Here is a 67,774-nt window from a genome sequence, read left to right on the forward strand (position 1 = left end):
TTGGGAACCGAAAAATTGACCCAGAGAAGTTTGCTGCATTGGACCCCCGAAAAACATCGGCTGTTGAGATAAACTCCCAAATTGGCCAAACATCGGCTGTTAGGACTGTGATCCTCCAAAAAAATCAGAGTAGAAAAATGGAGGAGACTGGGAGGAGCGTCCAAACATGTTTGGAATAAGAGGAGATTGGGAGGCCCTTCCTTGCACATTAGGAGATTGCTGATTCGGCTGTAAAGGTTGTTGTTGCGGCCTTGGACATGTTGCACTACCCTGAGGTTGGGTAGGTAAATATTGCTGGAGGAATCTGTCAAATCGTGGGTCATACAGATCAGAAGTGTCCTGTCCCGGTGGAAAGCGTTCACGCAATCTCTGAAACATCTCAGCCATAATACCAACGTCTTGAGAAATAGTAGACCCTGCCTGAGATTGAGTTTGACTTTGGCTCGAAGAGCTAGATGATGTTGTTGATCTTTTTCCCTTCTTTGCTATGTTGTAACCGACTCCTCGAATATAGTCACTCCTGTCACCCATGACCTTGAATTGGATGTCAGACGGCACCTCAGAAGATCCAGAATCACTGCCAGATTGGCTTTGAAGCCTACTTCTCGCCATCTCTTCCTCAATTTCTTTGGTGAGTTGCTCCTAAACATAAATAAAATTTTTTAAATAATCAATTATGTGATAATTTTAAGAAAAAAAATGAAATATTAGTGTAACTCACATATTTCTCTTTAGCAGCATCATTGACCCAAGTTTTATCCTTCCTCAGATGGCTGTCTCTCCAAGTTGGTATAACATATTTTTCGGGCTCCTTCTGTAATGTTATCAGTGTTAGATTCTGTAAAGATTATTATTTCAATAAATGAATTATTTGAAGTCTACTTACAAATTCATGACGCTAAGCTGCCATTGATTTTGTGCCTTGAGTTGAGGGGTACTTCATTTGTTTTCTGCTTTTCTTGTTTTGATTGGAACACTCTATAAATTTTGAGCTCAAAAACAAATCAATAATCTCTTTCCAATGCTCTCTTGTTACATAGTGCTCAAGAGTAGCATTGAGTGCCGCCTCAAGATTATCCGGGTTTCCCTCATAATATTTTTGAAAGAAAGTATGCCTAATGTTTTTTCTCTCTGAATATCTTTTGCCCATCTCATGGTAAAGAGTCCTCATCACTTTTTCGGGTTCAGCGTGACCATCGATATCATAAAAATACTACATTTGAAGAATTAAATTATTACTTAGTTTAATTATTTCTGAATAAAATTTATTATGTCCATCAATTTATTACCTTCATTCTCTGAACAACTCGTTCCTTGTGATGTTGAGGTACATCACAAAAATCCAAGTAGTTCCCTGGCAATAATGTGCTCTCTTCGAAACCCAACTGCCGGATGAAAGCTTGGTTCTCCAAGCCAACTACTTTTCCTGTTGCAGGATCAAGCGTAAGCGGCAATGGCCCCTCGTTCTTACGTCTGCGTTCCTCTAGCGGTATATTAGTAGCAGCACCACGACCTTTCCTTTTGGGCGGTGGTGCTGCCTCGCAGGTTGAGGGCACCCTACTAGGATCAAGTGGATCAAAGCCGTCACCGTCTCCCCCATGAGAAGAAGCTACATCGGCTGACATTATGACTCTTTAAAAGCAAAGTTGTATGACTAAATTAGTATAAATAAAGGTTGCAAGAAAAATATTTATAGTTTAAAATACAATTAACGTCATCAAATTCATCACTTATAATATTATTTCAAACAAATTAATCACATAAGTAAACTAATAGTCACTATCACACTCATCATTTTCAGAATCAATATCATCTTCACATCGATCAATTAGCAACTCGTCAACTTCGTCGTCTATTACGTCATCAACGTCACCATCCACAACATTTTCATCAGCCTGATTTACATTCAAATTTTGTGTAGTATCAATTATTGTCGCCACTTCAGAAGGTTGCAAAATTAACTCTCCTAGATCCACAGTCAACCGAAAATTTGAGGAGCTTAAATCATGTACGACATCTTCATCCTCCTCAATGTCCCAAATTTTTCGGTGGTTTACATTCTCGACTATTTTTCAATGTCTACCTCTAAGCAAATCATCGAGGTAAAATACTTGCTTAGCTTGAGTAGCAAGTATAAATGGGTCATCTTTGTACCATTCACCACTAACATTGATACTAATGATGTTATTCCCAATGATTGTTTTCTTCCTCCGTGGATTGTATTGAACCATTTACACCGAAATAATGTCACTGAATACACACTACAAAAAGTGAACATCATCACATCTTCTAGGGTTCCATAATAATTGAATCCTTCTGTTCCCGCCACAGAGACACCGCTATTTTGAGTAGTACGCTTCTTATCACGTTCAACTACCATGTAAAGAACACCATTCACTACAACCCCTTCATAATATGTTACTAAGTGATCTGACCCACATGCTAAAGCTAGCAACTCTTCACCATTCTCCAATGATCCAAGCTTGTGTAAATCATATATCTAAATGAACAAAATTATATTAGAATGACTCATAATTAATCATGATCATTTTCAAATCATAATTGAGAGTCTCATATCACCTTCTTATGAAACCATCGCTGGAAATGTTTTTTGTGTAAAAGGTTATGATCTCCATACTGAAGTTTTATCTCTTTTAAGTGTTCACTGTAAGTCATATAACATCATTATGTTAAATGTTAAATAAGACTATGTAGAATAAGACTAAATATAGATTAATAAAGGAAAAAACTTACTCTAAATATGGTCTGATTTCAGGTGAATTGTCAAAGATGAACCATTCAGCCTTTTCACAAGTCTTTCTGTCTAGAGGCATGATATTTGCTCTTGTTAAGGGACAACATTGTGATTGGAAGACGGTAAGAATTCTAGGAATCACTTCATCTTCGTTGCAATCAAGTCGATTAAATTTGGTTTCTACCCCCTTAAAATACATAGAGCAAAACGTCAATGCCTCATCTGCAACATAGCTTTCAGCTATTGACCCTTCAGGACGAGCTTTATTTCCAACATAATTCTTCAATTTTTTCATGTACCTCTCAAAAGGGTACATCCATCTCATAAACACAGGTCCACCCAAAATTGCTTCTTCAGGCAAATGTAAGACCAAATGAATCATGATATCAAAAAAAGCTGGAGGAAAAATCAACTCCAACTTACACAATATCATAATAAGGTCTTTTTGTGCTTCCTCCATATTTTTAAAGTTTATAGTTCTTGAACATACTTGCCTAAAAAAGTTGCATAATTCAGCAATAGTTATCGATACATCTTTAGGGAGAAACTTATGTTGGAAATTTATTTTACCAGGATCTTAGATCTACTCACAAGTATGCTGTTTAACACCCTAAATATGAACTTTCTAAAACGATAAAATAAACACATATAAAGTTAAGAAAACCTTACATTGATGCAGCGGAATTAATGTCTCCTTCCACTCAGATCTCTAACCCTTGTATCCTTTCTGTCGCAGAGTATTATCAAGATCTGAGCCCGAATGTCCTTCTTCTTTAAGTTTGATCCTTCACAGTCTTCCAATCTATGATTGAGTTACCGCTTGCTGTGTGTTGGCACTTACTCTTTCACTAGGGTTCGAAATATATGAAGAGAAAAGAGAGAGAGGGATTTCGGCCAATAGAAGAGAATAGGGAAGGCTCAGTTTTTCTGAAGAGAAAAATTTCTGTCAGAAGATGTTATAAAACTTGTTTTTTGACTGAGCCATCACTTTCTATTTATAGGCAACTACTAGGTTTAGGTTAGGAATTATTTGGCATTAAAATAATGAAAAAATCAATTTGAATTTCCACAAATAGTGGCCGGCCATGGTGTGATAATGGGCCCCACTTGATTTTGCAGTTTTAACAAATTTTATTTCTATTTTCTTAAAAAAGCCAATTTTCCAATTCTAACCTTTTAAATGCCAAAAATAATTATTTAATAACTAAAATAGATTATTAAATAATATTGTTATTTAATTTAATTATTAACTAGACATATAAAGTCCATTAATAAATAAATAAACCTAGAATCTCTTTTCTTTACAATTTCACCCCAGCTTAGTGAAAATTCACAAATTAGACATAGTCTAACTTTAGAATTATAATTGATCAATCACGAATCAATTAATGAGTCTTACAAGCAGAATGTTCTCAACTAGAATGTGGACCATGGATCTATATGGTGAGCTTCCAATAAGTGAACCAAATTTACCAAGTAAATTCCTACTTATTAATTCTTCGTTGAATCCACTCTTAGAACTTAGAATTTCACTCTCAGACTTATATAGAGCATATTATATGTTCCACGATATCAATATGCTATCTCATTTAACCATTGTTATAATCTTATTGTGATTTAAAGATCCTCTATATAGATGATCTACATCGAGATGGGATTTCTTTACCGTTCTCACCCCTCAATGTATTTTGCCCCTTAAAACACTTAGCTACCTGTAATACATGTAATCATAATTCACTTCAAAAATTCTAAATTGATAACTAATCAGATTGTAATGGATTTTATTTAGGGCATAAAACCCAACATAAAGTTTCCTAGATTTATTCGACACAGGGTTTTACTGATATGATAATCTACAACAGAGTTTACTTGCATTTGGAGAAATGCTATGTTCTTTCCAGAGCATTGGTTAAAGTAAAGCTCAGGTTGGATGCATGGAGTATGCATCGAAAGAGACCGATATTGAACTTTGACTTAGATTTATTAAACTTACCGTAATATCTATTCAAGTCAATATCGCCTAGTTGATCCTAGATCAAATGATCTTAATCCTGTTATGATTAGGCTCAATCTCAAGAGGCTATTCGTGTTCTTTGATTTGTTAGTTAAGCCTACTTTTGGGTCAGGGTGATACGTACATTTTGGGAACACGGTAGTGCAATTGAGTGGGAGCGCTAACATAAACATGGAATCTATAGCTTCTATCTGGCGAATAGTAAGTAAAGGATGATCTCCTTCGAGCTTGACCAAACGAAAATAAATGGTGGAGTACTCATTTCACATAAGTTGAAATATCATTTATACGGGGTTAACTGTTTTAAGGATAAAATACATTGTAGGGTGTAACGGTAATCTAATCCCTTTACAGTGTAGATCATTCATATAGAGGATCATTGATCAAATTAGGATTATAACAATGGATAACTAATGATGTGTCTATATGGTGGAACATATAGAGCATTCTATATATTGAGAGTGCAATTCTAAGTTCTATGCGTGGATTCAACGAAGAATTAATAAGTTAGTGAATTTAGGTTATAAATTCTTGATCTGCTTATTGGAAGCTCGGTTATATAGACCCATGGTCCCCCCACAAGTTGAGATGATATTGCTTGTAAGACTCATGTAATTGGTTTTGATTAATCAATTATAATTCTCAATTTAGACTATGTCTATTTGTGATTTTTTCACTAAGTAAGGGCGAAATTGTAAAGAAAGAGTTTTAGGGGCATATTTGTTAATTATGATACTTTGTATGGTTCAATTAATAAATATGATAAATGATAATATTATTTAATAGTTATTTATAGTTATTGATAGTGGAATGCTATAAATAGATAGTGAAGGCTTCAGGAAATTTACACAAAATTTTCTACTTTTTCCTTCAGAGAAAAACCTGAGCCTTCTCTCTCTATACCTAGCCGCCACCTTCTTCTCTTTCTTCCCTCTTCAATTTCGAAATTTCTTAGTGTTAGAGTAGTGCCCACACACAGCAAGTGATACCTCAATCATAGTGAGGAAGATCGTGAAGAAAGACATTCAACAAGAAGGAGTTTCAGCACTAAAGAAGGAGAGAAAGAGATCCAGGTTCAGATATTGATAATGCTCTGCTACAGAAAGGAATCAAAGGCTAGATATCTGAACGGAAGGAGTCATATTATTCCACTGCACCCAATGTAAGGTTTCCTAAACTTTATATGTGTTTATTTCATAATCGTTTTAGAAGTTCATATTTAGGGTGTTAATCAACATACTTGTGAGTAGATCTAAGATTCTGGTAAAATAATTCCCAACACATTTGTTGTTAATTTTTTGTTATATGTATGTTATTTTTTGTTGTTTTTTGTTATTATTTTGATGTTATTTTGATGTTAGTTTTATGTTGTTTTCTTGTTGATTTTATGTTGTTTTCGTGTTATTTTTTGGAAAACTGTAAAAATGTAAATATTTTACAAAAAATTGTGCCTTATGTAATTATTCCAATTTTTAGCATAAGCTAAATTTGGACTACTTTATACACCACAATTAGAGTTTACTTTTATGAATATAGACTAAAATATACATATATACCACACTTTAAGCTCTCTATTGGGGATGTTCTTAATATGTACATATCTTTATTTACTTCAATTAAAATTTTAACTTTTTTTTTTTCCAATTATAAATAACTTTGTAAGCTTTTTTTTTTTTTACTTATTGCGCATTGTTTACGTGAAATTTTTTCTATAATCCTTAATCTTTTGTATTTTCTCAAACTATATAAGATTATCTTAGTAATTTATGTTTTTTTTGTCATGTTTGAAGTTGTTTTTTTTTTTACCAATTATTAATGTTTTTGTCATTTTTTTAACTTTAACTTTTTTTTTTCCCTTTTTTCTCAAAAAATCTCTCTCATTTTGTTTACTCATTTTTCTCTTTTAAAATATATTTTTTTAAAGTATTGCCTACATTTTCTTACCATCTTTTTCTACTGTAGTTTTTTTTTTTTTCATTTTTTTTTAATAATAAATGGGTGACTAATCAATAGTTATATTTTTAATGTAACCATTATTGTTAGTTGTTACATTTTCTCTTGCCTTTAATAATAGGTTACTAATAGGTAAACATGCATTCGTTTTAAAGAATTAAATTAATTATGATTAACTATATACTTAAAGAATTAAATTAATTATGATTAACTATATTTAATGTAACCAAGCGCTCCTTGGCATTAGTTCCATTGACATTGTCATTGTGCCAAGTAAATTGATCACCATCAAAAATAAGTTCTTGAAAGCCACAAAAGTCTATGGTATTTCGAAAAAAGCATAAATTTGGGATTCATTCTTCAAGGGACCCCCAAGCTTGTCAGAATGGGAGATTGTTTCATTGAAATCACCCTTGACTAACCAAGGCATCAACGGAGATGTGTCTTTAAGCTTCTTTAAAAGTTTCCATGTTAAATTCTTGAGTAACAATTGGAGAACCATAAAAACCCGAAAAGTGCCAAGAAGGGCCATCATTAAGAGCAATGTAGCAATCAATAAAGTTTTTTCCATAATTCATAATGGTTACATTTACATCAGATTTTTTTTTAAGAAAAAGACATCCACTTAAACCTATTTGTAGGGACTTCAATACCATTAGAGAATTTAAATGCATTACGAAATTTAGAAATTGAACCTAAACTAAACTTAGACTCTAACAGAAATAGAGAAATTTTCTTATTATTGTGTAAAAACATTACAGAGAAAAGGGAAACAACCCTCTTTATATAGCCATGTCCAAGTGGTAGAAGTTAGTTAGAAAATACTAACTGAATTACCGAACTAAACAACTGAATTAACTCTAATACCCCCCCCCCCCCCAATCAAGATGATATGTAAATGTTTTTTACATTCATTTTGGATAACAAATTGTTGAACTGAGAGGAATGTAGTGGTTTGGTGAGTAGGTCGGCAATGTTGAGTTTTGTGTGGACATGGAGTAACTTGAGTGTTCCAGCTTAAAGCTTTTCGCGGACGATGTGGCAATTGATTTCGACGTGCTTGGTGCGTTCATGGAAGACGAGATTCTCAGAGATGTGGATGGCTGCAGCATTGTCACAATAGAGGTTGGCAGGGAGCCGATGAGTGATGGGAAAATATTGAAGCAGAGATGTAATCCAAGTAGCTTCGCAAGTGGCATTAGCCATGGCGCGATATTCAGCTTCTATAGATGAACGAGAGACTGTGGCTTGTTTTTTTTTTATTTCCATGAGAACACTTTGAGGGAGATGCTGGGATCGGGTATGTCAGATCCAGCATAGGCAGTGAGGTTGGGAGGGGTGGTGGAGTAGAAAAACAACCCTTGGCCTGGTGTGCTTTTGATGTATTGGAGCACACGGTGTGCAGCATGAAGATGTGGAAGGCGAGGAGTAGTCATAAATTGACTAAGTTTGTTTACTGCAAATGTTATATCGGGCCGAGTGATTGTGAGATATATGAGCTTGCCTATTAGACTGCGATATGAAGTAGGGTCTTGAAGAATTTTACCTAAATCATTGCTTAGTTTGTTGTTAGGCTCCATTGGAGTGGAAGCGGGTTTGGCACCTAAAAAACCAGTGTCTTGTAAAAGCTGTAGGGCGAAGGGTCGTTGGGACACTAAAATGCCAGATTGAGATCTTCCAATCTCGAGACCAAGGAAGAACTTAAGGGGACCGAGGTCTTTGAGTTTGAATATGGAGTTCAAGTGTTGTTTGAACACGGTAGCAACAACATCATTGTTGGTGGCAATGCCTATGTCATCAACGTAAATTAAAACTGCAAAGAAGATGTTGTTTTTGTTTTTAAGGAATAGAGAATGATCCGATTGGGATTGTGAAAAACCAGAAGCAATGAGTGTTGAACTAAGTTTAGCAAACCATTGGCGGGATGCTTGCTTGAGACCATACAAACTCTTGTTGAGCTTGCATACGGCATTGGGTGGAAGAGGTGCTTTTGGTTTGTATCCTTGAGGTAAGGTCATGTAGACATCCTCATGTAGATCGCCATGGAGAAAGGCGTTATTGATATCGAGTTGATGGAGAGACCAATTTTTGATGGCTGCCAAGGCTAATAAAATTTTCAATGTGTTAAACTTGGCCACGGGTGCAAAAGTATCAAGATAATCCACACCAGGTTGTTGGGAGTACCCTTTGGCAACCAAGCGGGCTTTCCATCGTATAACAGCCCCATCAGCCCCATATTTATGTTTGTAAACCCATTTATTGCCAATTGCATGTTGGCCGGGGGGTAAGGGGACAACAACCCAAGTGTTTTGTTGTTCTAGAGCAGTTAGCTCATTATCCATGGCATCGAGCCATTTTTTGAATGCACATGCTTCTTTATAACTGATTGGCTCAGGGAGAATGTGAGCAACCAAAATTGCAGCTTGAAAAGCATCTGTTAATCTGTCACAGGACAGAAACTGGTTTATGGAATGGGGTGGTGGAGCATGTGTAATCAGCCAAGTAATTGGGTTTGGTGATTTTGCGACCAAATTTGGATATTTGTTGCTCAGTTGAAGCTGGCAATATGGGTGAGTTTGTGTTGTTGTTGCTGGTGGAATGGCCAGCATCGTGTTGGATGTTGTTGTGTGTGTCATCATTGTTGATAGTATGAGGTGTTTCGGATGGGGGGATGGTGTGAGGAATTTGGGAATTAGAAGCAGGGGCAGGGAGACATGATGATGGTATATTTGGAAGAAGAGAATCAACAAATGGGTTGTGTATGTTGTTGCTGGTTTTTAAAGGAAAAATTGTTTCGTGAAACACGACATCTCGGGAGTGAAATATTCGGTTTGTGTGGATATCTAAGAGAGTGTAGGCCTTCATGCCAGTTGGATAACCCAAGAAGACACAAGGGGAGGCTCGAGGAGAGAACTTGTGTCGTGTTGGGAGAAGAGTTGAGGCGTAGGCAAGACATCCAAATACCCGAAGGTGGGAATATTGTGGTGAAGTTTTGTTGAGTAGTTCAAAAGGAGATTTGAACTTTAATAGTCGAGATGGAGTACGATTGATAAGATGAATAGGAGTGTGAATAATGTATGGCCAATATACCAAATTTAAATGTGATTGGAAGAGTAAAGCCCGTGCCACATTAAGAATGTGTTGGTGTTTACGTTCAACGACGACATTTTGTTCAGGTCTACTAACACAAGAATTGTATTTAGTGATGCCTTTTGTTGCATAGAAAGAGGTCATATTGAGCTCTTTAGCGTTATCACAATGGACTGCTTTAATGGCAGTGTTGCATTGAGTGGCAACGTGAGAAAAAAAATCTGGTATGATGTTGGTAACATCTGATTTATTTTTAAGGAAGTAAATCCATGTGTGTCATGTTGAGTCATCAACAATGGTGAGGAAATAACGGTAACCTTCAGTGCTAATAATGTGAAAAGGACCCCAAATATCAAGATGGATTAGATCAAAACAATGAGTAGATAAATAGTTTGATGAGTGAAAAGATAGACGTTTTTGTTTGGCCAACGGACAGATTGGACAAAAAGAAGAATGATGTTTATTATTAGAGAAAGAAACTTCTTTATTCATATTTGTTGTAATTTGCATTGCAGGATGTCCAAGGCGATTATGCCAAAGATTATTACAATGATTGAAAGAAAAAATAGAAGCCTCTTGTTGGGTATGGGGCAGCAAGTACAAGTTGCGAAGCCTTTTAGCAATCCCAATCTTGAAAGTCTTGTGAGATTCCTAGATAAAACAGTAGTTAGATGTGAAAGAAATGTTCATATTGGTTTGTGCAAGAAAAGCACCAACAGAAAAAATGTTGAGTTGAAAATCAGGTATGAACAAGACATTATGTAGAGTAATATGGTCATTAATTTTAATGGTACCAATACCTGTGACACGGACTTGGTGTCCATTGGGTAAGGTAACATTGTTAGTAAGAGTTTTGCTAGAAAGGGATTGAAAAAAAAATTAGGATTGTGACAGACATGGTGAGTAGCACCACTGTCAATAATCCAAAAAGGGGTATGAATGGTACCTGTGAGGTTGGATACCAAAGGAGGCGTCTCAATTGATTGCTTGAGTGATTGGCTCAGCAATGTGATGAGTTCTTGAACCTGATCATGAGTCATTGGAGGAGCCGAGCCAATCGAGGATGAAGTGTTCTGGTTTATGGCAACCTTGGATGGTTCTTCGGACCGTTTTTTGTCTCCATATCCTGGAGGAAATCCATGGATAAAATAGCATTTATCAACCCAATGACCTGGTTTCTTGCAGTGAGAACACATTGGTCTTGGTTTCTTTGCTTTAGGAGTAGGGGGTCGAGAAGAGGAAGTGGCTGCAATGATGGGATTAGTGCCAAGACTGCGCTGACGCTCTTCTTGAACTATCATTGAGAAGACAGTGGACAGAGGGGGAATGGGGTTGTGGAGAAGAATTTGAGCTCGAACTTGGGCATAGGATTCATTGAGGCCCATGAGAAATTGAATGGTTTGATCCCTGTTATAGCAGTCTTGCAATTTTTTCATAGCACCACAGGTGCATCCACAAACACAGGGAGAAAAAGATTGGAACTCGCGGAGTTCATCCCAAATGGATTTGAGACGAGTGAAATAGGATGTGACATTGGAATCCCCCTGTTTAAGATTGGAAATAGATGTTTGGAGCTCAAAGATCCTAGTGCCATCACCATGATTGAAACGGTCATGGAGTTCATTCCACATGTCGACTGCCTTATCTTGAAACATAATACTCTTGGCAATGTCGGGAGAAACAGATTGAAGGATCCAAGACATGACCATGTTATTGCAAGTAATCCAATAGCTAAGATTAGGATCAGAAAGAGAGGGACGAGGTAACGTACCATCAATGAACTGAGTTTTGTTCTTTGCTGCAATGGAGATGGAGGCAGCGCGTTTCCAAGAAAGGAAATTTTATTGACTTGTCAGAGGAGTGGGAACAAGAAGATACCCAGGATGATCGCCATTGTTGAGGTGGTATGGGCTCTTGTGATCGACTCGTTGGGATCGTTCAGGACGATGAAGAACTGTGTGATTCGTATCGATGCCGGATGTGGATCGATGAGCTGGTTGATTTCCAGAATTGTGGCCATTGACGTCAGAGCCAGAGTCTTGCGAAGGAGAAGGGGTCGGAGCGGGATGCGGCTCATTTGGATCCTGAGTTGGAGGCAAAATTGCTGGTGGAGATTCGATCGAAGCAACAACCGGAGCTGTAGGCGGAGATGGGTCAGAGGAGGAAGGACCTGTGGACCTTGTTCTCGCCATCAGAGATTGAAGCGAAAGTGTATTAGTTTGCGTCTGATACCATAACAGAAATAGAGAAATTGTATTTTTTATTATCCTGTAAAAACATTACAGAGAAAAGGGAAACAACCCTCTTTATATAGCCATGTCCAAGTGGTAGAAGTTAGTTAGAAAATACTAACTGAATTACCGAACTAAACAACTGAATTAACTCTAATAGACTCCATAATAAAAATAACGTCATGTTTATTTTGAGAGATGAGCAAACAAAGTTGACGAAATATTCTTGGATTTCTCAAGCCCCGAGCATTCCAACTAACAACAATCATGGTGATTTGTGAGGCTGAACATCAACCTTCGCCAAAGAAGCACCATTGCCAACATCCGATAGTGAAATATGTGCCATTTCAAAGGAAGGAATTGGATCTTGGTGCAACATAATATTTGTTGTTTCCGTCAGTGGAGTGATTTGCCGATTGGAGAACAAAGATGACAACCTGTTTTCATTAGCTGATTCAAAGTTAGGTTCTAAACCAGTAGCTAATGTGTGAGCAGCCAAACAGTTATGTGGGAGAGTAGTGACAGTTGTAGACATTATAGAAATAACTCTATCTTGCTGGGATGGGGAACTGTTATCATGTGAGGGGGAGAGATGAATGAATGCTGGAGGAGTAGCCATTGACAGGAAGATTGACTTACTAGGCGAACCAGGTTTTATTTGATTCTCTTTTTCTTGGTGGCAGCTAGAAGAATTTGCAGTTGTGGTGACATGTGCTGACATTACAAAATAAGCCTCCAAGTAGGTTAGTGGAGAGGAAATGGATCCCTTGCTGTAATGTTTGTCAATGTCAACATTAAGGGAATATGTAGCAGCAGTTGGGCAGTATGGATCTGAGAAATTTGAAGTTTACCACTTTGCTTAGAGAGAGTATCACTTAAACACTGAACAATTTTCTTTCCATTTTTTCATGATTTGTGATTAGTGGTGGCAATGCAGGAGGCGGCCTTGAGGGAGGAATGATTGGAGAAATTGTGTTGCATGCAAGGGGAGTAATAAAAGGCCACAAACCTGCCTTTGAAAAATCATGTCTATAGCAATCGTAACTCGATTTTAGTAATGCCGAGCCTTCCATCCATGGCCCATAAGGAAGATCAGGTTCTCTTCCCTCATCTAGTTTCTCTAAAAATATAGGGCATTTATCAAAGACATGTCCTACAACTCCACACTCATAACAAAAATCTGGAAGCCTTTCATAACGATATTCAAGCCACAACTCATCAGCCATCCAAGAAAAAGTAATCATCTATCCACGAAGCAAAGGTTTTGACACATCAATTCCAACACGAACTCGGAGAAAGGGCCCCCATCCTTTGTTAAGAGAATCCTCACGAACCTCTAGAAAAGTGCCAATTAAATTTCCAATAACTCGAGCAAGAGACTCAGATTTGCTCAAAAATGGTAGACGAAAAACTTGAACCCAAAAAGGAGTAATGGTGACAGAATTAAAAGGAGTATTCTGCAGAATACTTGGTAGGCATAAAATCATATGTTGATTATGAAAGTGCCAAGGTTCCTTTGACAACATCCTCCTCAAATTGCCTTCACAGCTAAAGGTAACCATGAGAGAATCCAATTCATATGAAGATACAGTAACTTCAAATCGACCTCTCCATTGGGTAGTGATAAAGTTATTCAGTTGCTTGGTATTGAAGCCTTTCTTAGAGTAAATCCTACATATCAAACAGTGAGAAACAAGGCGAGGAGGGATATCAACATTTGATGGTTTGACAACTTTCCTTTCTCTCAGAGATAAAGCATTTGAAAAATCAAGGTGAAAATGTTAGAATTTATTGGGGTCACAATTGTATATATAAAATGTGTGTTGGGTCATCAAATAAATAAGTCAAATTTATGTGGTCTATTTTGGAATAAAGTTTATGACTTAAGGGCATGATTGTCAATATTTTAATATGTGGATACCAATTAGACAATTTCTATATTGATGAGGGGCCAAATAGAAATAGTCAATAAATATTACCAACAGGTTTGTCTGTTGGTAATATAACGGGTAATGGTCCCCATTTGCATCGTATCTTTTCACTCTTGTATCCCCATCACCAAGAGAAAACTCAAGTTACAGAGAAAGGATTTGATGCAAATTGGAAGATCATACCAATTAAAGATCATTTAAAATCGATTCTATGGACTCCGGTATGCTTCCGCTATTCCTTAATCTTATTGTTTGATTCTCTTGAATTAATTAGGGCTATATTCAGAGTTTACAGTATTCTAACATGTGGTATCAAGAGCATCCCTAAATTAATTCTTGAGAATTTATGGTAGTATTGATCTTCCATTAAATTATTTTTGTATTTAATGATTGTTGGATACATTTTATTGATTATAGTTCTTCGTATATATATACACATTGCAATTGAAAGAGATTTGTTGTTGGATGTATATGCGATTAAGGTTTTCAATATATATATATTTCTGCGATAATCCACCGATTCAAGTTTTTGGTTTGGGTTTTTTTATTTTTTCTTTGATCGTTCTCTGCTTATGCATGTTGCGTCGAATATATATGTATGTTATATGTGATCTCTTTTGAATTTGGGCTTAACTTTTTTTTTAGGAATATACATATATATTTCTTTGTTTTATGAAGTCAGTGGCATGAACATATTGGATTATACATGTTGATATATATGTTTTATACAGATATATATTCTGGTTTTATTTTATTTTAAATACAAATAACATATCGATTTGCTTCTGGAATTTTTTATTGTTTAGTTTTGGTTTTTTATTATTATTATTATTATTATTATTATTATTATTATTATTATTATTATAACTGAAATAATAATAATAATAATAATAATTCAGTAACAATTTAATTCGAATTTCGGTTTAAAGTTTATTAAGGATATCTAATATTTAATTGAATTAATTGAAACAAAATATTACCAAAGTGATCTCTTTTGTGTAGATTAATTTAATAAAAATATTAAGATAATTGTGTGTATGTGATTCATAAATTATTAACTAACCCAAAGGTGAGTTAATATTTGGATGAATTTCATGCATATTTGTGGTGATAAATGTGTGACAATTATAAGGTATTTTATGTGAACAATGTGTTGTCCAAAGATTGCATATTGTTTGACATAATTTATTGTCAATATTTGATCACTACAACAAGAGTACCGCTTACAATTAATATTACTGTCCAAAGACTTAATATTAATGTTGTGTTTGGTATCTTGAGATGGGATTAACCAATATTTGAATTTATTGTTTTATTTGGATTCTTATATGAGCATGTTATTTATGAAATTGTATTGTTCTTTTCAACTGTTGCTAGTGTATCTGCTAATCTTAATTCAGTACCGGTCCTTAATGGTAATAACTTTAAGGACTGGAAGGAGAATATTTTTATTGTTCTTGGCTGCATGGATCTTGACCTTGCATTAAGGATGGATCGTCCTGCTCCTCTTACGGATACTAGTACCTCCGAGCAAAGGAGGATATATGAGAAGTGGGACCGTTCAAACCGCATGAGTCTTATGATCATTAAGCGCGGCATACCTGAGGCTTTTAGGGGTGCGGTGTCCGAGGAGGCCACAGATGCCACAACTTTCCTTGCTGAAATTGAGAAACGCTTTGCAAAAAGCGATAAGGCGGAAACAAGTACTCTTTTAAAGAAACTTATTTCCATGAAGTTTAAGGGCAAGGAAAACATAAGGGAGTACATTATGGAAATGTCTCACATTGCTTCAAAGTAGAAGGCACTAAAGCTTGAGCTTTCGGATGACTTGCTTGTGCATTTAGTGCTTATCTCTCTTCCTCCACAATTTAGTCAATTGAAGGTCAGTTACAACTGCCAAAGGGAGAAATGGACTCTTAATGAGCTCATTTCATTTTGTGTTCAAGAGGAAGAAAGATTGAAGTAAGAGAAGACTGAAAGTGCTCATTTGGCAAGCACCTCTAAAGATAAGGGCAAGAAAAGAAAGAATGAGGCTGCTAAGGATAAAGGTCCTGCACATAAGAAACAAACTCACACCAACAGTGATGATGGTTGTTTCTTTTGCAACATGAAAGGACACATGAAGAAGGAATGTGCTAAGTATATTGCATGGCGAGCAAAGAAAGGTACATTTCTTACTTTGGTCTGTTCTGAGGTAAATTTAGCTTCAGTTGCAAGAAACACTTGGTGGTTAGATTCCGGTGCTACTACTAACATCAGTGTTTCTATGTAGGGTTGCCTGAGTTACCGAAAGCCAAGTGATGCTGAGAAGCATTTATGTGGGAGATGGCAAGTCGGTAAATGTGGAAGCAATAGGGCATTTTAAGTTGTTATTAAGTACTGGTTACTATTTGGATTTAATAGATACTTTTGTTGTACCGTCTTTTAGACGGAATTTGGTTTCTGTTTCTTGTTTGGACAAATTGGGTTATTGTTGTTCATTTGGAAACAATTGCTTTAGTTTATCTATTAATTCAAATACTGTTGGAACTGGCTCACTTACGGTTTATGACAACTTATATTTGCTTGACACTGTTGCTTCTTATAATGAAACCTTGAATGTGGAATCACGTGGTACTAAGCGTAAAATGGATAATGAAAAATCAAGTTCCTTATGGCACAAACGGTTAGGTCACATCTCTAGAAATAGAGTTGAGCGACTTGTGTCTGATGGAATTTTAGATTCAATTGATTTTTCAGACTTTGATGTTTGCATTGAATGCATCAAAGGCAAACAGACCAAAACTAAGAAATTGGGTGCGAAAAGAGCTATAGATGTCTTAGAGTTGATACATACAGATATTTGTGGGCCATTTCCTACACCTTCTTGGAATGGTCAACGATATTTTGTATCATTCATAGATGATTACTCAAGATATGCGTACCTATTTCTACTTCATGAAAAGTCTCAAGTGTTGGACGTGTTCAAATCTTTTAAGGCTGAAGTTGAGAATCAACTTAGCAAAAGAATAAAGCAAGTCAGGTCTGACCGTGGTGGTGAGTACTATGGCAGATATGACGGATCAGGTGAACAACGTCCAGGACCTTTTGCCAGATATCTAAAGGAGTGTGGAATTGTCCCACAGTACACTATGCCGGGATCTCCTAGCATGAATGGTGTTGCTGAAAGACGAAACCGTACTCTTAAAGATATGGTAAGGAGTATGATCAGTCATTCAACCTTACCAGAATCACTCTGGGGAGAGGCACTTAAGGCAGCAGCCTACATTTTGAATAGGGTACCAACTAAAGCAGCTGCAAAAACACCTTATGAGCTTTGGACAGGGCGAAAGCCTAGTCTTAAGCACTTTCATGTTTGGGGATGTCCAGCTGAGGCTAGGTCTTATAGGCCAAATGAAAAGAAGCTGGAATCCAAAACTGTGAGCAGCCACTTTATTGGATATTCTGAACGATCTAGGGGTTTCAAGTTTTATGATCCCAAAGTAAAGAATATATTTGAAACGGGAACTGCAAAGTTTTTTGAGGATATTGAGTTTGGGGGGGGAGAAATACGGTTAAAGACTTTGTTTTTGAGGAGGATTTAGAATCAACCACTTCTCTTGAAGATGAGTTGATTCCTATTCCAATAGTTGCTTTTGACAATATTCAGGATTCCATTCCTAATATTGATCAAGTTCTAGATCAAGAGCAACCAAACATAGTCAATCAAACCCCAGAGGTACTGATAACTCTAAGATTTAGAGTTATTTTCATATCTTTAAGCTTGAATTTAATGTGAATTGTGGAGCAATTAATGTCTATATTGTGTAATTGTGTTTAGTTTGTTGTGTCTTTGTAATAAATGGAAGTGTGTGTGTTAGTAAGTGTTAGATGGACTTATGTTGTTGTTTTTATGTGTTTTAAGCAGAAAAAAAATACAAGAATAGGTATTTGGAAATATTTGGGACAAGGAGAAAAAGGAGGAGAAAAATGATTATTGCTGACTGGCATTGCTATAGCAATCATCGCGTAACAATTTGTCAGCCCAGTAAGTTTATTTTGGCAGATAGTCCAACTGGCTTTAATGAAAAGAAAAACGAGCTGAGGTGGCGGAATTTGGCTATTGACTCAACAAACATGTGGAAAATGAAGGACAAGTGGGTGATGATTGGGATTTCCAATTAGGGTAAACTTTGGTACCCTAATTGGGGTGCAAAAAGAAAAAGAGGAGGTCATAATAGAGAGATGGCTGGCTGCACTTTGAATAGGTGTACGAAAATTACAGCAGAAATCTAAGTACAGAGAAAAAAGAAAGAGTACAAAGAAAGAAGAAGAAGATTGAGAAGAAGGAGAAGAAGGCAACCTACAAAGAGAGGACTTGAGCTTCAAACTCATTTCCCTTGCTCTCCTCTTCATTTTGTATCATTTCCTTCTCTCTAATTTTCTCTTTACATCCATGAACAACTTATTTTCTGGTTTGTTGTTTTTAATTTCAGCTATGAACTAAACTCTTTGAGATTTGGGTGGTTATGAACCCTTGTATGGACTAGTGTTTTGATTTTGCAATGATGAAGTAATCTTGTCTTAGTTCAATTAGTTGTGATGAAATGTTGATTGAATGTTAATTTTTGGCCATTTTTAACATTTACCAAGCTAGATCTTACTTGGAAAAGCAAGACCTAGTTGAACTCCTCTAATTGATGCATGATTTTTACCTTTCCTTTTAGGTATTAATTAGTAGTGAAATAGGAATATTTTGCTACCATGTATAACTAAGGATTTGATGCTTTATTAGGCTATTTGTGATCTAAACTGATGTAGGAATGCATTGTGAGATTGTGAATGGTTTATTGCAAGTTTTGGAAAAAGCTTGCTGGTTTTTTTTTGAAATCTGTTAACTTTGCCAGGATTGCTGAGTCATTGCTGGGTCATTGCTGTATCAACTGGGACATACAAGTGGAAATTAATCACCCAAGTCTATTTTCCAAATCTGAAATTACTACCACTTTAATCACTTTTAGTTTCTTATTTTTAGTTTATTTAGTTTAAAAAGTTAGTTCTCAAGTTTAGAATCAAGGCTATAAATTTTTCTCGTGAATTAATGTGTGACTTTATTTTATTTTTATTTGAAATTCTTGGAATTACTTTTAGTTGATTTAACATTATTTAGTAAAAAGTCCCCGTGGAGACGAACTTTGATTACTTATCATTGTATTACTTGTTTGTGATTGTGTACACTTGCGCAATTATAAAGCAATACAATTTTCACAACAAGTTTTTGGCGCCGTTGCTGGGGACTTTAAGTTCTAAATTTTGTTTTATCAACTAATTGACATTCTAAGAATTTTTGTGCTTTTAATCTTGCTGGTTTGTCTTTGAAATCTCAGGTATCTATAGTGTATGAACCAACAAGAGGACTTTGAACTTGCTCCTATTGACCCCGAGATTGAACGTACATTCCGAAGAAGAAGAAGGGTTCAAAAGGCTAAGGGCCGAGACATCATGGCTAAAAATTTTGATGACGATGGGGTTGCTCCACAAATTGTTAATCCCATCATATTGGCAGATGATCGAGCAAGGGCTATAAGGGAGTATGCAGCCCCCATGTTTAATGAGCTCAATCCAGGCATTGTGAGGCCTGAAATACAAGCACCGCAGTTTGAGCTCAAGCCGGTGATGTTTCAAATGCTCCAAACCGTGGGGCAATTCAGCGGGATGCCAACTGAAGATCCTCACCTCCATCTCCGTTCATTCTTGGAGGTGAGTGATTCTTTCAAGATCCAAGGAGTGAGTGAAGAGGTGTTAAGGTTGAAGCTATTCCCATTCTCACTACGGGACCGAGCTAGATCATGGCTCAACACTTTGCCGCCTGATTCTGTGACCAATTGAAATGACCTTGCTGAGAAGTTTCTGAGGAAATACTTTCCTCCTACTAGAAATGCAAAATTCAGAAGTGAGATCATGTCTTTTCAGCAACTTGAAGATGAGTCCACAAGTGATGCGTGGGAGAGGTTTAAGGAACTTTTGCGAAAGTGTCCACATCATGGCATTCCACATTGTATTCAGATGGAGACTTTTTATAATGGCTTGAATGCAGCTTCTCGAATGGTGTTAGATGCATCGGCCAATGGTGCTATTTTGTCGAAGTCTTACAATGAAGCATTTGAGATTTTGGAGACCATTGCAAGTAACAATTATCAATGGTCCAACACTAGAGCTCCAACAAGTAGAAAAGTGGCGGGAGTCCTTGAGGTGGATGCAATAACAGCTTTGACAGCTCAAATGGCTTCCATGACGAATGTTTTGAAGAATTTGAGTATTGGGAACGCTAAAAATATTCAACCAGCTGCTGCCATTCAAAGTGATGATGTCTCATGTGTGTTTTGTGGAGAAGGGCATGCGTTTGAGAAGTGTCCATCTAATCCGTAGTCCGTTTGTTACATGGGAAATCAGAATTTTAATAGAAACAATGGGGCATTCTCAAACTCTTACAATCAATCTTGGAAGAATCATCCTAATTTGTCTTGGGGAGGTCAAGGAGCAAGCTCAAGTACCGCACCAGCCCAAGGAAGACAAGCATATCCACCGGGTTTTTCACAACAACCGCGACATCCACAACATGCTCAAAATTCCCAACCAAGCTCTTTGGAGAGTCTAATGCGGGATTATATGGCCAAAAATGATGCGGTGATACAAAGTCAAGCTGCCTCTCTTCGAAACTTAGAGTTGCAACTTGGACATTTGGCCAATGAATTAAAAGCTAGGTCGCAAGGTTCTTTGCCTAGCGACACGGAAAATCCAAAGAGGGATGGAAAGGAGCAATGCAAATCCATTCACTTGAGGAGTGGCAAGCATCTGAAAAATTCCGAGGAGGAAATAAAGGGTAGTGGGGAGCCCACTTCAATCCAAAATGACGAAAAATTGAGTAAAAAAACTGCCCAGGAAATTGCTGATACCAGACCAGTTGATACAGCATCGGGTCAGCAACCTGACAGTCAGCAATCCGCACCAGTATGTACTAAACCACCCCTTCCATTTCCTCAAAGATTTCGGAAACAGCAGCAAGATGGGCAATTCAAGAAGTTTTTAGATGTGTTGAAGCAGCTCCATATCAATATTCCCTTGGTGGAAGCATTAGAGCAAATGCCGAACTATGTCAAGTTCTTAAAAGACATTTTGACGAAGAAAAGGAGGTTGGGGGAGTTTGAAACTGTAGCTCTTACCGAAGGATGCAGCGCCATGTTGAAAAGTAAGATTCCACCGAAGTTGAAGGATCCGGGTAGTTTTACAATCCCTTGTTCTATTGGGGGGCGGGATGTTGGAAGAGCTTTATGTGATTTGGGTGCAAGCATCAACCTCATGCCTATGTCGATCTTTAAGAAGTTAGGTATTGGTGAAGCACGTCCTACAACTGTTACATTGCAACTTGCTGACAGGTCCATGGCCCATCCGGAAGGAAAAATAGAAGATGTTCTAGTACAGGTTGACAAGTTCATTTTTCCAGCTGATTTCATCATCCTAGACTATGAAGCTGATAGAGATGTGCCTATTATCTTGGGTCGACCATTCCTTGCTACCGGGAGAACTCTGATTGATGTGCAAAATGGGGAGCTCACAATGAGGGTGAATGACCAAAAAGTCACCTTTAATGTGTTCAATGCTATGAGATTTCCGGATGAGATAGAAGAGTGCTCCCGCATAAGTGTAATTGACTCGATATTGGCTGAAAAATTTCACAAGGAAGCTTGGAAGGATGAGAAATTTATAAGTTCTTTTGATGAGCTTGAAGACTTGAGTGAAGATGAAGACAACCAAGTTGCTTGGGTGGAGCCATTGCAACCTATTCCTAACTTCAAGAAGCCCTTTGAATCTTTGGAGTTGAAGGAAAGTAATTTTAAGCCTCCAAAACCCTCCATCCAAGAACCACCGAAGTTGGAGTTGAAACCCTTGCCAAGCCATCTGAAGTATGCCTATTTGGGGGAGAATGACACGCTACCAGTTATTATAGCATCAAACTTGGTAGTTGAAGATGAAGGTGCCTTGCTAGAGGTGTTAAAAAAGCATAAGAAAGCAATCGGGTGGACTATGGCAGACATAAGGGGTATTAGTCCCACTAGAGAAAGAAGTGCCTTTGCGACGATCCACTAGAGAAAGAAGAAATGCTATTAATCCAGATGAATACATAGTGTATCTTCAAGAACATGAGGATGGCATTGGAATGATGGAAGATGATCCAATCAACTTTCATCAGGCCATGAAAATTTCTAACTCTCAAAAGTGGAATGATGCCATGAATGAAGAGAATAAGTCTATGCAAGACAATAAAGTTTGGGAAGTTGTCCCATTACCAGAAGGTGTAAAACCAATTGGTTGTAAATGGATATTTAAAACCAAGAGGGATGAAAATGGTAATGTGGTGAGGTTTAAGGCACGTCTTGTAGCAAAAGGCTATACTCAGAAAGAAGGCATTGATTATAAAGAGACTTTCTCTCCAGTTTCATCGAAAGACTCTTTTAGGATAATAATGGCACTTGTTGCTCATTTTGATCTTGAGTTACATCAGATGGATGTTAAAACAACATTTCTCAATGGCGACATTGATGAGACAATTTATATGGAACAACCAGAAAACTTTGTGGTTGGTGACCCAAAGAATATGGTTTGCAAATTAAAGAAATCCATCTATGGACTCAAGCAAGCTTCCCGTCAATGGTACCATAAATTTCATCAAGTGGTTCTCTTATTTGGTTTTGAGATGAATGTTGTTGATGATTGTGTGTATCATAAGTTTTCGTGGGAGTAAGTGTATATTTCTGGTTCTATATGTTGATGACATATTGCTTGCCACTAATGATATAGGCTTATTGCACGAAACCAAGAGATTTCTATCGAAGCATTTTGAGATGAAAAATCTTGGTGACGCCTCTTTTGTTTTAGGAATTCAAATACATCGAGACCGTTCTCGGGGTATTCTTGGATTATCACAAAGGAGCTATATCGATAAAGTACTCAAACCGTTTGGTATGCAAGATTGTAGACCAGGTGATACCCCTGTTGTTAAAGGAGACAAATTTTGTCTTAAACAATGCCCTAAAGGAAGCCTTGAAATTCAAGAAATGCAAAAAATTCCCTATGCTTCGGCTGTTGGGAGTCTAATGTATGCTCAAGTTTGTACGCGTCCGGATATAGCGTACATTGTTGGAGTGTTAGGCAGATACTTAAGCAATCCAGGAATTGATCACTGGAAAGCAGCCAAAAAGGTTATGAGATATTTGAAGAGAATAAGAGAGTACATGCTCACATATAGGAGGTCAGATCACTTTGAGATCATTGGATATTCTGACTCCGACTTTGCGGGATGCCAAGATAGTAAGAGATCTACTTCGGGCTACATATATCTGTTAGGTGGTGGAGCTATATCATGGAGGAGTGCAAAACAAACACTCATAGCTTCATCCACCATGGGAGCAGAATTTGTTGCATGTTATGAGGCATCCAACCATGGTATATGGCTGAGAAACTTTGTCACTGGGCTGCGCATTGTGGATGGAATTGAAAGACCACTTAAGTTGTATTGTGACAATAAGTCAGCTGTATTTTATTCCAACAACAACAGGAGCTCGACGAAGTCAAAACACATTGACATCAAGTTCCTTGTTGTAAAAGAAAGGGTACAAAGTGGACAGATTTATATAGAACACTTAGGTACAAACTCCATGATTGCAGACCCCCTTACTAAGCGTTTGCCACCCAAGGTCTTTCATGAGCACACTGCTCGTATGGGTGTTTTAGATTATGAGAATATCTAGATTCAGTGGGAGTTTGTCTTTAGTGTGTTTTATTTGTTTCATGAAATTAACATGTGTATTTGGATATTTTTCTGATCAGAAATTATGTTATTCAGTTTATTTCACTTTGTACATTTAAGCTAAAGTTTTGATCTCCATAAAGTAAAGTAGGACCAATTGAAAATTGACATGAATAGATCACCATGCATGTAATTTTCATACCACATTATCATGATTGATCTATGTCATTTGGCTATGTTGATATATGTGACCATTGATGGGTTTAGTTGTGATTGATACAACGAAAATCGCTTTGATCCTATGTTGATATAGTTAATGGATGAGATTGCACATGTCTATGGTTATGATGATAAAGTTATGAGCTCAATAAGGTTAACACATTTATATGTATACATATGTGACCAGTGGGAGATTGTTAGAATTTATTGGGGTCACAATTGTATATATAAAATGTGTATTGGGTCATCAAATAAATAAGTCAAATTTATGTGGTCTATTTTGGAATAAAGTTTATGACTTAAGGGCATGATTGTCATGATTTTAATATGTGGATACCAATTAGACAATTTCTATATTGATGAGGGGCCAAATAGAAATAGTCAATAAATATTACCAACAGGTTTGTCTGTTGGTAATATAACGGGTAATGGTCCCCATTTGCATCGTATCTTTTCACTCTTGTATCCCCATCACCAAGAGAAAACTCAAGTTACAGAAAAAGGATTTGATACAAATTGGAAGATCATACCAATTAAAGATCATTTAAAATCGATTCTATGGACTCCGGTACGCTTCCGCTATTCCTTAATCTTATTGTTTGATTCTCTTGAATTAATTAGAGCTATATTCAGAGTTTACAGTATTCTAACAGAAAAGAGTCCATTAAGTGGAAAGAAAATTACTACACATCCAGTAGGAATAGGTAATAAACAAAAAAATAGAAGAGATAGAAATAGAGCAGGGTGATAGGTTGAAGATCAGTTAAGAAGAGAAAAATAGTTATAGGGGAAGGGATGACAACAGGGGAGGATTAGTGTGGTTACTGGAAGACATCGGAGGTGGTTACAGGAAGAAAAATGCAAAAAAGTGAAAGTAAACAGCTGAAAAGAAAAAAAAAACAAGAAAAATTGCCACAGAGCAACTTTGAAAGGCAAACATTGCTCTTTAGTATCTTATAAATTTATACTTAAAAACCATAAAAATAAAATTTTCCCTAATTTCCACTAAGGCGGTAACTCCTTCCACGAAAAACTCCCCCATTGTCATTAGCTTGATGGTTAGGGCGTTGATTCTGATCCTGATCCTGATGGCCATGGTGGGCGGGCCTTGTTGGAGTCCCATTGAGACGATAGCTTCTTCCTCGGAAGGCAACTCCAGCAAATGGATCTCTCTCCACTGGGGAGTTCATTTGACTTCCCTTACCCCAATATGCCACTATTTTATGACTGAATTAAAATTCACTCCTTAATTAAGAAAACTCTTTTTACTTCATCATGACATAAATGCATTATATAAATTATATTACTAAGAAAAATAAATTAAAGGATACACCCAAATAGGAGTCTTGAAAATGTACTTCCCACCAGAAAGAGGATAAAGCACCGTAAGAAAGTAATAGAGATGCCCTACCACCATTCCTAAAATGTCTTCCATTAATGGCACTCCAAATAGTAAATCTAGTGTTAGCATTGCCCATGGAAGATAGAAACCCTATCACACAAACGAATTTTATTATATATATATATTATATAGCAAGAAAAAAAAAGGCATGTTTCTTAGAAAATAAAAAGAAATTGTTGTATTGTTTGTACATATGAATATGATACCTTCAATGATACAAGACCGTATATGTTGATACGAGCATTTGGGTATTCACGGCTCCATACATAGACGATCATAAAAACTAGTGAGCCTCCCATAAATGGGGATGATAATATTGGAATAATAGCCATCACCTGATTATTAATTGGTTATCGTAATTTCTCATATTAAATCACTTTATTCATTGCCACAAAATAATGAGACTGTAAAATATTGTCATTTTTTTTCCTTACCAAAAGTGACAATGCTCCGAAGATAAACATCCATACAAAGTCTGCTGTTCTCTTGTCAAAAGTTCCCTTCTCTAGGGACACACCATATCTAGCTCTATATGCAAATCAAGAATCAAAGCACACAAAGTCATTGAAATATGAGAGTATTTCACTTTATTTATTTAAGCCCAAGTTCATAAATACCATTTTTTAATTTACATATCTTTATTATGACAAAGGCTATTATCAAAATAGTGATAAAAGATATAGTAGCGCTTGGCCCTCTTACATTATTATTAGATCAAAAGCAAATGGAACTGAAAAGGGCCCCAGAAAGAAGAAATTGGTAACAAGCCTCCACACCTGCAATTCGCATAAATAATTTTTCAATATATATATATAAATAAATTTAAAAAATATATATAAAGGAGAAATATCAGGTGGTGACATGACATTCGAAAATCACTCTAAAATTATTTTTCACTTCTCTCTTTAATTCTCTCAATTTTAATATTTTATTAAAGTATAAATCTATAAATTGTTATTTTACTATTTTTTTAATAATTTTTTATAAAAAAAATATAAATTTACAAATTAATATTTTACAATTATTTTAATTTAATTTTCTATAAAAATATAAAATATTTTTAAAAAGTTAAAAAATAAAAAAGAAATTCCAAAAAATTATTAAAACTTAAATCAAATATAATTAATCATAAATTTCGTTTATATACATACATAAAATATCAATCAATATACATAAATCTATATCTATATCTTTATATATTAAAAGTGTCTATCTAACGGCATTTCTTGGTTTAACAGAATATACTTAAAAATAAAAGAATATTCTGTTAAATTTAACGATTAGTTTGATCTCCCGTTAACAAATAAATCCAATAATTAAACCCAAAAAATTAAACAGTCTTTTAAATATTAATAATCACTTTTTAAATTAAAAAAATCATTTTAGCCACATATCTCTCTAACAAACCTATCTTGGAGAATATTAATAATTTTTATATGCAATTAATTTATAAAAACCACACATAACTTACATTACAATTACGATTACTTTATATCTTTATATATTAAAAGTGTCTATCTAACGGCATTTCTTGGTTTAACAGAATATACTTTAAAAATAAAAGAATATTCTGTTAAATTTAACGATAGGTTTGATCTCCCGTTAACTTTCAAAAATATATAAATAATTAAACCCAAAAAATTAAACAATCTTTTTTTAAACGTTTAAACCAAATAATTAAATCCAAAAAATTAAACAATCTTTTTTTAAATTAAAAAAAAAGAAAAAAAATCATTCTAGCCACATATCTCTCTAACATAACAAACCGTATATCTCCAATGTTTGATATTTTTTTTATTAGTTAAACGTTAACAAATAAATAAAAAATTAACAAATATTAATATTGTTACACGATTAGCTTAACAGATTAGGCTTACAAGATTTTTTTTTTAAACCCAAAAAATTAAACCATTTTTTTTAAATTAAAAAAACTACACCAATACCCACCCTAAATAACAATCATCAATATAAAATTTAAACTCTATATAAAAAAAAAAAATCGTTTATAACATAAAGCATTTGAATAACAATGTGTATATTATAGGTTTATATACACAATTATGACATTCTTAACAATTAGTTTTATAAAACATATCGTTTATAACATAATTTACAATTAGTCATTAAATTCTTAAACAAAAACCCCTAGAACTTAAAATAAAACTAATATTTACGTGGCTCGCCACGTAACTCTCTTCTAGTCTAGATATAAGCACCAATAATATTTACAGAATATTATTGGCTTAAATCGTTAAATTTAAATCGTAACTAACTTTCTAGACCTCACGCTTATTTACAGAATATTTATAGATATAAACTTACATTACAATGCTATATTAAAAAAAGAACTAAATAGAATAATCTACTACTCCAATAATAAATTTATTTACAATTTTATAATTACACTAATATTATTTTTAATACATTATTAAATAATATTTCAAATATAAATATTTAATTTTTTCAAACAAAAAATTTGTAATCTTTAAAAATAAAATATATTCAAAATCTTAAATGAAACTAGCAATACGTGGCTCGGCACGTACATTCACCTAGTATATAGTAGAGACATAAAACGGTAACAAGGTACTCTAAATTTGTTTTAAAACTATTTTTTATTTCTCTCTTTAATTTTCTTATTTTTTTAATTTTAAATTCATATAAATTATTCTAAAACTACTTTTCTCTTTTCTCCTTAATGCTCTCCCTTTTTTAATTTTAATTCTATAAAAAATACAAAAATAATTTCATAAAACTCAAATTATACTAATAATAATATAATATACAACCTTAATATTTTGACTTTTTTTAAAAAAGAAATATAATAATAATATAAAAATAATAACTCCAATGTGCTTTTTTTTTAAAAAAAAAGATATAATAATAATATTAATAAAATAACTAGTTCTATGTGATACTTGAAATATTATTTTAATTGCTTTTTACTACGTTTAAATTTTTCATTAAAAATATTAATTAATTTTTGACGAAAGTCTACTTTACGTTTTTTTTAAATGATAACTTGAATATCAAGTATCACATAATTATAATTAAAGAGCATTGTTATTAGGCACCAGTGGTGCCCAACACCTTTCATATGTGGCACCCTACAATTGGTTAGCGATATTTCATAAATCTTATTTTTTAAAGTTATAAGAGACCTACTACTTAATTACACTAACATCAATACCACGAAAGGTTGCCTTTTAACATTTCTCATACTAAAATGTCACATTTTTTTTTTAAATTAAGATATTTAAAAAATAATAATTATTTTTTTAAAATATATTAATTAATAATAACAGAACAAACTAATAAATTTTCTCTATTGTCTTAAAAATGTTAAAAAAATATTTAAAAGTTTAGATAAAATCTAAGATTACACTACAAGAAATTAGGATATTGTCGGCGGTATATTAATGTCGGCGGACCCCACCCGCCTCTAATAATAGGGAAATTACCGGCGGATAGGCATTAATACCAGCGGAATCCCGCCTCGAAAAAAGAGAGCGGGATTTTTACAGCCCAAAAATTTAAACCCATTAATATCGGCGGGACCTGCCGGGATTAATTGAGGATTCTGACCGTTGGGGATTAATACCGGCGGAATCCCCAACCCCCATTTCAGAAAATTATTTTTGCCATTTCATTTCCCCATTCCACCTTCCCCCTTCCCCGTTTTCAAACACAGTCCGCCCCTTCCCCACTTCTCCGGCCATTCTTTCCCCGGCACCGCCAGTGCATCGCCCGTCCACCGCCAGTGCACCGCCCGTCAACCGCCAGTGCACCGGTAATGCTTTTCGTTTTTCTTTTTTATCTTTTCACATGTTGTTATTTTTTTTTCTTAATATCTAATTTTTTCTCCATCTTTAAAGTTTGAGATAAATAGTCAGTGGGGAGGAGAAATCTGAGTAAAATGCCGGGTCGGTCGGTGGTCTAAATATTTGGAGGTTAGTTCTTACAATATTTGTGTATATATCTCATAAAAATAATATTTTTTCTGCAAAAATATGACATATATATATGTGTTATATTTAAAAAATTTATATATACACTTATGTATTATATATTGATAGAGATTTAGGATTTATAGTTTAGTATAATTTTAACTGTTATTTTGTATATACTGTATATTGTATAATATATATTTTGTATATACTGTATATTGTATACTGTATATGCATTATATACATTATATACATTATATATAATGTGTATACAGTATATATACTGTGTATACTATATATACAATATATACAATATATCGTGATATATATATATATTATGTAATAGTAAATGTAATTTATAGAGTTTATTATTTAATTTTTTCAAGAAATTTTATGTCATTAATATTTTAAAATAATAAACAACTTGTAAATATGTACAAAATTATAAAATTAATATATAATTGATTATTTTTAAAAAATATAATAAGAAAATCACGATAAATTTATATTATTGAAAAAATGCTTATGTAAAATATTTTTTAACATTAATTATATAAATGTTAATAAACATAATTAATTTTTATGAATATAAAACATACAAAAAAATAAACTTTTTCATGTAAATTATTAAATAAGATTTTAAAATCTAAATTATAATTTTTTTAATAATAAAAATTTAAGTTACAAAAAAAATTTATGAAATAAATACTTAATAATTAAATATAAAAAATTAATTAAACAATGAAATTTTAACATTTAAATATGTAAAAAATAAATATTAATAATGATAATGTATTTTTTTAAATTGAAAAAAATTTAATAAATGAATTTTATTTTTTTGTAATATTTACTTTAAAAATAAATATAAAAGCAAAAAAAAAATTTGATGTAAAGAATTAAATTTTTTTTTACGATTTTAATTATATTTTTTTTAAAAAAAAAAGATTCAATATAGGAAAATATTTTTAAATAATATTCCTTTAAAAATTAAAAATAGAAAATATATTTATTAATGAATGTTAATATTATAATAATATATAAATAATTGTGTAAGTTATATTAAAATAATAATGTAATTTTTTTAATAAAATAGCATAAGATATCATAAAATAGCATAACATTTTATCATTTAATTTTTCTTTATATTATTAAATCTTATGTCTTCATAAAATTTTAGATGACAATCGACAAGTGGGACCACTTTGCGAAATCGTAGATGTCCACAATATTGAGATGGTCTAAATGTATTTTTAGAGATGACCTCGAAATGTAAAGATTGTGATGGTAGAATTAGCTGCCCTTATGTAAGATGTGTGAACAATAGGCTTCAAACTTTACCTGTTGTGAAAGCACACAGATTCGATTGGGGTTTTTTTACTAGTTATGAGAAGTGGACTTACCACGGGGAAGCAAAATCTAGTGCCACTAATGCAATGAATGACCATGATGCCGCTGATGATGATCCTGAAATTGATGAGATGATTCCGATAGTGGATGACTTCCTTCAGCTGTCATTCGAAATTGATGATAATCCATTATATCCACGTGTAGGTACCTAACCGTTAAATGCAAATCAATGGCGCGACGAATTATTTGAAGAGATTGAGGCCGAGTTGTATCCAGGTTGTGATTGGATATCTTCTCTTAACTTTATGGCAAAGTTATTGCATTTGAAAGTTAGGGGAAAGATTCCTAACAACATATTTGATGAATTACTAAAGTTATTAAGATTAGTTTTTCAAAAGGAAAATAAAATTCCATCAAACTATTATGATGTCAAGAAAAGATTGAAAAAATTAGGGTTGGGGTATGAATCAATTCATGCGTGCAAGCACAATTGCTGTTTATTTTACAATGAACATGCAAATAAAGATTCATGTCCAGTTTGTGGCACTAGTAGATGGATAACTTCAGAAAATTCAGGAGCAAAAAAGGTGCCTCATAAGGTGATGCGTTACAATCCGTTAATTCTGTGACTGAAGAGACTGTATACTTCAAGGCATACGGAAAAATACATGGTATGGCACCACAGTGGTAAATCAAAAGATGAGGGTGTGATGCGACACCCTGTGGATGGTGCAGTCTCGGTTTAGCTGTCGATGGCTTTAATCCATTTGGCAACATGATCCAAGCTTACAGTATATGGCCTGTAGTTTTGGCGAACTATAATCTTCCACCTTGGTTGTGTATGAAAGATAATAATTTTATGTTGACCATTCTTATTCCTGGAGATAAATCACCGAGATTGGACATAGATGTATTTTTAAGACCCTTGGTGGATGAGTTGAAGGAGTTGTGGGTTAACGGAGTAGGTACGAGAGATTGTCGAACCAACACTGTCTTCAAGTTGCGTGTAGCTCTTCTGTGGACAATGAATGATTTTTCGTGCTCGTAGTTATTTATCTGGTTGGAGTGGTCAGGGATACAAAGCTTGTCCCACTTGCAATGAAGATACATCTTCTATTCGAGTAATTGGTAAGACATCTTACGTAGGTCATAGAAGATTTTTGCCAAATAACCATCGAATGAGAAGGGATACTCAATTTGACGGACAAATTGAGAGAAGACCTCCTCCAAGACACTTTACTTGTGAAGAAGTATTAGAACAAGTAAACAAACTCCCACCCCATCTCCCAGGAAATCATGAGCTATTTGGTGGTGTGAAGCGTAGGCGAGTTGCAGAAAATCATAATTGGCGGAGAAAAAGCATCTTCTACGAGCTTGACTATTGGTGTTCAAATATTCTTAAACACAATATTGATGTCATGCATGTTGAGAAGAATGTTTGTGATAGTTTAGGGCACAATCTTGGACAATGAGAAATCCAACGACACTACCAATGCAAGACACGATTTAAAGAAGCTAGGAATCAGAGAATGGTTGTGGATTTATGAAGATGAGAGGGGGAAGATGTTGAAACCTCATGCACCTTACGTGCTTAAACCTGATGATAGGATCCTATTTTGTAAATTTATTAAGGATGTGAAATTTCCCGATGGCTTTTGTTCAAATTTGAAAAAAAAAAAAGTAAATGAAAATTTAACAAATGTCATCAGATTGAAGTCACACGACTGCCATGTAATAATGCAACGATTACTTTCTGTTGGTATTCACAAGTTTCTCCCTAACGCTATATCGACCACCATCTTTGAACTGTGCAACTTTGTTCAAGGACTATAAATGTTAAAGACATGGAGGTTGCTCAACAAGATCTTATTTTAATCTTGTGTAAAATGGAGTCCATATTTCCTCCTGCATTTTTTGACATAATGATTCATTTGGTCCTTCATTTGTCTGAAGAAGCAATTTTGGGTGGACCTATTTTTATGAGGTGAATGTATCCATTTGAAAGGTACATGAAAAAATTGAAGAACTACGTAGGAAATAAAGCACGTCCTGAAGGGTCGATAGTAGAAAGTTACGTTGTTGATGAGGCTTTGACATTTTGTTCAATGTATTTTAAGGGGGTTGAAATAAGGTTTAACCGTCTTGATCGTAATGAAGATGAGGTTGTCCCATGAAAGCTTTCTGTGTTTCAATCTCAATGTCGACCCATTACAAAAGGCAATCTCCGGCCACTTATTCGCGCATCTCGTGAACAAGTAGAGTGGTATATATTCAACAATTCACCTGAAATTCAAGCTTACTTAGAGTGAGTTTTTTTTTTTATTAATTTTTTCTTTTTTTTTTCACCTTAAATTTCAATCAATCAGTTCAAATCTATTTGATGTTACAGTGAACCCTTGGAAGTGATCCGACAAAATTACCCAAATGGAGATCATAATGTTCTACACAAAAAACATTTTTGTCTGTAGTTTTACAAGAAGGTGAATATATATGTGTAGTAAAGGTTTATTATCTTAAGTGGTGTTTGTCATTTTCTAATGAGGTAATTATTTTTATAGATGTATGACTTGCACAAGTCTAGATCATTAGAGAATGGCAAAGAGTTGCTAGCTTTAGCATCCGGGTCTGATCACTTAGGTACTTACTATGAAGGATGTATTGTGAATGGAGTTCGATTTATGGCTACAAAACGAGATGAGAAGAGGACCACACAAAATAGTGGAGTGTTTGTGGCAGGAACAGAAGGTTTTAATTATTACGGCACACTCACTGAAGTGCTAAAGTTAACCTTCACTGGTGTTTACTCTGTCACATTATTTAAGTGCAAGGGGTACAATACAAATTCAAGACGGAAGAAAATAATCGTCGAGAACCTTATCACTAGTATTAATGTCAGTGGTGTATGGTATAAAGATGACCCATACATACTTGCTAGTCAAGCAAAGCAAGTGTTTTATCTCGATGATTTATTGAGAGGGAAAAATTGGAAAATAGTTGAGAATGTAAATCACCGACAAATTTGGGACATCGTGGATGATGATGCTAATGTCGAAACTGATTTGGTACACGGCACCAACTCATCCAATTTTGTGTTAACAGTTGATCTTGGGGAGTTAATTTTGCTACCTAATCAACCTCTGATGGACATTGGCAATGACCAAGTTTGCATGTTAACGAAGATGACCGCAACATGGACGACGAAGATGCTACTGAAGAATCTGACGAAGAAATTTTAGTTGACTTGTGTGAAGATGATGTGAATGATCGTTTAATTAATAATGATAGTGATATGGATGATTAATTTTCAATCACTTTATTTTGTAATACATACAATTATTAATTTCAAGTTAATATTTTTTATTTCAAGTTAACTTTATTAATTTTAAATTATTGTTACTATTACTTATAAATGAAATATTTTTTTTTTCAAAAAAAAGTAATGTCAGCTGATGTATCAACTTATCATGGTAGAGACGGGGGTGATACCGATCCACCGGACCCTAGTAGGGTACCGCCGACTTGTTAAACGGCTCCACCGCCAAGAAGAAGGGGATGTGGCCTTGCTACCAACTTGGATGTTGAACAAAGAAGGCGGGATGCAGGAAATTTATTACCACTAAAACTTGATGCCGTGACAGGCAAAGTGGTTGGTACGGAAAATCAAGCTTTTGTACGTCAAATGGGTGTTGAGGTCACAATTAGGTTGTCAGGACACTACTTGAATTTTAATGAAGTCCCTCAACACTTTAAAGACCAAATTGTAAAAAAAATGAAGGTAAAACACATTAACAAGTTTAATGTTTCAAATATTTAATTTCAATTAATACATAATTTTTTAACAAATACTATTTGTTTGTAGTATTTGTACGATATTGATGGCCATCCCGAGCCTGAAAGAGTGATGAGAACTCTTTATCATGAGATGAAGAGAAGATATTCTGAGAGAAAGAATATCAGGCACACGTGGTTTCAGGAACATTATTCTGGAGATCCAAAAGATTTGACAAGTGTTATTGAAGCTGTACCTGATCACTGCACTACAGAGAGCTGGAAGCAAATCATTGACTTATTTTTGAGCCCAAAGTTCATTGCGCGTTCAAATCAAAACAAGAAAAATAGAGGGGAAATGCAGTATTTGTCCACGCAAGGCTCGAGGTCGATGGCAGCGTCTCGTACTGAATTTGTAAGTAAAATTATCAACTTTCTATTAGTAATTTCTTTTACTAAACACAAACTAACTCTATTTTTGAACAGGACGTCCTTGAAGACTACGCAATTCATACTTGGAAGAGAGGCCACCTCATAAAAGGGACAGAAGACACTTGGATTAGCGAGACATGCAAAGAACTACATGTAAGTTTCAATATGTTTTTTAATAATATTTTTACAATTAATGCATGATGTTGTTATTGTGTTTCTAATATTTTATTTGATCAGGAGAACATGCTTGAAGATGTTCCTAGCATGACGGATATAGAAGATGATTCCAGCGATGGGTCTGCTAGCAAATACAAGCAATTAAAAGCTATGAATAAAGTTCTTGGGAGCCAGTCAGACTATCTAAGAGAACTGGGTTATAAATTGAAAGGCAGCTCAGAAACAAGTTCTAGTACTCAAAGTCGAGCTCAATCACAAGGACCAACTTCATCCATTACTCCGGAAGATATGGGAGTCTTCGCCGAGTTTATGTTAAAAATGTGTGATAAGATTGATCAGTCTGGCACCTCCAGTGATGCGTCTCTACATGACCCGCGGTTTGACAATTTTTTACAAAAGTTTTTACCATCACAACCGCAAGGTAGCGCGTCCAGTTCAGCCCCCCTCTAACGTCAGTGCCACAATAACAACAACAACAACCACGATCGCCTCAGTTCTTTCAACAACAACAACAACAAAATTCTCCCAACATGTCTACTGGCTCTTCACAATCGCCTCAGTTACATTACATGTTCGGGCTTCCCTCACAGTCTCCTCCTATATTTTTTTCGGATGTCGCAGGAGGATCTCAGACACAACCTATGGTTGGCAATATTGGAGGCTCATCCCGACAACAATACCCTATGTACGGTCAATGTGGATCATTGTTGCAGTAACAACCTGTGTATGGTCAAATGGGAGGATCTCCACAACAACCTATGTATGGTCAGATTTTCAGTGCGCAGAGTCAGCAACAACCTATTTTGGTTCGCCCGCAGACTCGACAATTTGTGAAGATCTTACCTACACCGCAGACTGGACAACGTTACCTTATTACCCTACCCCGCTGGCTCAATCCCGTGATAATCTTGATGGTTCAAGACTTAGCTCGAATGCAGATGAATTTTTAGAATATACTGATTTGAACAATGATAGTTAGGTTTTTTTAATTATGTCAATTTTTATGTTTTAAAGTTTATTTAAAGACAATTTCCTAATTTTATTTAAGATAATATAGTTTATATTGTAATGGACAAATTAATATTAATGCTTAATTTCTTAATATTAATGTTTTATTTCTAATTAATAATGTATTTATGAAATAATTATTATATATAATTATAATTAATTTAATTATATAAATATTCAAAATAATTTTTTTTTAATATTTAAAAATATTAATACCGGCGGAACACTGATTGTGGTCCGCCAGTATTAATGCATCTGCGTGTAAAAGTGCAGACATTAATGCCGGTAGACCCCACCTATTAATCCGCCGGTATTAATATTATTACCGGCGAAAGACCATTTTCGTCGCTAATAGTCACTTATAGCGACCAATTAATACCAGCGGATAATTACCGGCGGATTTCAGCGGTCTGGTCTATTAATACCGGCGGATGTCTCCACCGGTAATACAGAGATTTGTTGTAGTGTTAAGATATAGATTTAAGAAATACAATAGTGACGACTATATAAGTGAACTATGATAATGACAAGGAATGAGATACAATGATGACAACATGTGAGATACGATTATGAAAATAAGTGAGATACAATGAGACAACAAGTGAGATACAATAATAACAATAATTTTGAATGATCGAGATATGAAACTAATGCTTTATGGAGAACACCGTAATTTTTTTCTACACCACCCTATTTATTTATTGTTATAAAAATAGGAAAATTCTACAATGCACCCCCTTAAAATGGATATATTGATGCACCCTTATCTGTTTTAGCATCCAAAAAAAATTTTTAGTCAATTTTTTTCTCATGGTCATGTACGTTATAGTTATTTAAGACATCTTGCAAAATTTTAAGAAATTTGAAAAAGTTTAACACGTCGAAAACTATGTTCAAACAGTGTGTTGCACGCGTGACTATTTTATTTTATACACGTGTAAAATAATAGATTGTTTGAACTTTATTTTCTATATTGTAATTATTCCGAATTTTTCCAAATTTGTAGATATCTTAAATAGCTATAACGTACATGAATATGAAAAAAATTAGACTAATTTTTTTTTTCTAGATGCCGAAATAAGTAAAGGGTGTATCAGTATATCCCTTTTAAGGGAGTGCATTGTAGAATTACCCTAAATTTTAAACTTCTTAATAAATAATTCCAAATAATAATTAATAAAATTGTGTATTTAGTTTTTAATAAATAAAATTATTAATAATAATATATTAGAAAATTATATTTTTAAGTAATTATTTATTATAATACTAAAAAAAAATTAAATTAATCAAAGAGCGATTATATTACATAATTTTACTAATATATAAAGAAAAGAAATTTTTGTCAAATTGTTAAACCAGAGTTAGAATCTATTGCAAGATCACAATTAAGGGTGTTCAAAAATTTATTTGACTAATCTAATCCACATTCAATATGCAAAATAGAGACGAATAGATAATTCACATTAGTGTGTTAGATAAAAAAAATTTAAAGTTTGTATTTGTGTGGATTAATATACATTCTTAATAAAAATTAAAATTAAAAAAAAAAAATCTGAACTAATCAAGTCTGCACTTGTTTTTATATTTATTTATTATCATGAAAATTAGAAACGTATATAAAAAGTTTAATAAATTAAAAAAAAAAACATTGTAAATTAAAATAAATGTCATAAGCATCTTCAACCTTAACACTAAATTACACTAACATTAAATTTAGTGTCAAAAACTCTTTTTACTCTTGTTGAAAATCATGGGGTTCTATCTCAAAACTAATTGGCAATGAGTGGAGTAGCCTATGATCTTATATATGGCTCAATTCTCTACCATTTATTCCATGTAGGACAATGCCCACAATATTCTCCCTCAAGATGATGGCTATTTTTTGCTCATCAATCTTGAACCGTATCAGAGTGGACATGGTCACTATCTGTATAGGTGCGGATCGGATAGGATCACTTGCCCGCAAAGGGATATGGCTCTGATACCATATTGAGAATCATGGGGTTCCATCTCAAAACCAATTGGCAATGAGTGGAGTAGCCCATATTCTTATATATGGCTCAATTCTCTACCATTTATTCCATGTGAGACAATGTCCACAATAACTCTAACCATAACATTAAAAATTAGAGTAATTTGCGGCAAAACCCTCCCAACTATCAATTTACTTGCAAAAAACCATCCAACCTTATATTTTGGTGGGAAAACCCTCTAAAGTACTGTTCCGTTTACATTTTTAAGGTGTCGTCTGTCCAGCCTCATTAAGTCCTAATTTTGCCCACGTGGCAATGACAAGTCACTAAAAAATTATCCTGGCCATATTTTACAAAATAAAATAAAAAATTTAGGAGTAATTTGCGGCAAAACTCCCCAACTATCAATTTACTTGCAAAAAACCATCCAAAAAACTTTAAGGTTGGATGGTTTTTTGCAAGTAAATTAATAGTTGGGGGAGTTTTGCCGCAAATTACTCTTAAATTTTTTATTTTTATTTTGTAAAATATTGCCACGTAGGATAATTTTTTACTGACTTGTCATTGCCACGTGGGCAAAATTAGGACTTAACGAGGCTGGACAGACGACACCTTAAAAATGTAAACAGAACAGTACTTTGGAGGGTTTTCCCACCAAAATATGAGGTTGGATGGTTTTTTGCAAGTAAATTGATAGTTGAGGGGGTTTTGCCACAAATTTTTATACTAAAAATATAATATAAGAACAATATTCAAACAATTTATCTTACATCCGGATAAAAGAATTAAGTGTACAATAAATTGTTTGAAACACATTTTTGGTATGTTAAATTTTTCTAAATTTCTCAAAATATGACAAAATTCCTTAAATAATTACAACATACAGGAGTGTAAAAAATGAATTAAATTTTTTTTCGGATGTCAAAATAAATAAGGGTGTATCGATATATTCTTTTCTAAGATAAAAATAAATAAAGCTATTAAATACATAATATAATAAAATAATAAAAAAGAAAAGAAAAGAAAATGTAGTTGTTACAGTATACGACATATATGTCGTTTATTGTAGCAAACACAACAAAATGAAGAGGAATATAATATTTTTACTTACCATTAACAAGGCTAATATAGAGGTTTATATACAATGAGTCTTAAGTCAGTCAAAATAATAAAAGATTAAAGCTAATAACAACCTTTTAACTGTATTTCAACTAACTTTCCTAATCGAATAGTTAGTTAACTAACTGTTCTCAATAACCCCCCTCAAACACAAGGTAGAAGAGCTTTTAACTTTGAGTTTATCTCTAAGAAGAGAAAATCTGGAGTTGGGGATAGCCTTGGTTAAATAATCAGCTATTTAGTACATGCCTAACCTCAAGAGCCTTGTTCAAAACCTTTTCTCTTCCAAAATAGAGATCCAATTTAATATGCTTAGTTTGAAGTATTAGATTTGTTGTTAGTAACACAGTGCTAAGATTATCATACTATACTACTGGAACAATAGGAAGAGTCACTTTTAATTCACTGAGTAGAGATGATCCAAAAGATCTCTATTGTCACTTGCAAGACTTCGAAACTCGGCTTGAGTCAAAGACCTCAATACTGTTTGTTGATTCTTGGATTCCCAAGCAATTAGACTTTACTTCATCAGTAGCCCAAATAGCATCACAAAACTCCACCAGCTCGAGAGCACTTGATTTTTTAATGTGAAGGCCATAGTCCGTTGTTCTTGATAAGTATTTGAGTATTCTCTTCACTGCAAACCAGTGAGATTGGAGGGAATTTTGCATGAATTGGCACACTTTATTAACACTATAGGCTATCTCTGGTCGAGTGCTATTAAATATTGTAACCCTCCAACAACAGGCCTGTAAAAATTGAGCATTTTCGACTGGATCACTTCCTTATGCTAATAATGTAAGAACAGAGGTCATGGGGGTGGAATTAGGCTTGGCATATTGCATTTTTTCTCTGAGAAGTAAGTCTTTCAGGTACTTTGTTTATGAGAGATGCAAGCCTTGATCAGTGTGGAGGACTTCAATTCCAAGGAAATACTTGATTTCACCTACGTCTTTTAGAGAAAAAAATATTGTGAAGATCATAAATTAATGTTGTTATGAGAGAATGACAATTGTCTATGACAAGAATTTCATCCACATAGATGAGAATGGTTGTTGTGGACCAAGGTGATGTTTAATAGAGAGAGATTGATCAGCTCTAGACGATTGAAAACAAAATGAGATTAGAAATGAGGCTAGTTTGTAAAATCAGGCTCTTGGTGCCTGTTTGAGGCCATAGATGGCCTTGAAAAGTTTGTAAAATGCTTGAGGTTGAGATGGATCTTCAAAGCCAGGTGGTTGTTGCATATATACTTCCTTAGTGAGTTCCCCATTCGTAAGGCATTGCTAACATCAAGCTGATGAACTTTCGAAGATTTGGACAAGGCCAAAGTTAGAGCAATTCTTATGGTTCCGAATTTGACTATAGGACTGAAGGTTTCAAAGTAGTCGAATCCATGTTGTTAGTGGTACCATTTTGCCACTAATCGAGCCTTAAACTTGCTACCAATGGGGGTGCAACCTTCAAGTAGAGGAAAAAATGTGTAAGTCTTGTTTCTTTTTAGGGCACTCATAGCTGAGTTCCACTTTGCATCAAGTAATGCTTCTGCAACTTTGATAGGCACAATAGTTGTCATAAAGATTTTGGGTTTTATAATGCCATTCTTAGACCTGGTGAGCACGAGATGCTGGTTATGTATGGCTAGAATAGACCCTAGCTAGAGCTATTATAGGATCATTTAAGACTGCAGCATGTGTGGGAATGTCACTGGAAGCAGTTGTTGCAGTAGATGGTGCAGCATCAGTTGCAATATCTGGAGGAACATTGGTACATGTATGCAAAGAAGGAGAAACACTAGAGGAACTAGTGCTGGTATTAGTGGTAGACATATTATTATGTTGGTCATTTGACAGATGATGAAATATTGTATCTAGAGAATGAGGGAAGAGGGGGAGGTGAGGGAATATTTAAGGGAGATGTAGTTGGAATTGAAGACTCTGTTGAGGCAGAAGAGAGAGAAGGCATGAAGGAATAAGTGTTGAATGGATAAATATATTCATTGAATGTGACATATCTAGACAAATAGATTCTCCCATCATAACTTAAGTATTTATAGCCCTTATGAACTAGATTGTAGCCTAGGAATGTGCAAAGTGGACCTGAAATCTAGTTTCATTTATTGTAGGGTCAGAGATTAGGGTAACAAGCAAAACTAAAGACTTTTAGAGAGGTGTAATCAAGTTCTTTGTGGAATAGAATCTAAAAGGGAGAATATGGACCAAGTTTTGGGGAAGGTAGTCTGTTGATAAGATATGCAGCTATTCTAAAGCCCTTATCCAAATATTTTAAGGGCATATGTGCATGAGCAAGAAGAGAGAGGCCAATCTCAGCTATGTGTCTGTATTTTCTTTTCACAACATCGTTTTGTTCATGTGTGTGAGGGCAAGATTGAAAATGGAGGATACAACACTACTCAAAATATTATCAAAGGGTTTAAAATCACCTCCACAGTCAGATTGCATATCTTTTATAGGTAAATTAAACTAAAGTTCCACCTGCTTTTCGAATATTTGAAAAGTTGGGAAAGCCTCAGATTTGGTTTTGAGTAGATATAGCTAGGTATACCTAATGTATGCATCTATAAAGGTAATATAATAGTTATTTTCATTCTAGGAAGTGTGAGGGCCATGGCCCCATAAATCAATGTAAATCATTTACAATGGTTGAGTATAAACTGTTTTTGAGTTAGGAAAGGGAAGTTTGTGAGATTTTCCCAAACAACATGCATGACAAAAGTCAAAAATAGTTTTATTTCTTAAAGGAACATTACCCAATGATATTATTTTTTGTACAATTGTAGTGGTTGGGTGTCCCAACCTACTATGCCAAAGTTGAAGATTAGAAGGTACATTTTGATCAGAAAGAAAAGCAACAATATTGAAGGGGAAGGAACTTGGTGAAGACTGTCCAGATGAAGATGGAGCATACAGATCACTGATTTGAGTGTGGTCAAACACATAAATGTCATTTTTAAGCTTGCCAAGTAGAAGGATCTTCTTGGATACATGGTCTTTCACAAAACAGGTGTTAGGGTAGAATTCAAAGAAGACATTATTATCATGGGCGAATTGAGAAACACTCATAAAGTTCTTAGTGATTGTTGGAATGCAACAAATTTTTATGTATTAGAGATTTAGAATGAAACGAGGAATTGAATGCAGAATGATCAATGCTAGTATGAAAACCTAAACCATTTCCAACCATGACCTGTTCTTCACCAATATATTTTGAGCTACTTGCCAAGATCTAAGCATCTGGTGTGAGATGATTCGTGGCACCAAAATCACGGAACCAATTTGAGTCTTGGACTGTGTTAGGTGTGGCTATCAAGGCTTGTAGAGGTGCTCCAGTAGAGGAATTCGAAGGAGGAGTATTAAACGATGTTGGTCCAAGAAATGACTTGTCAAACTTGTAGTAGCATTGAAGAGCAACATGACCTAACTTTGGGCACAATAGACAAATAGGTCTTTGTTGTTGTTGCTAGGGTTGGTTTGTTCATCTTCCACGTCTAGGGTGGCCTCTGCCTCCATGATTATTTGAGCCATCACGAGAAGTGTTATATGAGCCTTGAGTTTGTTGTCCATTGAAGGGGGATTTCCACTATAGCTTCCTCGATTGTTTGAAAAACTTCCTCTTCCATTGTGAGCAAGATTGGCTTCTGTATAGGATATGTCAAGATTAGGGCTGAGCACTTTTACCGAGCTTGACCCGAACCTGGCCAACCTGCCCGAACCCGACCCGACTAACCCAAAAATTTAAAGAATCCCCTTCAATTCGGGTGAGTCGGGTTCAACCCGGTACACCTTTCAGGCGGGTTTCGAGTTTAATTTTTCAAGTGACCGAGTTTCAGGTAGGACCTCAAATAATAATAAAAGTTTGTACTCTACATACATTGGACTTCAAATATAATAATATTTTCTATTCTTAAAAAAATTACACAATACAATATAAATACACTTCTTCTATGTGTTGAAAGTTTATATGTATATATGTCTCATTAAATTTAATGGTTTTGTTATATATTTATATATAATATGTAAGCATTTAGGTTTAGTTATATGTTTATTTATAATTAGGTATGTTTATAGATAATTAGGAAAGTGTTAAAAAAAATTTTAACCGAGTTGATCGGGTCAACCTGTTGACCCGCCCAACCCTAACCCGCCAACCGTGAACCCAAAACTCGGCAACCTGCAACACGTAAATAGGCCAAGTTCGGGTACAATTTTTTTTTAACCCGAATCATATGAACGCAAAACCTGTCAACTTGAAACCCGTGGTCAACCCGCCCAATATTTAGTCCTAGTCAAGATCCTTTATACCTTTGTCAATACGTGCTTCTTGAGCCATGAGAAGAGCTTCAAGCTCAGCAATGGTGAATTTTTCTTTATGTATGTTGTAGGAGGTGTAGAAGATGTCATATTTAGGTCCATGACCATTGAAAATGGCCTCCACATGATTAGCTATAGAGAACGAATGGCTAATGGCATTTAGCAGATCCACAATTGATTTTATTTTCAGTAAGTAATTGCTGATGGAGGAAGCATTTTTCTTAGTATTATAAAGTTGAGTCTTGAATTAACTTATCTTAGAGTTTGTTTGATTTGTGAAGAATTCTTAAAGCGCGATCAAGGCATTCGTGGAGGTCTCATGCCCGATCATGTGTATATTCATTTGGTCATCATTTATGGAGGAAAGTATCCATGAAAGAAGGAGTTGATCTTGTACTTCCCATTCTATGTAATTTTGAGAAATTATATTGCTTGTACGATTAGCTTCAGTCTCGTACTTGGGATCAAGGAGTAGAGTTAGGTTCAAAGAATTGTTGGAGATGATGACCATGAACGACAGTGAGAATTTGATGTTTCCATGACAAGAAATTGTTTTCATCGAGTTTGGAGGAAATGCTTGAACGAAATAAATTCTCTGTAATTTGTATCTCTGTAACTAAAGATGATCTAGACATTGTTGAAAGAAGTAAGGGACAAAGAGAAGCAAAAAATGGTGATGACGAAGTACGAGGACAAAGATCAAGGACAGATCAGAGGTTTTCTAGCTCTGATGCCATGTTGACACATAAACAAAAATGGAGAAAATGATTTTGCTTACAATTAACAAGGCTAATACAGAAGTTCATAGACAATAGCTCAGTCAAAATAGTAAAAGACTAAAGCTAATAACCTTCTAATTGTATTTTTAACTAACTTTTCTAACTGAATAATTAGTTAATTAACTGTTCTCAATAATTGTTTATGAGTATGAGAACTTACTGTTGTTGCTGATCACATGTGGAGCTTAAGCATGTTAAATCAATCAAATCAAACATGGGTATGTTTTAATTTTTTTTATATAGTTTTAATTACTAGGGGTGTTCACGGATTGGTTTGCTCTGGATTTTCATAATTTTCGAACCAAACAAGTATAACGGTTTTTGAATATTGGAAACCAAACCATATCAATAAATTTCTTAAACCAAACCAAACTAAATTATTAAGAACGATTTGGTTTGGTTCGAAACCACGGTTTAAGTGGAATTTATAATTATTCATATTTTTTAAGTAATTGTACTATTTTTACTAAATTTTTAATTTTATTTTTCAAAATATGTATTTAACATGATAAGTAATAACTCTATAACCTATAAATAACAATATAAAAGTATTCTCAAAAGTCAAACATAACATAAAAAAATCAAAATTCATAAAATAAAAAACTTGACACACAAAAAAAGTTTAAAATTATACATATAGTCATATATAAAATATATATATATATATAAATCAATTATTTATTGTAAATGGTCTGGTCCGGTTTAACCGTTAACTATTTATTATGAACCGCAACCGAATCATTACGCCGTAAATAGTTCGGATTAACCAAACCACCAAAAACAGTTTCTTCGGTTTACGGTTTACGATTTACAGTGGTTCAAACTTCAAATTTTCGTGGTCCGGATTTAAACCGTAATTTTCCGATTTATATGAACAACCCTATTAATTACACCAAACACAATATTTATCCAATTACCTAAATTAATTTACTTAATATAGATAAAGTTTTTTTTTATTGATTTTGTTAATGAGTAATGTTGTCCCTGAAATTTGAAAAGGTTAAGTGGCTGGGGTCTTATTTGACCTGCTCAAGCATAATAACTCAATAATAACCTTATAATTTCCTTATTAGAAAGTTATTAGATATTTACAATCCAAATTTAAATTTGCAATCTAGATATATTTTACTTGTAATTGTGGTTAAAACACATAGTTAAAGGCCCATGACACATTATGTACAAATAATTAGAGGCTGATGGCTTCATTATTTTCTAATTCACAAATTGATCGTTGTAACATATTTGTATATAGATATGAAGATTTATATGTTTTATGAGTACAAAAGTTCTAAGGCCCAGGCCAATTGTTGAAGCTAGCAATTAATAAATTAGGTAAATATATAGTAGCTAATAAAGAATTGAGTTTGGATGATGTATCTATACCTGAAATTTTTTTATGACAAGGGTATAATCAAGTGCAATGATCCAAGGATTATAGAGTTGGAGATACAGGGCTGACGTGGTCATTAAACAGGCCATTCCATAGAACTTGCTAACTGGCGGTAGAGAATTGTAATATCTACATTCAAAATAAATAAATAAATAAACCAGAAAATTCATGATAAATTAGTTATACCATCAACAATAAGGGAAAGAAAAATAAAAAATAAAAAAGCCCCTTCTTTTGATCACGATTTCTTAATCATATCATCATACATCAAATGCATATACTAGTATATACTACTATTATGTGTGTATTTATATATATATATATATATAGAGAGAGAGAGAGAGAGAGAGAGAGAGAGAGAGCTTACTCTAATGGTGTAGACATTGTAAGAGGCTGTGAAGACAGATGAATAGAGTGAATAATGTTTATGGAAACCAATTGTGTAAGTAAGAGTATAGGTTGGTTTATAGTCAAGTGTTTGTTTTCGAAATATAATGGGACTGCAATTCCAAAGAAAGACTAATTATTTAATTTTACATTTTGTAATCAATACAGACAATTCTCTAGCTCTCCCTATAATTATTTCAGGACAATTGTTAGGGGTATTTGATGGGAGAAATGTTAAAAAGTACTAGTGGTATAAGTATTTTTTTATATATTAATATCGGGTTTTATATAAGTTAAAGTATTGCTAGCTAATAGCAACACGACACATTTAAAAATTGCTAAGCACTATTAATGTCCAATAGCAATGCTCATTTTATAGTATTCAATATAACATATTGTTATTATTTTTATTTAATATTGAGTCTCATATTTTTGTTTCAACATTCGATTTAAATTGTATGCCACGTGTTGTTGGATGTATAGTCTTTTTTTTTTTACAATTTAGTTATCAAAATATTTTTTTTTAATTTATTATAAATATTTAATGTAAATTAAATATTATTTTTTTGATTCTGTCTTTTATTATTTATGAAAGTTTTTATAAGAAAAAAATGAATTCTCTTTATGAAAAATTTATTTAAATAATTTTTATATATAATATAATTGATTTGATGGTAATTAATTTTTTTATTTTACTATGAATATAATAGATTTTATAATCTTTTTATAGCAAAAAATAAAGGCAAGATCGTGATCTTAATATATGGAAAATATGTTGATTTTATCTAAGGTTGCAGAGTGTGTATGTTGTTGCAAATTAGAGTTTATTTTAAGAAAATTTTGTACAACGGTAAAATTATGTGTATGACGGTCTTTAGGGTTTCTATTTGTTATAAATAGGACCTAGAGAGCAGTCAAACGAATTCATCTCTTCAAGTCTCATTATTTTATATTTTCATATTTGTGTGAAGAGTATTTTTAATTTGTGAGAAAATCTAGAGTTCTACTAAGTATTGCTATTGGGCACTAGTGCTGCTTAACACCTCTAGATATGTCGTCTTGCAATTAGCTAGCGATACTCTCTAAAAGTTATTACATCAAACTATATGGGACCCGATACTTAGTTTGAGTAATAGCAATATTAACAAATAGGAGGGTGCTAGACACCACTGGTACATTTTAGTATTTCTCACTAGGTTTTAGTTTATGTTTTATTGTTCTTTCACTGTTTTTAGAATAGGGTAAAGAGCTTCATTGAACAAGAAAAAAAAGTGTTTGAGATAAGACTTGTCGAAGACTTACTTCAGGAGAAAAAAAGCACACTCACATCAAAAGTTGAAGGGAGTTCACTGTTTAGTGTGTTCAAAAGTCACATTAGCAAAGAAAATTACGAATGATTGCAGCAAAATTTTAGAGGGATCGTCTAAACTTATTTAAGTCAACTGTATGTGTTATTTTTGTGACTTCACTATTTGATTTTACTTTCTGGGTGTGATCCTGTAGACTAATTGTGTTTGAAAGAATATTGATAGCACGTGTAATTCTCTTATATCGAGTTTTAAATTTTACAAAATTTATTTTTATTTTTGTTCTAGTTTGGTACGCAGGATTGGACTGAAAAGGATTGGACTAGATTGGACAATATTGCATTATGCTGAAAGTAATCATGTGTTTGGTTTAAGAATAGACTGGACTATTTTATTTATTTCTTTTTAGAAAACAAAAAACTTAAATTAAAATGAAAATATATAATATTAAATTAAAATTAAAATATATATAATAATAAACAAATAAAAAATGATAATTCACAGCAAAAAAAAATAAAAAATAATTAAATTATAAAATTAAATAAATAATATATCATATATAATCAAGTATATATCATAAATATATAATAAAATAGTTTAGTATATTTTTTATTTAATAAATAAGTAATATAGTAAAATAAAAATACTTTAATAATATAAAATTGTTTATGTTAAACACTAATTTAATCACTAATTTAATATAAATATTAATTTTTTTAAAATATTTATATAAATTTTCTAGTCATTTAAAAATGATATATAATTTTATTGTCATATTGTTTCTCTTAGAATCAATTTAAGTAACTATTGTTTAATTAACAATATTTTAAATTTTGAAAATTTATGTATAATAATTTAAAATTATACATTTTAACTAATTTTAATGAATAAATTTTTGATAAAAAAAATATAAATAAATGTGTGATAATTCTTTCATATAAATTCTTATTAAATTTAAAATATATTAATAAAAATCAAAATTAAAAAAAAAAGATTAAAAAAAAATCTCATCTGCATGGGATTATTTATCCCACCCTGCTGGATGGGATAAATAATCCCAGACAGATAAGATTAGCTAGATTAGTTATCCAGACTTCTAGCATGCCCAAACACTGGATTGGACAAATTAACCTGTCTAATCCAATCTAGTCATGTGTACCAAATGGACCCTAGTAATCAAGTTTATGCTCTACAATAATAAACGTATTAGAGTTAGTCCTACATTACTAATATGTGGTATAAATTGTTAAATGATTTTTCAGTGGATACAATAGATGAAAATTCTCATCCATACAAAAAAATAAAAATAGATAACAATGCTCATACATTTCAAAGTCTACGCCTACAAGACCATTGACTCCAGTGCTAGTCAAGTCAAGAGTTTTTGTTTTTTTTTTTTTTGTTTTGAGTGAATAGTCAAGTCAAGAGTTAATGGAATCTCCTCTATACCAACATGACTTTTCTTTTGCCCAAACCATTAAGAAACTCTCTCTCTCTCTCTCTCCACCTTCTTCGGGTTCTTATTCCACTAAGATGTAAGTAATAATTGGATTTTAGACTTGAAATTAGGAAGATGATGGAGTCCGTTGAACATGCCCATCCATGAACATGAGGAAATTATAATGTATTCTAAGAAATGCATAGATTATAATGTTGTATAAAGAAAGAGAACTAAAGAAAATATATAGTAATATAAGATAAAGTAATTTTATTTTATTTTTTTTATATATCAAATATCTCACTATTATAAAAGTATGGTAATAGTATTTATATTGACTATATCAATTTTACCTTTAATAAAATTAGGGTAAATACTATTTTGGACCTTGTGTTTTGCAAAAGTTACAGATTGGACCCTGTATTTTGTTAAATGACAAAATGGACCCTGTATTTTCTAAAATAGTAAAAATAGAACCCTGAGCTTAATTTTTGATAATTTTTTTTTTTAATACAACCAACTTGAAGACAATACTTAATACGAACAGATACAAAAAATGTAAACAGTTTGGTCATAACACTTTTAGATCGGATTATAATTAAACTTTATTTTGACAAAAAATCAATTCAGGGTCCTATTTGTACTATTTTAGAAAATACAGGGTCCATTTTATCATTTAACAAAATACAGGGTCCAATTGGTAACTTTTGTAAAACAGAGGGTCCAAAATGGTATTTACCCATAAAATTATAAAATTACAATAATACTAATATTTTTTAACTTCTATCTTTAAAGAAATTTATCTTGTTTTATTATCTATTAAATGACAACACACTTTTTAATAACACATACACTATTATTGTTATTATTATTAATAATATTATTTAAAAATAAAGTGCGGTAATAGTATTTTTTTTGAATGTGTGGTAATGGTATCTAGAGTATTGCTATTAGACACCTGTAGTGTATAGTACCTCTAGACATATTACTTTGCGATTGGTCAATGCAGACCGTTTAAAATTCTCAAGTTCTGTCACAGTCTTAAAAATCTCGGTAGCGATAATAAAATTATAAAATTACAATAATACTAATATTTTTAAACATTAAGTTTATGTTGTCTTGTATCTATTAAATGACAACACACTTTTTACTACAACACCCGTTTAGGATATTACAGATTTTCTCTTAGTTTTTTTTAAATGATTACACGTTGAAAATTTAATAATATATATCGTAGGAAGCTATTCTATGGTGCACTCCCTAAAAAAAATGTATTGATGTACCCCTATCTAATTTTTTTTTTATTAGTCATGTACATAATAGTTGTTAAAGACATTCTGCAAAATTTTAAGAAATTCAAAATAAATTAGATTATAGAAAAGAGTATTCAAACAATCTACAATATCTACTTTAATATTTGTCCCTTACTATTCTATCTCCAATATAATAATAAAATATATATTTTGTAACTTATACTATAATTATAATAAGATGTAGAAATTAAATTATATACCAATTTTACCCCTAATAAAATTATAAAATTACAATAATACTAATATTTTTGAACTTCTTTCTTTATAGAAGTTTATTTTGTCTTATATCTATTAAATGACAACACACTTTTTAATAACACATAAACTATTATTATTATTATCATCATCATTATTATTATTATTATTATTATTATTATTATTATTATTATTATTATGAAATAAAGTGTGGTAATGATATTTTTTTTTTTTTGAGTGTGTGGTAATGGTATCTAGAGTATTGCTATTAGACTTCAGTAGTGTATAATATTTCTAGATATGTCACTTTGCGATTGGTCAATATAGACCGTTTAAAATTCTCAAGTTTGGTCACAGTTTTAAAAATCTCGGTAGCGATAATAAAATTATAAAATTACAAAAATACTAATATTTTTTAAGATACAAGATGTAAAATGGCCCTAAATCTAACAATTAAGTTAATAAATGTCCATTTTTATAAAAAATTAACAAAATGTCAATTATGTTAAAAGTTTGATGATGAAATTACAATTATAACCTTGAATAATTAAGTGTTTGATATAGTTATTTTGCACAACAGTATATCGTTTTTATGTGCAATAGTATATTAAAAAAAACTAAAAGGTAGTATATTAGTTTAAGATTGTGGTATATTATTTTAATATGCTATGGTATATAATGAACGAAAGACGGAAATTAAAAAATGTGAAATATTAGTTTAAGTTTGAGGTATAGTTATATTTCACTAAGAAATATTGTATTTATGTTCATGAGTATATCATGAAGGAAATAAAAAGAAAAAAAAAACATGTGGAATATTAAATTAAGTTTTTGGTATATATATTTTTTCCACTATACTGGTGGTATATTAATTTTTCACTATAGTATTTATGCTTATGATTGCAGAATATAATTTTTATATGCTATTGTATATCGTGGAAAAAAAGACTATTTAATAGTATATTAATTTAAGTTTATTTTATACTCATATTGGTCTAAGGTATATCGTGAATGAAAGAAAAAAAAAACTATTAAATATTAATTTAAATTTTTAGTATTTTCTTATTTTGTACGGTATATATTTATTATGTGCTATGATATATTAATAAATAAAAATAAATAAATAGAGTAGTATATTATTTTTATTTGCTATGGTATATCATGAAAGAAAGAGAAAAAAAACTTGTGGAAGTTTATTTAAGTTTTTTTTATATATTTATTTGACTATAAAATTGTTGTGGTATATTTTATTACTCTAAGGTATAATATTTGTATGTTATATTATATATCATGAAGGAAAGAAATAAAAATAAAATTAAAAGAATACCTAGTAAAAGTAAAAAACGACATAATACTCATATTACTCTAAGGTATAGTATTTGTATGTTATATTCATATTACTCTAAGGTATTTTATAATACATTGTATATAATGAATGGTATTTTAGGTATTGAAAAATAAAAAAAAAGGACATTTGCTTTATTATTTTAAAAAATAGACATTAACTATCAGTATAGTTAGAAATAGGACTATTTACTTGCATTTCTCTATTTTTAAACTTTAAGTTTATCTTGTCTTGTATTTATTAAATGACAACACACTTTTTACTACAGCACCCGTTTAGGGTATTACAGATTTTCTCTTAGTTTTTTTTAAATGATTACAGATTAAAAATTTAATAATATATATCGTAGGAAGCTATTCTATGGTGCACTCCCTAAAAAGAATGTATTGATGTACCTCCTTCTAATTTTTTTTTCATTAGTCGTGTACATAATAGTTGTTAAAGATATTACGCAAAATTCTAAGAAATTCAAAATAATTTAGATTATAGAAAGGAGTGTTCAAACAATCTACAATATCTACTTTAATATTTGTCCCATACTATTCTATCTCCAATATAATAATAAAATATATATTTTGTAAGTTGTACTATAATTATAATAAGATGTAAAAATTAAATTATATAAATTTTTGTTATAATTATTTGTAAAATAAAAATTAAACAAATTAAAATAAAATAATTTGTAGTATAAATACGTAAGTTTAATTTGTAGTTGCAAATAAATACCTAAATTTATAATTTTGAAACTTTTGTATGTACCTAACTGTTAAATATTAAGTAAATTGCCACTTGGCAATTCCTGATTGGTCCAAGTCATTAAATTTTTATTTTTTTTAAAAAAAAAATTAGTTTAAATATACCAATAAGAAAATGACACGTGGATAATAAATTAATATTTAATGGTCAGGTACCTATAGAGTATCAGAAATATAACTTAGGTATTATTACCGCTAAAAATTAAATTTAGATATTTATTTACAACTAGGAGTTAAACTTAAATATTTATGTCACAAATTACTCATTAAAATATAAATAACATGAAACAAGGAGAGCGAAGCACGTGCATTGTGTCTTTACTAAATATAAGAAAAGCAATTAAAAGAGACCTACATCTGAAAACCCCACCGACTTTGTGTTCTTATCTTGTTTAGAGTATATCACACGATTCAAACATTTATCGTCTGCTTGGAAGCAAATTAGACGAAGCAGATACCTGTCACAACATGTACTCTCTTATTTTATATTCATGTTGTTAGATTTTTTTTTCTGCTATTTTTTCTGGTATATATACCTAAATCTTGCTTTGATGACTAGATTGAAACTTCAATTACCTTCTTTTTCTTAAATCTTGCTTTGATCAACAGACTACTAGATTGAAACACCGCCTCCCTCACACTCACCTAATAGTGTTTGGACTACACCATTTAGATTAAAAGCCCCATCTGCATGGAAGCAAATCCGCCATTACGACAGGTACGTTCTCTTTTAGCTATTTTAAAGATTATTTTAGCTCTCATTTTTTATCTTATGCACTTTATTTTCTTTAATCTAAGAATTTTGGGATTTTTGTCTTTGAATGTGGAATGATATTCAATTTGTTTTTTTTTTCTTCTTTTCTTTTATTTTCTCAAACTTGTTTTCTTTCTTTTATTTTTAGTTTTTCATAATTAATTTTAATTTGTATATACCCATCATCTTTCTTTTTTCCCTCTCATTTTTCTCTTATGCATTTTTCTTATTACTTTATTTGGGGGATTTTGTGATTTTCTTATTACAGGAATCTTTGTAGAAATCTTTGTGTTTTGGAATAAGATGAGTTGAAGTTTTTAGGACTTTAGCATCTTATTTTTTATTTACTATATGTAATTTTTCTATTTTGACCCATTAGTTTATGAAACTTTTCATTTATCCTCTAACTTGACTTGGAGTTTCATCTTTTTAATTTGGGTATGTGAAAGAATTTTACACACTTTTATTTGGGTAAGCTCAATCTATCTCTCTATGTAAATTATAGCATTTCACAGGTATATTTTTATTTTATTTTTCTTATATTATCAATCTGATTTTACATAAATTAGTGGGTTTGAATTACGATTTGCTAATTTTGTTTTTCTAGGTTTTATTTTCTTTATTTAATTTCTTATTATTTATTATGTCATGTTTTTTGTTGTTTCTTTGTTGAGTATTATTTTGGGAGCTTTCACCTTGTTCCCTTTTGATGCCCTTTATGTATAACTCTTCATTTTGTTTTTATCTCCATGTGGACTTAAGTAGAGGCAGGGCCGGCCCTGAAATTTAGTGGGCCATAGAAAAAAAATTATTTTGGGCCCTTATTTAGAAACAAAAATGTAATATTTTTCGAAAATCAGTAAAAAAAAAAAATTGTATAATTTCAAAAGGGAAATATTTTTTGGGTGGCCCTGGGCTAGGTGGGCCCTAGGCACAGGCCTAGCCCGCCTATGCCCATGGCTGGGCCTGCGTAGAGGTGGCTACAAACTCTAAAAGTTTGAGTGTTTGAATTGTCATTGGTGTATTTATTGAATTTGTGCCTGTGTGGTGTTACTACTTATAAGATTATTTGCTTGGAAAGTATAAATAGCAATTAAGAAAGTACTTTTAATGTAAATCAACTATTTAATTTTCTTGTGGGAGTACTTTTGCTTTGTTTCCCTCATGCTACTAAAAAGTTTTAGTTTGTCTATCTCTTGTTTGTCTATAGATCCAGCAACAATTCGAAAGTACATGTAAGACCATATATTTTCAAAAAATTGTGTTGTAGTTTCTTTAATAGATTTGAGTGTCATATGAGTAAAATTAGTCTCACCAGTTCAGTTTGAATGAGAGATTATAAGACAAATCTTCAGTTAAAGGACTAAGGTTGTTCACTTTTAAAGAACTTAAGAAATACAGTTGTTTTTTAGTTGCGAATGACAATATTGAATTCTGAGGATATGGAGAAGGTTAATTGTTTCTTTAGTTATTAGTGTATGTTAAGTAAGAGGAAGAAGTAACTTAATAAATATTAAAATGGGTTGGGATAATATCTATATGTTTAGTTCAAACAAAACAAACAAATTATATGTATGTATCCTACTATAATGATACTTAGGATACTTACTTTTGAAAAACAAATTAGTATAATATATAATTGTCGAAGAAAATCAGATACACAAATTATATACAATTCAAGTTGCTTAGGCTTAGGCTAGGATGTACAAGTAAAAGGCTTAGGATACTTACTTAGCTTAGGGTTTAGGGTCTAGGATACTTACAAGTAAGGCAAATGAGTTGTAACGTCCCCGCTTCAAGCCTCCATTGGGCCCTTACACCCACGGACTAATGGCTCTTATACACGAGTACGCCATACTGGCTACTTCCTGGATTGATGACTGACCCTACAGACCAACACGAGTGTTTTCAGCGTGCTTTGTCCTCACTCACACGCATCCTGGGAAAACTTCCCAGGAGGTCACCCATCCTTGAAATTGCTCCAGGCCAAGCACGCTTAACTATGGAGTTCTTTCGAGATGGGCTACCGAAAAACAAGATGCACCTTGTTGACATAGGTAGTACCAATCAATCCATTTAAGCTCTCTTCAACTGTGTAGTCCCATACCTACACAGTCTTAGAATTATCCCACTTGACCTTCCCCAGGCGGTGTGGGATTGCACATCTTACCCGGTATTTCCCCTTACGGATCACGGGACTACTGACTGTCACATGAGTAATTGAGAATGAAGTACTAACCTAAAACCGATGCAAATGTAATGAACCAATGATTCGAATTAATAAGGATATTATTTGTTATATATAATAATACAATATTACTTTTAATCAGATTCTCTCAAATAATATTAAGAAAATTCAATTCATCCATCTTATTATATATAATACAATATATTACGTACTTCTAATTCTAATCAGATTAGGATTACAAATATATATATTGAATATAACTATGGTAAGCATTATTGTTTTTTTTCTATGGTAGTGACATTTTTATAACTATAGATAATAAATCTAAATCTAATAGTTATAAATAAGTTAGTGTATTCTAATAGTCAATATTTAAGGTGTATTAGATTATTAGCAACATTATTTTAATAAGAAAATATTTCCTTTAAAAAATAATTAAATATTATAATATTATTTCTCATCTTTTTCTTTCACCATTAATCACACTTCTGTTCATGCCTACCCTCCTCAACCTTCTTTGTCTCCTTCTCCATCTTAGCAGCACCTATATTTTTTTTCTAAAATCAAAGAACATAAAAGTATTATAACACAACAAAAATTCATAACAAAAGTGTCTAATATTGTGGACATTGTTCCACATGGAATAAATAGTAGAGAAGTGAGCCATATATAAGAACATGGGCTACTCCACTCATTGCCAATTGGTTTTGAGATGAAACCCCATGATTCTCAACATGGTATCAGAGCCATATCCCTTGCAGGCAAGTGATCATATCCGATCCGCACCTATACAGATAGTGAACATGTCCACTAAGTGAGACAAAATAGTACTTGAACTGCTCATTCTCTACATACAGGTCAGTTATAGTACCTGGATTCTTCTATTCTAGCATGTACAGGTATCCAGGTAACTTCATATAAGAAAACTCTATTGTACTCCTAACATACGTAAGTGAATTTTCCTTGCACCTCCACACTTCCACATAACTCATCTAGATACCATAGACGGCAAACACGTCTCTCTGTATATCTTTAGCCTTATACTTAGTTTCATATTGGGTGTACTTCCCCTTAATAAAGGGGCCAACCACCCATGGTGCTGCTTGGCGGTGATCTGAATGTTTAGCATCCAAGTTACATATATGTTCGTTATGAAATACAGTAACCTCAAAGTTGTCTAAACGCATCTTTTTCTTCCTCCTCAATCTCCATTTGTAATCTGGATCACTGCATGTAATGTACAACACATTGATACCTGACTTCTTCACCATCCACTCAAAATGGTTATTAATTGCAAACCTAGTCACTACTTGTCTCAATTATTCCTTGTGTTTTTGTATAAATTGCCAAGTTGTATCTCCCCTGATTCCTTACTTTGTAAAGAAGTAGTCAGCTCATGATTTTCCATTATATCTTCCTTTGTCCACATAGGAGTTTTGAACTTGGTATAAACTTTAAATGATGAGAACGTAGAGAACGATGCATTACGGGGAGCATGTTCTTCTAATATTCCTTGTCGACTACTGCTAATTCTAGGTGTATTACGATTTTCATTACGGGGTGTTCGTTCTGGCTCTACACCATGGTTGCTTGGTGCACAACCCAACATCAGCAATGTACCTCCACGACTTCATCAACTACAAAATAATGTTCATCATCCATATTTAAATCTATAACAGGATCATTATTGTAGCAGGGTGTATCGAACTATTCAAACTGACCAAATCCTGCCAATTCTTGTTGTTGATCTATATTGGTAGGAACCTTCTCATTCACACCAACCCCAACATCTATTTCAGGGATGAACGACCTAACCACACTCTGAGGGAGAGGTTTAAAGGTGGGAGTAGGTTCCAAATTCCCTTCCTTCCTTACTTTGGTCACAAATAGTGGTATAAATTCTGTGTTTGACATTGTTGCCCTCATCTCTAAGAACATTCTTAGTTGGCATTCTCTCTTAATAACCTCTACTGGAACTAGTTTCTCTTTCATGTACAATGAACAAATCTCTAATTTCAAATTGTACACCAATGGGTCAACCTCCAACTCTTCATATAAAATCTAGCACATTTGTGGAAAGATTATGTCAGTTTTAACCATCAACGTCAAACTGCCTTCGCTTTTATACACCCAATTAAAACTTTCAACACCCCAAAGAACTGTTAGGTTTTATGCCCTAAATAAAACTCCATTTCAATGTAATCTATTTAATTCAACATCAATAAAGAAACAGAAGTATTTTTTCATTCATTTGTGTATGTTTTGGTTCACTTTATCAATTGCTTGTCTATTTGATTTATAAATTCATCTTAAACCCTTTTCACATACCTGATCATGTTTATTGTGCTATCATCACATTGGAAAGTAAACATGACTATGTGAATAAAGTTTCCTAGATTTATCAGACACAAGGTTTTACTGATATGATAATCTACAACAAGAGTTTACTTGCATTTGGAGAAATGCTATGTTCTTTCCAGAACATTGGTTAAAGTAAAGCTCAGGTTGGATGCATGGAGTATGCATCGGAAGGGACCGATATTGAACTTTGACTTAGATTTAATTAAACTTACCGTAAAATCTATTCAAGTCAATATCGCCAAGTTGATCCTAGATCAAATGTTCTTAATCCTGTTATGATTAGGCTCAATCTTGAAAGGCTATTAGTGTTCTTTGATTTGTTAGTTAAGCCTACTTTTAGGTCAGGGTGATACGTACATTTTGGGAATACGGTAGTGCAATTGAGTGGGAGCGCTCGCATAAACATGGAATCTATAGCTTCTATCTGGTGAATAGTAAGTAAAGGATGATCTCCTTCGAGCTTGACCAAACGAACATAAATGGTGGAGTACTCGTTTCACATAAGCTGAAATATCATTTATACGGGATCAAGTGTTTTAAGGATAAAATACATAGTAGGGTGTTACGGTAATCTAATCCCTTTACAGTGTAAATCATTCATATAGAGGATCATTGATCAAATTATGATTATAACAATGGACAACTAATGATGCGTCTATATGGTGGAACATATAGCACATTCTATATACTGAGAGTGCAATTCTAAGTTCTATATGTGGATTCAACGAAGAATTAATAAGTTAGTAAATTTTAGTGCTAAATTCTTGATCAACTTATTGGAAGCTCGGTTATATAGACCCATGGTCCCCGCACTAGTTGAGATAATATTGTTTGTAAGACTCATGTAATTGGTTTTGATTAATCAATTATAATTCACAAATTAGACTATGTCTATTTGTGAAATTTTCACTAAGTAAGGGCGAAATTGTAAAGAAATAGTTAATAGGGGCATATTTGTTAATTATGATACTTTGCATGGTTCAATTAATAAATATGATAAATGACAATATTATTTAATAATTATTTATAGTTATTAAATAGTTAGAATTGGCATTTAAATGGTTGAATGTTACGAAAATTCTGTTTATTACGCAAGTGTACGTATCAAGTAGTATCTCACGCAAGTGAGGTCGAACCACAGGGAATTGGATTGAGTACTACTAAATTATAATTATGATTCTATTTGGTAGAATAATAAGTTGCAATTTTAAAAGTAAATAACGCAGAAATTAAAGAGAAAATAAACGAAGATTAATCAAGATGAGAGATTAGGGAGGTGAATCCTGTTGATAAGCTACCTATGTTAATGCCTAATTGCTATCCTTATCTCAATGTGAAAGACAGATTATAAATTAACCTAACTCTTTTCAGATCTTTTAGGTTCTAAATAATATGTTCTCTAATTAACTTCTTAATTAGATCAATACAAAATCAGCATTAAGCAATAATCTATTAGTCACTAGGCTATGTAAATACTCTCGTTTTACATCAAAACCTAGACTATCCAAATTTTAGCATTCCTAATTCTCACTTTTCAGATTTCGAATTAGGATCATAGAGCATGTAAAAGGTGATCAAGCTTACACATGTAATTAAACACAAATAAAGATAGTATTCACACATAAGATGAAGGAATGGCAATTATTTATTAACTAGGCATAAACTTAAACAACATTCATCATCCTCCCTTATTGGGAAATTTAGCTCATAATAACTCTAAAAACATCCATGATTAATTCAGAATTAAAAACAAACATAAAGATGAATAAAAAGGGTAAAAGAAAGAAACTAGAAGTTGGTATCGCTCCGGGTCTTCAAGATAGCTTCCTCTCCACTTTGCCTCCACTATTAGGTCTGTTTTTGCTTGCCTTTGACCTTCAATGTCGTATTCCTTATATAGGGATAAGTGGTGAGCCTCCAATTGAGTGAAAAATCAAAATTAGGTCAAATCTGCGATTTCCGTACATAGTCGCGACTAGCACACAAGCTGGTCGCGACTACAGGCAAAACTCGAAAAACCGAGTTTCTGCCAATCTTACGAAGTCGCGACCTGGGTCGCGACCAGGAAAAAGGGTCGCGACCAGGCTCATCAGAGGTCGCGACTACTGATGCTTCAGGAACCAAATTTTCCAATTTTTCCAGGTTTGTCCCAGTTTTTCGCCATTTGACTGAATTCGAACTTTAACACCCCGGGAACCTGAAATAATGAAAATCAAGCGTAAAACTGCTCCAAAAGACACCAATAGACGAAATAATGCTAACTTTAAAGACCCAAAATATAGGTTAATTATAACCTAACAAATTCCCCCAAACTAGATTCTTACTCGCCCCCGAGTAAGATAAAAAAAACTAACTACACTATCAGATAATCACTACACTGCCGACTCATGCTCTGTTTCCTTCCTTGCATAAACTAGAATTTTGTTCTTACTAACTCTAACAATTAACTCGGATGCTCAATTAATAACACTATGTACAACTGCAACAATCTACTCAAGTATGAAACATTGTTATAAAAGTTTTACTCTTGCCATTAGTTCCACAACCCGATAACTCATAAGCTTGCATGCTTACCTTTCTCCACTAATGTTGACAGTATTCTTTGGAATCATTAGGTCTTTTCAAGGTCTAGGTAGTATGGCTTAGATATTCAGGGATAGGCGAAAGATAATTTTTGGCTCAAGATATCATAAGCACACAAACAGAACCCACAAGCTTCTTACTTTTTTTTCAATCCCCCATAGCGTTCCCACATCTACCAAGATTGAGAAAAGATATCTCTATTATTTTTCCCAACATCACTGAATTTTTTTCTTTCAAACACATTCTTACTTTTTATTGTGTTTTTTTTTTCTTTTTTTTCATCATTCATATTTCCTCATCATCTCAACTTTTTCAGTGACATTGAATTACACATTTGTTTCTTTTCTCAATCTTACAAGTTCTTTTCCCTCTAACTATTTTCTCACACTAAATATTTCTCTCCCCCAAACTAATTATTTGGCTTATGATATCATGCATATAATGGTGAAGAAAAATCAATAATATGGTTAAAAAGTTTCGGATCAATGGGTGAAAAACATAACGGGTTTAGGCTCAATAGGGTTAACTAGGGATAAACATTATTATGGTAGGCTTGAAAGGCTCAAACTATCCAACAAATGCCTAAATCATATTCCAATTGAACACTACCAAGGATTTCACCTCAAAAGAATAAACATGCAAGTTCTAAGCTATCCTGTCAATCTTACCACAAACCATAGTAAAACAGTTATAACAGTTTTCACAACTTGAGTATTTGCAGAAAGACACAGGTTCCTAAGCATCCAAACTAATCCAAAGAGTTAACAAAATCAAGCACACAGTTATTTTGCAGTTTCAGATCACATCACACTAATCAGCAGCATACAACTATCATCAAGCTTATTGCCATTCCTTAACTAAAACAAAAAAACTAAAACAGAAAATTAAAATGCAGAATTTAAAGTGCAGAAATTTTAAAATTTTAAGCTTCTCCCCCCAAACTAAATATTACATTGTCCCCAATGTATACAATAAAATGCAGAGAGAAGAAACTTACCTGAAACCCTTTCAGAAAGGGTTGGGTGGTGGCGGCTGGTCATAGGGATAGAACCGAGGAGGTTGTGCCAAGTAATTCGGGTCATCAATCCCAATGTTCATTCTGTTGATGAGAGAGTTGAGTTGCTGAACTTGTCCCTCATCATAGATACTCCTTTGCACCATGTATTGTTGCATGTGGTTGTTTTGCTGAATTATGTAACTCAGCTGTGCATGAGTATGTTGTGTTGTAGGATCGATGGGCCCAGGCAATTGAAGTGTTTGCTCCTCTTCTTCTTCTTCAACACTAGGCTCACGTTGCCGCCTACGCTCTTGCGGTGCATCAGGTGGTGGCTGCCCATAGGGGTGTGGCTCTTTCAGCCTGTTGACAAAGGCGATGTCCATCTTACGAAGTGGCAACACCGTATTGTCAAACTCTAACTGGGGAACTTCATAAGCCCCGCAGAGTTCTGTGATAACCCCTGCCAAACCGAAACCACCTCCCGTGGCTCCTTGCACGATTTGGTCAATGCTTTGCCGTATGACTTGTCCAATGTTAATGTTGTACCCTTTCATTATGGCGTACACATATTTAAGGCGATCCATTTGGACATCGGAAAAATGCTTGTTGGGCACTAACCGAGCACTCACAAAGTACAGCCATGTTTTTGCCACCGGGTTAATCTCACACCGGTACAGAATATTGGGCGACCCCTCGGTACCATCATTGTCATGGAACCTCAACCCAGGAAATCCCACTGTCTCCGCGACATCCACCATGTCAAATTGCTCTTCTTCCTCAATAATGCGGAGGCGTTGTTCCTCCCTAGTGTAATCTGGGACAGAAAACATCACATTGAATGCGTCAGCAGTGGCGGGAACCTTCTTTCCACGAACCTTCACTTCCCCATTTCGACGGTCGGGCCAATTTGCAAGGAATTCACAGGCCATAGTAACATTAGCCCGACCCCGAGTATCCACGAAACTTCCCCACTTCATTCTTTCAATTTGCGCTCTGATTGTCTCAAACCGAGGTTGGCGCCTCAATGGATTTTCAGGGAATTCAATACCCCTATCTTCAATATAAGCTCTATTCTTCAACCTTACGAAGTGATTATGAGCCTCGATACTACCAAAGCGGGTTCTATCAAAACCCGTTGGTGGTGGGTTCGAAGACGAACCTTCTTCAACATTCCTTGTCCTCTTTGGTGCCATTTTTTTCTTCGTTTTTTTTCCGAAATTACTTTTTTTTTTTCGAAACTTTTTTTTTTTCCGAAACTTTTTTTTTTTTTTTTTTCTGAAACTTTTTTCTAAAAAAAAATTGGGCAGCACCTCCCCTTAAATTTCCTCTATCCCAAAAATACAAAATTCACTCAATCAATGTCCCTAACCACTTAATACCACAATACAATAATAATAAACCCAATATTATCAATTTTTACCCCACACACAATTATATCACTCAAAACTTAAAATAATTAATCAACTTTTTAAGAGCATGAAGAAAGTGATACTTACAACCCGAAAACGCTTAACTCCACCTCCATTGTTGAATGTCTTGAAAGCTTGAGTTTGAGGGTGACAACAATGGTGATTTTTTTTGGTTTTGGGTATTCTTTGGTGTGGGTTTTGAAGATATGTGTAGATTATGGAGTGAAATTGGGTTTTTGATTGGATTGGGTTTAAGAAATTTGAGAAAAGATGAAAAGATTGAAGTTTGAAGATGAAAAATTGAATTTTTGAGAGGAAAAGAGTGTAGGGTCGGCTGAGAGGATTTGAAATTTGAATTTGGTTTGTGTAGGGTTGAATGAGGGGGAAAGTGTGAATTTATAGAATTTTTCGTCAGCAAGTCGCGACACGGCCACGAGCTAGTCGCGACTTGCTAATCGAGGAAAATTGGGCGTTTACGGGAAAATCGGCAAGTCGCGACCGAGGTCGCGACTTGAGAAATAGGTCGCGACTAGGCTTAATGCTAGTCGCGACCTCTGGCTTCGTGTCGAAATTTTTTTTTTTTTTATTTCACGCTTTTCACGATTCAATTAAAAAGAAATAATGTCTGGTACGAAACTAAAAATTGAAAATACTAACAAAACAATCAAAACAAAATAAAACTTGGGCTGCCTCCCAGAAGCGCTGTGTTTATCGTCATGCAGCTAGACGCTGAGCCTTGGATTTCAGAGTGGCGCCAGGATCATGGCGGACTTGGCTTGGTCAAACTGACCTCCCAAGTAGAGCTTTAACCTTTGTCCATTGACTTTGAAAGTTGTTGGACTTTCACCTTTTAACTCCACCGCTCCATAAGGAAACACCTTGACCACCGTAAATGGTCCCGACCATCTTGATTTCAGCTTTCCAGAAACGGTTTCAGCCTTGAATTGAAGAGTAGCACTTGCTGTCCTGGTTGAAACTCTTTCCGTATTAGACCTTTATCGTGCCACTTTTTAGTTCTCTCTTTGTATATCTTGGCGTTTTCATATGCTTCGTTCCGAAACTCATCTAACTCATTCAAATTGTAATGTGATCTTTTCTCCCTGCAGCTTTTAGTTCCATGTTAAGAGTCTTCATGGCCCAAAAAGCTCTATGCTCTAACTCCACCGGTAAATGACAAGCCTTTCCAAACACCAACCGATATGGGGACATGCCAATTGGTGTTTTGAAAGCTGTTCTGTACGCCCACAGTGCGTCATCCAACTTCCTTGACCAATCTTTCCTTGATCTTTGCCTTGTTTTCTCCAGAATCATCTTAATCTCTCGGTTAGAGATTTCAGCTTGGCCATTACTTTGGGGATGGTATGGTAAAGCAGTTCGATGTCGAACACCATATCTTGAGAGGAGTGCTTCAAACTGCTTGTTACAAAAATGGCTCCCTTCATCGCTTACTATTGCTCGAGGAGTACCAAACCGAGTAAAAATGTTCTTTTGTAAGAAGCGGAGAACTGTCTTTCCATCATTTTGAGGTGTCGCTGAAGCTTCGACCCATTTAGACACATAATCAACAGCCAAAAGAATGTACTGATTGCTAAAGGATGAAGGAAAAGGACCCATAAAGTCTATTCCCCATACATCAAACAATTCAACTTCTAAAATTCCTGTTAAAGGCATCTCGTTTCTTCTTGAGATATTACCTGTTCGTTGACAACGATCACATGCCTTTACAAAAGTAGTAGCATCCTTGAATAGCGTTGGCCAAAAGAATCCACTTTGCAACACTTTTGCAGCTGTTCTATTCCCACTAAAATGTCCCCCACATGGTAAAGCATGACAGTGATTTAGGATAGAATACATCTCCTCTTCAGGAACACATCTCCTTATGATCTGATCGGCGCAGTGCTTGTAGAGGATTGGTTCTTCCCAATAGTAATGTTTCACCTCAGAAAAGAATTTCTTCAATTGTTGACGCGAAGACTCGGGTGGAGTTATTTTAGCAGCCAAGAAATTAACATAGTCAGCGTACCAAGGTACCATCAGGTTTTCCCTCACACTAAAGAGTTGTTCATCAGGAAATTGCTCATTTATTTGTACCTCTTTTGTATTCTGAATCTCTTGCAGCTCTAATCTTGACAAATGGTCTGCTACCAGGTTCTCGGTGCCCTTTTTATCTTTTATCTCTAAGTCGAACTCTTGAAGTAAAAGTACCCACCGAATCAGTCTTGGTTTTGCATCCTTCTTTGTCATAAGGTATTTGATTGCTGAATGATCTGTGTAAACAATTACCTTATTTCCAATTAGGTAGGGCCGAAATTTGTCACAAGCAAACACTATTGCCAGCATTTCCTTCTCTGTAGTGGCGTAGTTTAATTGAGCGTCATTCAGAGTTCTACTAGCATAGTAGATTGTGTGGAATACTCTGTCAACTCTTTGACCCAGAACCGCTCCAATGGCATAGTCACTAGCATCACACATCAACTCAAACGGCAGTTCCCAATTTGGTGAAGTTACTATCGGTGCTGTAATCAATTTCTCCTTTAAAATCTTGAAAGCTTTTAAACAATCTTCTCCGAACTCAAATGGAACTCCATTTACAAGTAAGGTCGATAAAGGTTTTGAGATTTTAGAGAAGTCCTTGATAAATCTGCGGTAGAAGCCAGCATGTCCCAGGAAACTCCTCACTCCTTTTACAGAAACTGGAGGTGGCAAATTTTCTATTGTTGAGACCTTTGCCTTATCCACCTCAATTCCTGCTTTTGAAATTTTGTGCCCAAGAACAATTCCTTCTGTTACCATAAAGTGACACTTCTCCCAGTTTAACACCAAGTTAGACTTCTCGCACCTTGTTAGTACTTTTTCCAGATTTTCCAAACAATGATCAAAGGAAGAACCAAACACTGAGAAATCATCCATAAAAATTTCAATACAAGATTCAATCAAATGCGAAAAGATAGCCATCATACACCTTTGAAAAGTGGCGGGGGCGTTGCACAAGCCGAAGGGCATTCTTACGAAGGCAAAGGTACCATAAGGACATGTGAAAGTAGTCTTCTCACGATCTTCGGGCGCTATAGCTATCTGGTGGTACCCGTAATATCCATCAAGAAAACAGTAGTACTCTTGCCCCGCTCATCTGTCTAGCATTTGATCGATGAAGGGCAAAGGGAAGTGATCTTTTCTTGTTGCCTTGTTGAGTTTCCTATAATCGATGCAGATCCTCCAACCGGTGGATCGTTCTTGTAGGAATCAACTCATTCTTTTCATTCTTTATCACACTGTCATTCCACCTTTCTTCGGGACCACTTGCACCGGACTAACCCACTTACTATCTGAAATAGGATAAGCAACTCCAGCATCCAACCACTTAACTACTTCTTTTCTGACTACTTCTTTCATGGGTGGATTGAGTCTTCTTTGAGCATCAATAGTTGGTTTGGCGTTGTCTTCCATGAGAATTCGATGCATCACTGTTGAAGGACTGATTCCTTTAACATCTCCTAGTGTCCAAGCGATTGCCTTGTTGTGAGCCCGAAGTACCCTCAAAAGTCTATCAGTTTCCACTTCAGAGAGAGAAGCTGAAACAATAATCGGCAAACTTTTTATCTTGACCCAAAAACTCATACCTCAAGTGACTAGGAAGCACCTTCAATTCAAGTTACGGGGGCTTTTCGGTAGATGGCTTCGGCTCTTTTGGAGCGCTCCCAATTCCTCAAAGTATCTTCGTTCAAAGGCCCATAGGAGTCGAGCCACTGCACATACCCCATGACCTCTGGTCCGTCTGGCTCCGTCAATTCATCTTCAGTTAGACTTAGTTCAAGAGGATCATCTAGCGGCTTTTCTCACTCACCATTTCATCAATCAAATCAATGAAGAAGCAGTTATCACTTGCCTTTGGGTACGTCATAGCCTTTAGCACATTAAAGACCACTTCTTCTCCTTGGACTCTCAGCTTTAATTCACCTTTCTGAACATCGATTAAGGCTTGGCCAGTTGCCAAGAATGGTCTCCCAAGAATAATTGGGACATTGCTATCTTCTTCCATATCCAAGACGATGAAATCGACCGGAAAGATGAACTTATCAACCTTAACTAACACATCCTCAATGACTCCTCTAGGATGGGCTAGTGATCGGTCCGCCAATTGGAGAGTTACTGTTGTTGGCTTTGCTTCACCCAACTGCAGTCTTTTAAACACCGATAGAGGCATCAAGTTAATGCTAGCTCCCAAGTCACAAAGTGCATTTATTCCCTCAATTTTTCCTATAGTACAAGGAATAGTAAAACTCCCTGGATCTCTTAGTTTAGGAGGGAGTTTCTTCTGTAGGATGGCACTGCACTCTTCAGTTAGAGCCACTGTCTCATAGTCCTCCATCTTTCTCTTCTTTGACAGGATTTCCTTCATAAACTTCACATAACTTGGCATCTGCTCTAAAGCTTCAGCAAAGGGAATGTTAATGTGAAGTCTTTTGAACACTTCCAGGAATTTGGTGAACTGCTTGTCCAGACTTGACTTTCTAAGCCTCTGAGGATAGGGTATTTTCACATGGTGATCTATATTAATTGGTGGAGGCTAGCGTGGCCGTGGTTGACTATCGCAGCCTTCGTTGGAGTGGGTGTTGGGGTCGACATCGGTTGCTCTTTATTCTCCTTTTCTCCATTCACTAGTTGTGGCAATTCAGGACCATCATAATTTTTACCGCTTCTCAGGGTAATTGCCTTGCAGTTTTCCTTGGGGTTTACTTCAGTTGTGCTAGGCAAATTCCCTTGAGGACGGGTTGCTACTTGAGTTGCTAGTTGGCCCATCTGTGTCTGCAGGTCTTTGATTGAAGATCTAGTTTCGGTCATGAATTGAAGCGATAAATACGTTCGCAAACTAGAATTTCCACCGGCAGGTTTGTTCTTGATTAAACCGTTGATTCGATTCGGTTCGATTTCGTTGCTGATAGAACCCACTGTTTCTTCGGTTGTTACCCTGGTTGAACCCATAATTGTTGTTGTTGTTCTGTGAATAATTTCCAATGGCTTTAGCTTCATCCATTGGCAAATCATCCACATCAGCTTGGCATTCTGAAAAGTGATGGCTTCCCCCACA

The 67,774-nt window shown here is 33.9% G+C and overlaps 3 protein-coding genes and 1 non-coding gene across 5 annotated transcripts; 1 reads left to right on the plus strand and 3 right to left on the minus strand.

Annotated features, from left to right (window-relative positions):
- Positions 1–10,653: 10,653 nt before the first annotated feature.
- On the minus strand, positions 10,654–11,521 carry LOC115707795 (uncharacterized). The gene is made up of 2 exons (XM_061108810.1): positions 10,775–11,521; positions 10,654–10,668 (listed from the first exon to the last, which is right to left on the minus strand). Exons 1-2 carry the CDS (start codon positions 11,519–11,521, stop codon positions 10,654–10,656), a joined length of 762 nt encoding a protein of 253 aa, XP_060964793.1.
- An 8,375-nt stretch (positions 11,522–19,896) lies between these two features.
- Positions 19,897–20,003, minus strand: LOC133033832 (small nucleolar RNA R71). The gene has a single exon (XR_009685893.1). It is a non-coding gene; the product is annotated as a small nucleolar RNA R71 (small nucleolar RNA).
- Positions 20,004–20,394: 391 nt separating this feature from the next.
- LOC133033741 (uncharacterized) lies at positions 20,395–22,101 on the plus strand. The gene has a single exon (XM_061108812.1). It carries the CDS (start codon positions 20,395–20,397, stop codon positions 22,099–22,101), a length of 1,707 nt encoding a protein of 568 aa, XP_060964795.1.
- Positions 22,102–24,649: 2,548 nt separating this feature from the next.
- LOC115704978 (derlin-1.1-like) lies at positions 24,650–46,266 on the minus strand. Of its 2 annotated transcripts, none has more exons than XM_030632196.2 (7): positions 46,021–46,261; positions 45,647–45,782; positions 26,085–26,158; positions 25,817–25,910; positions 25,589–25,717; positions 25,312–25,472; positions 24,650–25,207 (listed from the first exon to the last, which is right to left on the minus strand). In XM_030632196.2, exons 1-7 carry the CDS (start codon positions 46,035–46,037, stop codon positions 24,976–24,978), a joined length of 843 nt encoding a protein of 280 aa, XP_030488056.2. In that variant the 5' UTR covers positions 46,038–46,261; the 3' UTR covers positions 24,650–24,975. The 2 variants fall into 2 exon arrangements, with proteins under 2 accessions (XP_030488056.2, XP_060958393.1); XM_061102410.1 differs by having other exon boundaries at positions 25,091–25,222; positions 46,021–46,266.
- Positions 46,267–67,774: the final 21,508 nt, after the last annotated feature.

Source organism: Cannabis sativa, chromosome 1, assembly GCF_029168945.1.
Source record: "Cannabis sativa cultivar Pink pepper isolate KNU-18-1 chromosome 1, ASM2916894v1, whole genome shotgun sequence".
Taxonomy (NCBI): Eukaryota; Viridiplantae; Streptophyta; class Magnoliopsida; order Rosales; family Cannabaceae; genus Cannabis; species Cannabis sativa.

Excerpts from the sequence above, each read along its gene's own strand:
- LOC115707795 (XM_061108810.1), bottom strand. The coding sequence starts at position 11,521 with ATGGTCATGTCTTGGATCCTTCAATCTGTTTCTCCCGACATTGCCAAG.
- LOC133033741 (XM_061108812.1), top strand. The coding sequence starts at position 20,395 with ATGGGAAATCAGAATTTTAATAGAAACAATGGGGCATTCTCAAACTCT.
- LOC115704978 (XM_030632196.2), bottom strand. Across the intron at positions 26,159-45,646 it reads TTGTCATAAAAAAATTTCAG|GTGTGGAGGCTTGTTACCAA; the intron begins GTATAGATACAT and ends TGCGAATTGCAG. Across the intron at positions 25,911-26,084 it reads GCTTTTGATCTAATAATAAT|AGCTAGATATGGTGTGTCCC; the intron begins GTAAGAGGGCCA and ends ATTTGCATATAG.